The 72,089-nt window shown below is 36.4% G+C and overlaps 3 protein-coding genes across 3 annotated transcripts; 1 reads left to right on the plus strand and 2 right to left on the minus strand.

Annotated features, from left to right (window-relative positions):
• Positions 1–5,104: 5,104 nt before the first annotated feature.
• On the minus strand, positions 5,105–31,532 carry LOC129272569 (DNA polymerase nu-like). Its single transcript, XM_064107903.1, has 23 exons — positions 30,626–31,532; positions 27,331–27,389; positions 26,294–26,461; positions 25,146–25,297; positions 24,288–24,394; positions 22,951–23,087; positions 22,211–22,325; positions 21,456–21,520; positions 20,279–20,362; positions 18,831–18,926; positions 17,988–18,044; positions 16,896–16,949; positions 16,405–16,470; positions 15,550–15,616; positions 14,453–14,515; positions 13,411–13,525; positions 12,425–12,507; positions 11,485–11,556; positions 10,470–10,640; positions 8,762–8,840; positions 7,647–7,714; positions 7,082–7,143; positions 5,105–5,191 (listed from the first exon to the last, which is right to left on the minus strand). The coding sequence occupies exons 1-23, from the start codon at positions 31,530–31,532 to the stop codon at positions 5,132–5,134; spliced, it is 2,907 nt and encodes a 968-aa protein (XP_063963973.1). The 3' UTR covers positions 5,105–5,131.
• Positions 31,533–45,941: 14,409 nt separating this feature from the next.
• Positions 45,942–49,680, minus strand: LOC129273046 (toll-like receptor 3). The gene is made up of 2 exons (XM_054910102.2): positions 49,559–49,680; positions 45,942–49,017 (listed from the first exon to the last, which is right to left on the minus strand). Exon 2 carries the CDS (start codon positions 49,001–49,003, stop codon positions 46,328–46,330), a length of 2,676 nt encoding a protein of 891 aa, XP_054766077.2. The 5' UTR covers positions 49,004–49,017; positions 49,559–49,680; the 3' UTR covers positions 45,942–46,327.
• Positions 49,681–68,243: 18,563 nt separating this feature from the next.
• LOC135156209 (uncharacterized protein K02A2.6-like) lies at positions 68,244–71,060 on the plus strand. Its single transcript, XM_064107908.1, has one exon. It carries the CDS (start codon positions 68,244–68,246, stop codon positions 71,058–71,060), a length of 2,817 nt encoding a protein of 938 aa, XP_063963978.1.
• Positions 71,061–72,089: the final 1,029 nt, after the last annotated feature.

Below are 72,089 nucleotides of genomic sequence, written 5' to 3' on the forward strand. Positions count from 1 at the left end.
ACATTATCATTATCACCATAACTTGTGTCTTCACATTCAAACGTCAGCAGAGATGTCGCCTTCTTTCTTCTGGGTCCCGTTTTATAAAACTTGCTACAATACTAAGTTTACAATAACAGTTAAAAGCTACTGAAATTCTTCAATCTGATTGGCTGATAGTAAATTTGTTATAGAAATCATGTATTTCTTTTTATAACAAGTCTTTGTGAAACGGGACACTGCTAAGACAAGGTAAATTACACAAGATGGGCACCGGCTCTGTACATCTTGGATATATACCGGAGCTTCCAGAAGCCATCACAGAATTCGAGAAAGGGATGTTTGCAGCAAGGAGGTTGGGTGCCAGGGAGCTTCAACGCCACCTGCAGGGACCCATTGCAGAAAGTTTGTTGCAATCAAACCCGATTCTCGCTATCATTCACAACTTGATTTTCAACCAATCAAAAAAGTGCATTCAGGGTTTGTGCTTGATTTTTTTTTCTAAATGCAACTTGTTCTGCAACTTGTCACCGGGTCCCATTTTGTTGCAACGGATACTCAATTTCTATAACAAAATTTACTATCAGCCAATCTGATTGAAAGAATTCATTAGCCTTGTTACTGTAAATGTGTTGTTATAAAAAGTTTAATAAAACCCTGTTAAACGTAACTATGAGAAGACATCGAGACAGAAGAAATGGCAAAAGTAACAGTGGCACAAGGGGGCTGAAAAGTATATGCCGTCTCAACATAGAGAGCCAGGGATGTCAACCCATTAAAAAAAACAGTAGAAGAATCTGCCCCAGTAAGGAAAAGTTCATTCGTTGAATGCATCAGTGGAGAGCAATAAAGGTAAGGTCTGGTAAAGATGGGTTTGATGTATCTTCACAACCATAAACAGATCAAGCCTGCTTCTATTGAGCAATTCAGGAACATGTGGATCCTTTGATTCATTTTGTCAAACAGAATATTGGAAAATAACTTGGAGGAAATGGAGACTTTCAACCCAGTAACAATACTCTCATAAATAACTCAACAGGTATGAATGGAACCAATAAAAAGAACAATCACTAATCGAAGCAGTTGATCTAGGAAAACAGCAATGCCGCCCGTTTTTGCCCATAGGTTTGGTTGCATTCTGATGGTATGGCAAATGGCCATATCAGCAAGTCCAAGTTAAATAGATACACAGACATGACAAAGAATAAAAAAATTGCACCAAGGTGGAATATTAAGACAAGCCTACAATATCCTTGACTGATATTCCGTAGAGCACTTGCCATGAAACCATCACAATGATGGCAGTTTTGACAGAGTGATGACTATTCCTATGGGAGCAGACCCATCAGCTTCGTTCCATCAAGATAGAACAATGAGGACGACTAAAGCAGATCACACTCATAAGCTGAAAGAGGCACAGGGGTATATATACAAGTACTTGCTTTCTACAACTCGGGTCAGTGCCAGGATGCAATGGCAGTAGTTGAAATGATGACCAACAAACTCACAACAGCACACTAATTGTTGTAGATGTCTACGACCAAAATGATATAAAAGAATTCAAATACATGTAAGAGTTGAAGAAGGAAACCATACACTGTGAAGGCAAAACAGCATATTATCAGCCCATGGAAGTGGTTTTCTTTAAATTGGTATTAACAAAACATCATTATGTGACTTAATCTGCCAGTACATTGTCTGCAATGGTCAATATGCATTAGAATGATTTCAACACAAGATTCTACTAGCAGAAGGATCCAAGGATGGATTTGATGTATAACACCAGAGGTTGTGTCAAATACGGCATAGCTATGACTAAATCATGAAGAGGCAGGTACTAAAAGGCTGCCGACCTTGCTGTAACATTATCAGAGTGAAAGGATCATCATTCGCTCACCAGATATAGATGTACTAGTGTATTAGCAATACACTATTACTGAATGATGGACAAGGCAAACAGTTAGCTTTGGATTGAAAGAGGAACTATGGTAGGAATCGAATATGCCCATGGCTATATGCATCTGGTCATGTCATCCTCAAGACCATATGGCACAAATCATTTCCTCCATTCTGTCAGCATTTCATTCTCTTACAGAATGTGATTCTACATCATCTATTGCTGATATTGGTAACAAGAGGTACATTGTATTATGGAGGCCATAGGACAAGACTACTTTGCTGAACTCAAGCTATTAAGTAGAGCTGATGTGACAGCTCCTAATAAATCTGCCCAATGCCTCTTTGTAGCATTGTATGATCCAAAGAGCAAAGATGAAGATGACATCAAGAGTATATTTATTCAAATGACTAAACAACAATTGTATCTCTGGAAAAAAAAAACACTCCCCTAAGGGATGCCTCCTTCGCAGAACATGTAGAAAGATGTACGTGGATGTGGCAGACCGGATATAGGGGCATCTTCCCTTGTCCCTGTTTGCAATCAAGCGGGGCACCTGAGGTTTATGGGCTGCATGGCAGTGATGAAGAATGAAAATGATATTCCCCCAAAAGAAGTATTTCTGGTCGGGAAGAAATCATCATGCGATGCCTCCTTTGTAGGACATGTGGAGAGATTATGTTGGAGACATCATCTTTGTCTCTATTTGCAATCAAAAGGGTCAATTAGAAATTATGTATGGTATAGAAGTAATGAAGGATGATACGATATTCCCCCAAAAGAAGTATCTCTGGAAAAACTTCCCCATGTGCTGCCTCCTCTGTAGAACATGTGAAGAGATGTATGTGGCAGACTAAATATACATAAGGGACATTGTATCTTGTCCCTATTCAATCAAATTAGGGACACCTGACAATTATGGATGGTATCTAGCAGTGATGAAGAATGATGATGATATGATATTCTCCAAAAAGAAGTATATCTGGGAAACTTTCCCATGTAATAATACTCTTTTGTAGAACATAAGATGTATGGGGTAGACTAGATGAAGAGACATCTTCTCTTGTCCCTATGCAATCAAAAGGGTCACCTGAAGCTTGGTATAGCAGTGATAAAAAATGAAGATGATGAGATATTCCCCCAAAAGAAGTATATCTAGGAAACTTTCCCATGTGCTAATTGTAGAGCATGTAAAAAGATGTATAGGGCAGACTAGATGAAGGGACATCTTCTCTTTTCCCTATGCAATAAAAAAAAAAGGATCAACGCCTGAAGATTATGGACAGTATAGCAGTAATGGAGCTGCATGACGAGATAAAAGAAGCGTAAGTACCCTGGAGACGTCTCCATGCGATGCCTCCTCTGTAGAACATGAGGAGAGATGTATGCAGCAGACTAAATATTAGGACATCTAATTCTCTTGTCCCTATTCAATCAAAAGGGACACCTGACGATTATGGATGGTACATAGTGGTGATGAAGAATTAAGATGACGATATGATATTCTCCGAAAAGAAGTAAATCTGGGAAACTTTCCCATGTAATAATACTCTTTTGTAGAACATAAGAAAGATGTATGGGGCAGACTAGATGTAGGGACATCTTCTCTTTTCCCTATGCAATAAAAAAAATGGATTAACACCTGAAGATTATGGACAGTATAGCAGTAATGGAGATGACGAGATAAAAGAAGCGTAGGTACCCTGGAGACGTCTCCATGCGATGCCTCCTCTGTAGAACATGAGGAGAGATAGTGGCAGACTAAATATTAGGACATCTAATTCCCTTGTCCATATTCAATCAAAAGGGACACCTGACCATGGATGGTACATAGCGGTGATGAAGAATTAAGATGATATGATATTCTCCAAAAAGAAGTATATCTGGTAAACTATCCCATGCCATAACTCTTTTACAGAACATGTGAATGATGAATGGGGCAGAATAGATTGTAGGGACATCTTCTCTTGTCCCTATGCAATCGAAATAAAACAAGGATCAACACCTGATGATTATGGGCTGTGAAGCAGTGATGAAGAATGAAGATGATTCCCCTAATACGAAGTGTCTCTGGAAAACATCTCCACAAGATGCCTCCTTTGTAGAACATATGGAGAGATGAATGAGGCAGATTGGATATAAAGACATTTTTCCTTGTAGCTACACAATCAAAAGGGTGACCGAAAGATTATGGAGGTATCAGAGTGATGGACAATATTCCCACAAAAAAATTAACATCTCTAGAAGATTTTTCCATGGAATGCCTCCTTTATACAACAGATAATTGTAATAAATAATAATAATAATGGCAACTTAACCAGGGAAGCCACTTGAGCTGTACGTTAGCTGTTCTTCCAGCAGGCCCTGCATAACATTGAATCTTCTACATTCTAAATGTTGATGGTAGGCAACAAAAATTCATTAAATCAAATCGTTTTCTTGGACAGTTTGGTCAAACAGAATCTATCAAAGTTGTATTTGCTCCAAATTGGGAGCAATAAAAGTTTAAAACTTATATGTCACAGCATATTTTTCAATTTCCATACATAATTCTTGAAATTTGAGTGAATGGACAGTTCAAGGGATTATATCATAGGGATTCTGCATCTTCCCAGGTCAAAGAAATATTGGTGGAAGCTCCTGATGAAACTTAGCAAAATAAACAAATATGTCAGCTACCTAAAATCCCATTCATGTCTTACTAGTTTGAGGTTACTCCCATGCCTCTTGAAAGCTATATTATATTTACATATATATAAATATATATATATATATTTAATATATATATATATATATATATATATATATATATATATATATATATATATATATATATATATATATATTAGCTAAAAATCTTGTGCGGTTCACACTAGTTTGAGGTGACCTTAATGTCTTTCGCCATAAGCAAGAAATATTTTACATGGCTCTAAAAAGTTAAAGAGAGAATACCATTATGTAAAATCTAATTTCTTTGAATTAACATACTTTCCCATAAATACATTTAAGCTATGTTATATACAGCTTATAAGGATGTCTGCTATATGTAGATAAACTTTGTGCAGTTCACACTTGTTTGAGGTGACCCCCATGCCTTCCAAGGCTAGACTACAACCAAAAATATTCTATGCAGCTCCTGAAGAAAATTGGCAAGAAAACATCTCTTTCAGGCATATTCCTTTGAAACAACCTCATATGTTATCATAACTATACAGCTTCTAAGGATACAAATGGCACTACAAGTAGATGTGCAGTTTACACTTGTTTGAGGTGACCCCAATTCTTTCCAATGCTAAGAGAAACTGGAAGAGGAACCTGTAGATACATAGGAAAAAATGGAATATTAGATTTTCTTGCCATACATATTTTTCAAGTATTATTGAAAATACCATCTATAAACTTATGATTTTAAAAATATCTTTATTGATTATGGTGAACAAATTTGTTCAACGTTTTCACAAAAGTAATAAATAGATGTTGGATATTCTCACTGCTTACGATCATATCCAATTAAAAAAACCCACGTTTTCAATTATTAAAATTCAATCATATGACACATAAGAATGTTGGAACATGATAGTAGTTAAGACCATGACCCCACATGTATCGTTTTTTTTTTTTTTGCAGAGATAGAATGATTAAAAAATAATTAATGAAAATACTTGTAGCATTATTGCAGAGTTCAATTGTATTGTAGCTTAGGAGAAGATAGGATGTCATCAAAAACTTGGTCTCCATTCATTACAGACCTGCCAACCTCTGGGAATGAAAAACTGTATTATGTGATTAAAAAAACTGTATTTTTCCCCAAAAAAGTGTATTTCATAATTAAATGCTTGGCGCACTCGCTCATCGCGGCGCTCAAGCTGCATGCAAGCTAAAATGCGCACTGCTCTTGCAGATGAAAAAAAAACCATTAAAACATGTGTATATCTTCACCCTGGTTTGAACAAAATGATTGAAAAAAAAAACAAGTTACCTGAAATTACATTGATCTAATAACCATATTTGTGCACGTTTTATGAAATATAGACATAAAGAGATTATTTTTCTCAATTAAATTACGATTCATTTTTTTTTTGTTTTTTTTTTTTACAAAAAAAAACCTATTTTTCAAAGAAAAAACGTACTGCCGTATTTTGGTTGCAAAAACGTACTAAATACGGCTAAAACGTACTGGTTGGCAGGTCTGTATTACCTTCAGCTGACAAATGAAGGTGCAACCAAAGTGGAAGAATGAGCCATATATTTCAAAAATTTTGGCCAGGCCATTGGATTAAAATTCACTGCTGAAGTTGCTAACTTAATATTAATTGTAATTATTTTGTTCAGACATAAACTAGTGTGATAAGAGTGCCACTATTTATCCTTCTAAAAGAAATAATACCTTAGATATAAGTCACCTTATGGGAAAGTGAAAAAGTTCCATTTCTGTGGAGTATTGTTTGATTATCACTCATTCTGTCAGAATTGTTTAAGAATCATGCAACACAGTCAATCCCTGTAAATCATATGTCCCTTATGTTCTTCAACAAAGACAGGTAAGGGTAGTGTAGCCATGTCTTAAAGGAGAATGAAACCCTTGAAACCAGCTGAATCCATATCAAAGAGAAAAATCAGAGAAACATATTGTTGAAAGTTTGAGGAAGATTGAATGAATAATAAGATAGTTATGAGCATTTGAATATTGAGATCACTAATGACATCTAGATCCTCCCATTGGCAATGCGTCCAAGATCTGTGATGTCACACACGTACAACTCCCTCATTACTTTAGTACTTAATTCACTTATATTCTCACTTTTATAGAGTCTATCACAAGGTGAGGTGTTCTCTTTATGAGAGGACAAGTACAGAGGTTTCACAACATTATATCATTGATGAATCGTTTGTCATATGATTAGAATGAGCAAAAAGAGATGTTTTGGGGTATATTTTCAGTGTCCAAAAGGGGAGAGTTGTTCATCTGTGACATCATAGATCTTGGTCGCATTGCCAATGGGAGGATCTCCATAGCATTAGTGATCTCGACATTCAAATGCTCATAACTCATCTATTGCTAGTCCTATTTTACTCAAACTTTTGTTGATCTTATTCTTTGATTTTTCTGCTTTCACAAAAGCTAACTTGCTCCAAGAGTTTCATTCTCCTTTAAGTGCTGACAGTGGGTTCTTCAAAAATTTACTTTGAATAGTCAATCCTTACCTTCAACCTACACGTGGAGTCTCCCAATGTTGGAGCAGCCTCCATGACACTCTTCAAAATGCCTAGGAAAGAAATCATTATGGTTCAAATCAATGTCATTGGCTGTGGGATACAGGATCATTTTTGACAAACCTCGCTGTTATTACTGAATGTAGAATATCCATGCTAAAATGGCAACCAGCAAATCAAATGCCACCATATTTGTAGTTTTCAAAGGCAATTGTAATTTTGTCATAATTCAGAAGTTTGGTAGAAAAGTCAAATGAAAATATAATTTTTTTTTATTTCATAAATATCTCAGATAGTAGTAAAATAATTGAATTTTTAGTTAACTTGATAATTGTTTCCTAATTCTTGCTTCAATCTTGTTTTAACTAATCAGAGTTGTAATGCACACCTAAAGCTGTTTCGACTATTTGACAAAGACTTTATACAACTACATGTATGGTAAATTTGCCATAGAGGTAACTACTGGCCTGGGTGCTGAGCCCTGTTACTATGGCAGTTATAGGAAAACACATTTATGTCAATCAAAATATCATATTTTTCAAAATTGTATATGTACCTTTTACTTCATCAATATCTTCATCATGGACTTCAAACAGAAGCTCATCGTGGATCTGGACAAGTAATCTGATAATTGAAATATAAGACACAAAATATATACTGTATATACATGCTTGCATGTGTAAATATACATGGAGTACAGAGGAAATTCCCACTGATACCCCCCCCCCCCTCTATGAATACATAAAACCTTAAAAAACAAAATCTAAAATCATTAAAATTTGTATTGTTTGGATACAGTATGTACACAAACCTGTTAAACTATGGGATGTTTTATCTCTCAATGCCTTTTGAGGGGATTACAATTCTTTCTTGTCAATAAGCTATATATATTCAATATCATATTGGCAATCAGATACTGGGGATATAAAGACTTTAAAACGGAAGTGAATTTTAATCAATATTTTGTTTCCCATATGCAAATGACATGTAGGAAGGGGACAGTTGGGGGGGCAATTTATTCATGTTTAGTCAACCTAAACAATTTAATAATAATAAATTTAAATGCTACTTAAAGTGATTGGTTAACATTGGTTTGACTTTTTAAAAATCTGAGCTAGAAGGTCACACTTGTCACCTGTGTCTGTGATATGTTACAAAAATGAAGCCCAGAAAAAATTGCGTTCGAAAATAATTATTTAGTGCTTCAAAAATTGAAATATAAAGTGACTGAAAACACCATCTTAATTTCATCCCATACACTTATGTGTAGTATTTAGGCGTCTATAAGACGCCTATTTACAAAATCGGGGTTTGCCTTGTAGTTTTAGCTTTTCATTCTCAATAATGGTTGTTTTCAGGGTTTTTTAGTTCTAATACATGCACTTGTACTCATGTTTCATCTTGGTTTGAGAATTTTTTAAATCGGCTGCTCACAAAGTTAAACAATACCTTTAATTGCAAATCAGGTGTACTTAGAGAGGTACTGTAACAATGCCCATAGTTTAAGACTAATTATCAAGAGCTATCAACGGTCTATTGGAAATCTCCTGTACTCCAAGGAGACTATCTATTTTGTTGAAAGTGGTATGCAAAAACATACATGTACTGACATTGTAAAAGGCAGATTAGATCATGAATAAGCACTTTAAACACAATTTGTTTATCCTTTACCTTGCTCTAATACTGTTCCTTTCTGATAATACTTTCATGATGTTGATCATAGCAAGCTTACAGATGTCAGCAGCTGAGCCTGTAATAAACACAAACAAAAAAGAAATTAAAAAAATATACAGAAAAATGACACGACTTCTTTGCAACCTTTTCTTTCAAACATTGAGCATATTATGCTGACAAACATGTGAGCAGTGCAGGAAACATGTAAGGAGAATGATGTAACAGCAGATGTAAAATGGGAAGCATGTCTAAAAGCTTGTATTACAAAGCTTATGAATTGAACATTGATTGAACCCATAGACCATTGTGTGCAATTAATTAGGAAAATCAATGGTAGGATAATCCCCACACACTCAGGGCTTACACTAATCAGTGACCATCAAAGGCCATGACTGTGGGAATTAGACCAAATGAACCGTAGATCACATGGCTCGTATTCTGAAGTCAGGTGTAACTTAGACCATGGTCTACATGTTACTCTTTGCTAAAATTATGGAATGCCATAAGTGTCAAAATTTTCCTGACATTGTACGTATGTTTCTTATTTTTAATGTGCTCTTTCATATCTTGTGATAAGTGAAGAAAGCTATCTTATTTTTCCTTCCGAAACAGTTCAGAATAATTTGAGAGAAAAATGTGTACAGTGAAATTATACTGTTCGAGATTTATGCCACTATTGGCTATCCATAGTTAGACCACAACTTTAGACCCCAAGTTTAAATTAATCCTGACTTCAGAATATGGGCCCATGGGTTTAGCTCAGGTGATATTTAATAGATTGACTTATTGGAGAATGAGAGAATATACATGTAAGCCATCTTTGACTCCAAGAAACAAACCCGGACCATCTTGGGTAGATGTGAATATACTTGTGCATGTATCGATCGGCTTTTCAGAATTTGCCTTTCAATTCATCATCTTCTTTAGGGTCATCATTAGAGAAAGACGCAACACAGACGCACATCGATTTTTTGTTGTGGAAATATCAACAGCGCCATCATCAGCAAAAATTGGAACCTAAGTTGTCCTAATTTCAGGGGCCCCATCCAACTCAAACCCCCATTCAGGTTTCGTGACTTTGTGTATGCATGTGTGTGACTGGGTTGGGTGTGTATTATTTGGTCTGTGAATATGCAAAGTTATCTTCTTGATTCAAACCATTCAATTTCTTTAATATATTTTGAAGTTTGATTATAAGGTATAAAACTTTAAGTCCTAGTCAGTTTAAAAGTTTCTGAAATCTTAAAGTTTGAACCAAGATTGAAATTCATTGTTTATCTACATGCATTTGTTGTAAACTGATATTGGTTTTATGTCAGATGTTTTGTTGACCTGAAGCTAGAAGTTGCTTGCTAATGAAATGCTTTTATAAATTGTATTCAAAGAGTCAGGGTTGTGTTCTATTGAGTATCCATTTATTAGTCTATCTCTCTCTTTCTTATCGTGAAGCCCCAATAGAGGGCCGTGACACAACTTTTTTCATGAAAAATTTGTGCAATTTTAGGATGTCAAAACTTTTTTATTTGACATCTGAGTTTGATGAAATTTTCAGGGTTATGATTGTCTGGTTTTCCTCTTTCTATTCAATGAACTTTCTGTTAGGGTAGACTTCCCCTTTGACCATTACATGCAATCAATCATACAAACCAACTGTGCAATCGATCACCAAGTTTTGTGTTATGGGGCCTGAGGATTCTGTACTAACCTTGTATCACAAAGTTGACGGCTTGCCTCTCTGCATGAGACCTTGCATGGAAGTTCAACGAGTTGATGTTTGAGATGAGTCGATGCCGGTGAAAGATGGTCCTCACGTGTCCATGTCTCTGGCACTCTGAGATGCAGCGTTGAGCGAAAGAATTCACTCCTTTGAATTTCCCTGTCCATTAAAGGTCGGTGCAGTAAAATTGTTAAATCCCTTCACATAACAATAATTTTAATACTTGTAAGGCGCTTAACGACTGATGTTTCTAAGTGCACAATTTTCTGACTATGACTTAATTACTGGAAACTAAAAATAACAGTGCAATAGATGAATAACTAATAATATTAACATATATTAAAACATGGTTTTATAAAATAATTTCAATGTAGGAATTTCCCTGTCCATTAACGGTTGGTGCAGCAAAACTGTTAAACCTCTTCGTATAATAATAATTTTGATATTTGAAAGGTGCTTCTATGCAAACAATTTTCTGATTACAATTTATTACTGGAAACATGCAAGAAATAAGTGTTATAAATATATAAATAATAAAATGAACATATGCTAAAATGTTGCTTTATTAAATACTTTTAATCTTAGTGATTAATGTCAGTAAATATGGAGATTATCTGAAGGGTTAAAATCTCTTTATTCTTCACATTACCCAAAACATTGCTCCTTTAATTTCATATATTTATTTTAATTCATATTATATGTGGGTACGCTGACAGAATTTTTGAGAAAAGAAATACAAGTGAAATTTTGTGGGAAGTTAAACCCAAAATCTAAATCTTAATACCTCTTTGGAAGAAAGTTAAGCACACTAATGATAACATGTGCATATAGGATCTTCCAGAAATAATAATAAAATGGCATTCTTTGTCTCGTTTTTTTCTACATTTTTCTCAAAAATTACAGAAAAAAAAATCAAAGTAAAGTAGAGATTATGAAAAGGGCATGACGTCAAATATATGTAAAACTATTCAAATAAAAAAATACCACTAGCAATCCTTCTTACCCAAGAAACTCTTGGTGAATGCTTTCGCATTTTCCTTTGTATCATTAAGAGTTTCTGCCAAGCGTTCAGCCCCTGAAAGAACAAAGTTATATTACAGTAAGAGGGCATTAAGTACATTTCTCAACAGAGAAAGAAAAAAATAGAAATGTGACCAAAATGAATTTATATACTGATATGCATGTACATGTACAATGTACACATCCTTCCATATACATGTACAGATCCACGCAAGGGGAGGGGGGCACAAGGGGGCATGATCCCCCTTATTTCAGGGATCCTTTTCAGTACATTGAAACGCAAAAATTGAACAGATAATGCATGTAGCTACCTGTAAGTGGTGATTTATTTTCTTCTTGTCAAGTTTTTGTTGTTGAAAAGTGCTGCCCCCCTGAATGAAATTGTAGATCGACACTGGATCCTCCAGAATAATAACAACCTGATACTGACCATAGAGAAATGCTGTTAGCGCTAACAATGCGCTATAAACAGAGTCGCTATAATATTACAGCAGGTAATGAGGCAGCAATGCCTAATGTTACAACAATGTATTACTTACACATTGAAATAAATGTTTTGACTTCAGAATCCGAAAGATGTGACTGGGCTTCAGTTGTACTGTTTGTGCTCTGTTTGGCTAACAACGTTTCTGTGTGGCCGGCGCTTATCTATATCACACTGAATATATATAGAATGCTCAGTCATGCGATCTTTAGGCATGGATCCAGCCGGATCAGACATATGAGTGGGAGGCAATTATTGTACATTTACAAAACTGGCCCTCAGTGAAACGGTATTGTATAATAAAATAAAAAAAACCTACTGGATCTACATTGATCTAGAAAGAGATTATGTACATGAAGTACACTGCGAGAATAAAACACTCTTTGGAATGACTTCGACGATCACATTAACTACTTGATAGAAGGAATGCAATTCTTACCCACACCATACACAACGGAGTAGACGATGCGTTTGGTTCTTTCTCGGTCTGTAGTCTTCACATCATCTGGACTCACTCCAAGCCTAGAAGTGGCAAAAACATCCAAATTGAGAATCCAAAAGTCAAATTGTGACAGGTAAAACAACAATATGCCTTCAAGTGGAAAATCAATGAGATATATATTCCTAACACATTCTGTGCAAGAAAAGGGAGCTTTACCAAATACTCTATTGATTGGATTTATTTATAGTATCATTCAAGTGTCACAAGAAAAAAAAATCATCAATAATAATGATAATATTGGATAGCACAGTTACTCACTGAACTACCTGGAAAAATGCTAATAAGAAGTTATGTTACATGTATCAGGGGATGGGGAGTGTGACGCTCAACAATACAAGCAATAATGTGGAACGAGTTTCTTAATTAGTTAATGAGAAAAATGTGTTAATGTTTTATGTGGAAATATAAAAGTTACTTGCTTTGAAACATCCATATTTCAGAAATCGGGGGCTATGCTGCGACTCCAATTTCTTTAGCATTGTGTACAGCATACAGAAAATATCCCAAATCAAGAAAAAATAATTGTAAAAAAACCCCTCAGAGTTGCTTCCTTTTATCATGGAACAGCAGTTTTGTTGTTCACAGCTAGGGTTTTTATGCAACATTAAAACATTGTTGTTGTTTTTTTTATAGAGATAAACCCATTTCGTCAGGGATCAGCAGATGGGGATAGGGGCTTCGGGGTCTATATGGCTATATGACTCTATAGTCTTTCAATCTGAAGGATAGGTGAGGTGAATGAGTACCTGGTATAGAAATTCCTTGAATGCTCAAGAGTAATCACGGAAGTCATGCTAAAGCTGGGGTAATGACATGAATCATGTTAAGCAGGGCCCGCTGGGAGAACAATTGAACAGCGAAGTGACTACCCTTCGTAAAATATGACGTTATTATTATTGATAAATGATAAAAGAGTCACAAACCATTCACAGGTGAGTTGAACAAAGATATCGGTACTGCCAGCATCATTGAAGACTTTCAAGAGAACTGGATCCTGTGAGAGGTGTGCTAAGATCCTCAGCTCGATCGACTGGAAATCTGGAACAGAGCAGAAACAGCAGGATTTTGTCCCTACTGCACTGGGCTATCATTTAGAGCATCAATCTGTCTTCACTGGGGAGCCGAGGTTATTACATGCATACTTGCAGCAGCAATCAATCAGCATCTATTTAACACCAATGTAACCTTTTTTTTTTGTTGCTTTTGATTTTTTTTGCAGAATTTTGATAGTTTTAATAGTTATTGAATGGATGCTTCAGTTTTCATTATTACACGCAGTATTGGATTATTATAATTTTTTGTGCTCTTTGGATGAATATATTTAGGTTCAGGTACCCCCTCTTGGGTGCCTGAATACTTTAATGCACCACAGAAGTGACCTTTTGCCTTGAAATCTTACCTGTATATTTAACAATATCTAAAGTTCATTTTTATTTGTAATTCGCGTTCACTTCAGTTTTGTACTGCAAGACGTGACGTTTTTAATAAAATCCATTTATCTCTCTATCTGTCTATCTTACCTACAAAAATCTTTAATTTCTCCAAAAAACTTCAGCCAAAGTGGAGGAGGCTTACAGTTCACCATTGGTTGTAAGACCGAGTGGTGAACCAAGTCTTATCCATGTTATATACATGTACATGTATGTACCTCCATGCAAACCATAATGATCATCTATTATAACTTCTCAATAATACGAAAAATAATATGCATATTAAATACTTTAGATCTCCCCCCCCCCTAAAATTAAGGGATAAGGCACGTAATGTACATGCAAAGTAAAACTTAATTTGAAATCCATGGACTAAATTAAAGAAGCACAACAGTTATTAAAGCCTCTTCGAATATGATTTTTTTTTATGGAAACAATATAAAAAAAAATTATAATGCAAGCTGGTGGGTTGATTAATCATCTATTCTTCCATGTCGATTAATAATGAGAGAGACTTCACTATGAAATACTTTACCAGCAGCAATGAATGACCATCCATCTTGTGGGTAGAATGGTTCTCTCATCCACAGCGTAGGGCCTGGAGTGGAAGAAGTTTCAATAAGCAAAGAATTACCTCTTTTTTTAACAGCATTTTTGAAGAAAATCTGTCATGTTTATATGGAATTGTTTACATCAACTGCGATTATTCGGATATGTGATTATCATCAACAAAGTTATTTTTCAAAAGAGAAATGCACCAATGGTGAAGAGCATGGGACAAGCAATCATTCAGTAAGCATTATGGATCAGTGTAGTTGATATATATATAGTTGATTTGCATCAAAGAAAACCAAAGGAAAGATGGCAACTACATGAGCAGATAACCATCTCAAGGAGATTATTCAACTTATATTCTAAAAAAGAAAAGATCTAGAAAAAAGAGAGTACATTTCTTTTTAACAAATGACACATAAACTAAATTGTACTAGTAAATTCAAGCAAAGTTAAGTAGTACAAACTATTGCAGAGTTGCTAAGCATGTGGCTATTAAATGCAAGCTTTAGTACTGATGCTTATAATAATAATACTACTAGGTTAATGAATAATTATCTAATAATAGTAGTGCAACACAAATTACCAACCATATTACAGAGTATGATATAAAAAGCTTAGTATGCTCGAATGCTGGGTGTACAATTAAACAACGGGCACCCAACTGAAAGCTGCCATTCTTGAAAGCATTCAACACTTTTACCCGCTGGGGTCACTGCCATTGAAGAGTGGACAGCATACGTGAGAATCCTAAACAAAGATTCAAGGGCTGTCCGCTTAGGACACTCTAAATGCAGATTTTGTGCATATCAATGTCCCCTAAGTCATAATCTATTCGTGTGTTAGACCATCGCGACTGACAGAGGCTTTTTTTTTCCTTCTCATTTCTATCGTTTTTTACACTCTATTCGCGTTCTGCGCCTACCCGCGAAAACACCCCTTTCGCGTGTTTTTTTTTTTGTCTTCTCCCATAAGCTGTCCACTGTCTAATGGCAGTTCTTGTTTTATGACAACTGCTATTACTGTTCCCAAGCTTTAATCAAATAACTTTTTAAAATATCGATATTAAGCTTTACTTACCATCAGCCGCAGAACCATCCGTGCCTTTGTGTAATTTGAAAGGCTGCTTAGGAATGTTCTGAATATTCTAAAATACAGCAGCAAATTGATAGATGGAAAGGCACAGGGAGAACAAAGACAAAAAGGAAGAACGGAGAGGAGTATTGTATCATTGTTTATATTGGTTATATTGTACATTCACTTGGTTCTCAATATGCACTATAGTCAGGCACTTTTTTTTCTAAAATTGCAAAATCTATATAATTTCTTTACATTATGTCTTTCAGAGGACTCAGGTATATGCTGCAAGAGATTGCAATATTGAAAGAAGTTCAATCTGATTTTAAAACTGATCACATTTTTTCACAGACTCACAGTTACAATTAATTATGCATTTTTAAAAATGTTACAGCGCCCAGATTCACTGGGTGATGACGGAAAGTATTTGAGAGGGCAGGGTTCTCAATATTTCCTTATGAATATACAGTTCTTGTTATTGATATTGCACATACACATGTAAATTCACTTGTTCAGATTGTCAAGAAAATTTGCTGCGATTTATGATGTTTGAAAACACAAATATAATTTTTTTCTTCTCTTGAATACGATATTGGGGGAGATGGAGAAAAGCAGCTCCCCCAGTATGCTCGTGCCCAGATATTCACCTGGTGATTGCCATGCACCTCCATTATCAACTAGCAAAATTTTTTCATACCTTATAAAAAAAAATTTTGAAAATAAATGTTTTGTGCACTGTGGAGCCACTTTGGGCAGCTTATCTTTGTTAGATATTAAGTTATTATTTCAATTCTTTATATGCTGCAGGCTCCTAGCTATCCCAAGCCTCTGAATAAATTGTAGAAAAGAATAACTTACTGGGTTTGCCGACTGAAGTCGCCCCGAGGCAGCCGAAGTTTGCTCCCAACTGGTGTGGACATAGCCCTATACCAAAAAATAATAACAAGGGAATTTCAATCATATAGCATTCTTACAGCTTCAACTATGACCCAGTAACTCTCTTTAATGATGCCGTTCTGTATGTGTATTTCTCTGTCCACTACATGTACATGTAGCTATTTCTTTACGTTGATTAAAACACACTATATATATGAGCATAGATCGACTAAATGGTAAAGGATTACTTGTTCTAACGATGTGTTTACTATATAATCATCAGGTTATACTGGATGGCCGAATGGGATGGGATACCAGAGACATTCAAAGATTTAGGACCAATATTCTGCACAAATCAAAGCTGAGTGCAATATTTGCCGCAAGGACTGGAACAATTATTATTATTATTATCTAACCCCTCCCCCTAAAAAAATTGGTTGTGTATTGGATACAATAGAGAAGTGTCTACTTACCCCAGACACATAATCAGAGAGTCCATCAATGTACGTTGATTTGAGTTTGACCAGCTGGATAGATAAGATTGAAAGGAAATATAACAGTGAAAAAGGCCAAAGCAAGATGGTTGTACTCTCTTTGTAATTGTGTCATCAAATATAGTTACACCAATATCAAAGTAAAGCCAAGACTATTTCTTTAAATTGCCCTCTTTAGTGCTGTTACTTTGGGCGCGGCTGGCGGTTAGTTCAGGTGAGCATTTCATGAAAGGTCTTGTCAAACCATTTATCTCACGTATGATTTTATATCCGACATTTATCACAGCATGCTATCATTAGGTCTGCACACAAATTTTCATGTGGTCTTAATAAACTTTTGCAATAATGGTATTGAAATTCAGTAGTCAACAGGATAATAATGAAATGGTTCACTGTCCACACCTTTCTTATATTAGGTTTCATCATTCCTTTGTACTCATGTATGTACATAATTCCGAGTGCAAGCTTTTATGTTTAATGTCTTTTGTATCTATGGTTTTCATTGATACATCAAAAAAACATTCCTTGCAGCCGAAGGCTGTATTGCAAACTATGCTCGCACGAGGTAAAAAGATTAACATATAAAATTGACAAAACTGCAAAAAAAAAAAAAAACACAAGATACATGTATATATGGATTTAAAAAAAACACATTATACACCAGCCAGCCAATACACAGTAAAGAGTGAACTCCATTAGTCCTTGCAAAAGTAACCAATAAATATTCAAAAATAAATGAGTGGCAATATGGAATTAGGTTGATCAAGCAGCATAAGACATCAATATAAGTATTTAACACATGTGGGAACAGAAACAGTAAAAGAACAACAGACAAAACGAAATGCATAATTGGCATAATCACTGAGTAACATTGTGGATAATTGGATTATAAAGAGAACAATAAAACGGTGTAAAGAAAAAAAAAAAGTGGTTTACAAAGTCAATTGGTATAGTTGTGTCAATGCATGCAATTTTTATGTTAATTTGTTTTGTTAAAGCAATTGAACAAACACATTCTAGGTATATACTGTACATCACGGACTAATGTATTGAATTGAATTGTGTACTCACCTGCCGATGGTTCAAGACAAGCTCGGGTAAAGGATGCAGGCTCTTCAATTTGTGTAACTGTTGAAACATATACATTCATATGTATACCATTTTTCATTGGGCATTCATAATGATCACATATAAAAATGATTAGATTATTTGCAATTATGGCATTAGAAGAAGCTTTACTAGTACTCAAATATGTTAAAACATATAAGTATGATTTAAACATTATAAATGATGGTATCTGTAATCATAGAACAATAAGGATTTTTTTTTGGGGGGGCAGGAGCTTGACTGTGTACTTAGACTGAAAAAATAATAACAAGACAAACTACACATATTACCCACAACATGTTCAAGGTAAATAGATGCAACTGGTCAACATTTGAAATAATAGAAGAAATAAAAATAGTCCAGCTTTTAATACACAAACATTTTTTCTTCCAAGTTGTTTTAATTTCTCTCCTGTGTTTTTGTTTTTTTTAGTTTACCCTATTCAAACAAAATGGTAATTACTTTATTGTCATAGACGAAAGCATTGCTGATATGCAGTATAATTTTGTGACAATCATTGTTTCAAGCAAGATTATCAACACTCATGTTTGTCAAAACATGGATCCTCGGAGGGGGGGGGGGATAAAAAAGAAGGGGCACATGCCTTCCTCTCTCCTGATAAGTTTGGATCTGCTCCTGTGTATGACAGTACAAATCTGTCACATGGCCAACTTGGCCAATAATTTACAAAAAAATGCAAAGGAGCATTTCTCTGAATAAGAAATGACAACTCTGCAAGCTTTTGCACAATTTGATAAAATGTCATATCTCAAGCAAATGCTTTTTTTTAGGGGGGGGGGTCATTACCACAGCTTCTGATGTTGACTTGAGATTCTGGACATTCGTTCTTTGGAGTTTTTGACCAGGGCATAGCTCATCAAGCTTCAGCTCATCAAACAGAACCTAAAACCAATGGGGGAAAAGGGTTATTATTTTAATAACTCTTCTTCAAACAAAAGTGAAATAACTTCTTACATACATGTATTTCATGCCCATTATCTAATTTCCAGTAGCTAGCTAGCACCATCATAGCAATGAGAACACAAATGTGCATACGATACACACTGTACTGCAAATAATAACAAGCTGTATGAGGGTAGAGGCTCCTTCCTTTTCAACCTCTTTATTTGGCTCAATATGAAAAAAAATATAAATGCATGCTTTACCCTATATATTACTTGTGCTCCCGATGGGGACAGTAAGGACAAAACACATTTGAAAAAGAATATAAATCTAAACCTGAATCTACAGTGTATTAAGATTCTGATAGAATTAATCAAAATAAAGATAGTTTTGAGATTCAGGCATCATTGAAGTTGACTCAATGACTAAGTATGAACAGCTGCTTGACTAAGAATTTTTTATTTGAAATCAAATTTTCAATTATGTTGACTTCTATCAGCTGTAAAAGATTAAAGCTCTCATTGTAGAGAGCCATTTGAATGTCAAGTTTTGTACTTCTCAGATTTGATAAGAATTATATAATCACATTAAGATATTTTTAAAAAATAGGGGGGAATAACCAAAGTGAGGGTAATTAATCATGCACAAATCGTACAACATAACTAAACTAGGTTATGAACAGCTTTATTAAACATCTCCTAGCATATTTAGCAATGCAGGTTGTCTAAAATATATATTTATTCAGACCATATAAAGGCCGTTTTTTCCATCTGGTGTGACAGAAAGATTTGGAAGAAGCTTTCCATCCACTTCAAAAAATTGAAATTTGAAATGTTACCCTATATTCAATATGGTGTGTATACAGTGTAGTTTGATATTTTTTCTTTGATAATTCAAGTCTTCTTCATACACATGTTTACAGGCACAGTAAGTTCATGTAGCAACTGTACAATGCTGTGCTGTTTAAGGTGTTTGCCTTTTATTATTTTCTCGAGTTGTTTGCTATGTCTTGTTTTTTGTTTATTTTGGTTATTGCTTTTTTCAAATTCAAATTCAAATTCAAATGTATTTATTTCACTTCCATCAAACAAAAACAAATTGTATACCATATGTAAACATAAATATTTGTATCCGTTGCAAAAAAAAAAGTAATGATACATATGTTGTGAAAAAACACTTAGACAATTTGGGCAACACATTGTAGGTTTTAAATATGTATACTATTTTTCAATAGAAATTAAATTATGTCTGTCACAATAACTCTGATCTGTCATAAGTTGGTAATATTGTGATTTTACCTTGATTATGTTTTTATGATTCAATAAAACACAAAAAAGAAGAAAAAGAATGACCTGTCTAAGCTGAATATGACTGGTGATCTGGAAAGGATGCCCTGCCTCTTTGTAGCATTGCCTTTCAACCGCTTTGAGCTCGTCCTGAAAACAAACAAATTAATTTCGACTACAAGAGTTGCCTTGCCTTGTCTTGCATTGATGTCTACAATCAAACATTTTATGGAAAAAATACAATAGCATTTCATAAAGGAATCAGAAAAACAGGAATTTTTTTGAAAGGAGAAAGAACTTGAAATAGTCACAATTCAGATGCTTTACTTCAAATTAAAATTTTAATTACGTACATATTGTAGAGAGGCTAGATAAAAACAATGAAAATAATACATCTCAATATGAAGAGATAACTGATAAACAAATCAAATAAACATTTTGATTTCCTTTTTTACCATCTTATTCTGTTTTTGTGTATGAATGCTGAATATTTTGTTTTTATTTGATTTGATTTATTCAGATTCCACATTAAAGAAATACATCTATGTACACAGAACTGCAAAGAAAATTGAATAAATATTAATGTACAGCACATATTAATCATTTATACATGAAAATAACAAAATTGGAAGATACCTGTATAAGGGGAGGGATTTGGGCAATTTTATTTTGTCTATGAAAGAAAATGCCAATTTGAATTTATCATCATTGTTTGTATGATTAGATAAGGAATCAAACTCATAAGCGAGACATCTTGGTTATTTGCTCGTATGATATTGAGAATGCTATCATATAGACTCAATGGCCCATTATTCTGACCTCTGGTTTATTCAAACTAAGATCTAAAATTGTGGTTTAACTATGGATAGCAACAATTGTGACAAAAATCTCAAACAGCACACATATGCTCGATTCATTCATCACCTCATCTATCATTTAGGTTAGTCATAACCGTATTTGAATAATAACTGAATTTTTCTTCCCCATTATAGCATGAAGAAAGAGCATGGTGAAAATAACGACCATATAGTATGTATATTAACAAAATTTTGCCACTTTTGGCTTTCCATAATTTTAGCAGAGAGTTATATGGCCCATAAACTAAGTTAAACCACAGTTCAGAATACATGCCATTATAAGTATGTTTAAATAATGTATTTTAGTTTTTTTACACTCTCTATTGATTTACCTCAACTTTTCTACAAAGTTGAAGTTACAATGTACAAAAAAAGGGTGTGTTTACCTTCAAGATGTTACTGTATGATATGAGCTTCTTCTGGTCGACTTGTATTCCCTGGACTTCCATACCTGACAGTATATAGATCAATTATTTTTTGACGTAGAACAAAAATCATGTGTTTTTTTTACAGAGGAAGAGACGGTAGTTATCCTTACAAACCTACATCACATTAGAAGTACATGTATGTGTAACAATGAATAACAATTCTGAGATTACATTCATCTGCTTTATTTCTTCATATCATGATACTAACAATGAAGATGATAATAACCACAATTTTAATTGTACTTCCTCATTTTAGTGCTAAAATAGTCCTTATTAATGAACTCTACATTCCAAGAAATAAATATCTTATGTCTTTGTTTTAATATCTGATTTTCATCTTTCTTTCAGAACTTGCAATCTATGCTTAAATTCTCCTAATATTTGCAACGAAAAAAAAAATGTCTTTAAAATCAAGAAAATGTATTTAACATCAAATAATTGTGTTAAAAATATTCCCCCCCCCCCAAAAAAAAAAAATCTTGCAATTTATTTTAAACATGCACCTTCTATTTTTTATGAGGTAGTGAACAGAATCTCTCTGTTTTAAAATTAATCTTTTTTAATTTGAATGATTGATAGGATAGGTGCATGTCTTTATATCTACTGCTTTGTCTACTGAAAAAAAAATCAAGAGAATGGGGAGGGGTGAATCGAGCAAACAAAGAATGTGAGCAATAATTATTATTAAAGAAAACAATGAAAAGGATAATTACCAGCCAGTATTGGGATGAGGGGGACTTCCAAGTTGACGAACAACTCCCATAAATTCTTCCTCTGGAGATTGTTTGTCAGATGTTCCATCACTGGTCCCAGTAATTTCAAATCCATCTGGATTGTGAAACAATATATACCACATCTTTCCTGATTAGATTCTCAAACATTCAAGGAATTACTTCCTACAACGTACCAGGTACGCATCTCATGGAGAGTGGCAAATGTAGATAAATATCGTATGTCAAAGATCCATTTCTATGGTGGGAATTGTAACCTGAATCCTGTGGTTCTTAACTAATACTCACGGCAGGTCCATGAAAAAGTCATGTTATCTGAGGTTTATGAACATCCCAATAAAATGAATATTTGATCTTTGCCCGAAAATCTTGTTCCTCCTGCCAAATGAAACACAAGCTGATATAGCTACAGGGTTCCCAGCTTTTCAAGAAAATAGAATTCCCTGATGAAATTTAAAAATTCCCTGATAATTAGTTAAACCGATCCCCAATTGTGCATGTTTTCTAAGTTGTTGCAGTGAATTACATGTACTTTCAGTATAAACAATAATGTGAAACTAATTAGCTACACTAAAAACCACCATAACCAGTCATTCAAGGGATGTTGTTTTGATATGCAACAAAATATAACAGAGTCTGACTATCGTGCTTTCGACTTTCGAGCCTGATTAACTTTTGACTTGTTTTTAGAGTTGACACTGGAAGAAATTCATACTGCTCACCAAATGATTATTTGAAGATAGATGGAACTTTCCGGCCACAAAGGTTTTCAATATTTCAGAGAATGTGACTGGAGGATTGTCCGGGTCAAGAAGCCAGCAAGCAATCTTTGGGTCCATTATCATCCACTTGTTGCATCCTAGATTATACACAGGAAGTGAAGCAGAAACATGAACATTATGATCATGCTTAGAATTGGCATTGTAGATATATGAGCCCATATTCTAAGGTTCAGTCTTTGGCCATGGTACGAGTATATAACTGCACTGAAATTATGAGAAGCCAAAAAAAAGGTCAGAATTTGTTAAACATGTATGGTTCTCATGCCAAGTGTGTCCTTTCCCCATCTTTATTGAAAGAAGAGAACTTTTAATTTTCCTTGCCAGACAGTTAATTTATGAATGAGTTGAGCACCAATAGTGTCACTATTGACTAAACCACAACTTCATACCCTTATTTTTTATCAAACTTGACTTCAGAATACAGGACATAACGATCACAGAAAAGAAGGCTTTAGAGAGTCTCTTTGATGTGTTGGAATGTTTAAGAAAAAATAAATAATTTGTGTAAAATACTCGTATTGGATCGGAAATACTTACTTGTATGAGTATACATCACACAACTGACTAGATTTATTTGTCTCAAGGATATTTTTTGTTTCTTTTTAGTACAAAACTATTCTCAGAGATTCAAACATTTTCAGGAAACAATCTTGACATTGCCCTTTCTGCTATAAAATCACTAAATTTGTGAGTAATAGTAATAATATGGAAATATTTTCGATATCGAGGGCACTAATTCTGATAACCGAGTAATTTAAATTTTGGAAAAGAATTGAAATAGCAGCCTTCACTTCATCTTTGTAGGATTTGAATGTGTAAATAACATTCTTTATAATTCATATTCGAATCTTTACCAATACTTAAAAGACCAGTGTAGGTGTCAATTTTGGCATAAAACACTTCAATCTCCATAAAGTGGACATAAAGTAAATATATTTCTTTGCTTTAACAATTGGCAAATAAAGATAATATTTTCGGAAATCTTTACTTTAATTTGTTAAAAACCATGCCCATCAAAATTTATTTGAAATAAAGATGCTACGTAAGCAAGCCCATTAAAAATGAGCATGATAAGCGTATTGATTTACATAAACTTGGCAAAGTTTGTTCCTATACTCTCTCCATATCATACATACATGTACAGTCACACACACAAAAAAAAATGTCTCCAAACTAAAGAAATCGTTGGAAATAATGTGACAATTTGGATCAGTTTGGCGGTGGCTAGTATGAATGGCATTATGAAGATTGAGGCTTCTATTATATTCCTATCATACCTAACTGGGGGTCCAGTCTGTAGTTTATGATGATGGCATGCATCAGTTCCTGAGCATCAAAGCAAATCGTTCTGAACTTTGATTGGAGTATGTCAATCAGAACTTTCCTACCAAACAACAAACAAACAAAACATGTTTTTTCATCTTTTTAAAACAATAAATCAAATATACTGTGGGGGAATATATAGTCTGAATTGTTTATTGACTGCTTACATTTATATTGTAAATAATGAGCAATGCTAAATTAAAACTACCGGTAATTTACATAAACTAATGATAATGATAACAATAACAATAATACAATGGTGCTTTTATAATATATAATCAATTAAAAACTGCTCTATGCGCTTTATATGCAGATCTCCAAATTGACACTACAAAAAATATAGATGCTGTTAGATGTCTTTATAAGATGAAAGGATTTCAAAATTAATTAGACAATAACATGAACTGCAATGGAAACGTCAATTATTCATTTACCATAAGCTTTAAATTCAGATATCCATACCAAGTGTATGAATTACCCCCAAAAATATGAACTGATTTGTTTTTCAATACAGTTTCAATATCAGGTCACATCAATTTGAATTAAAAAGCTAGAACTATGCTGATTAGATCAGTAGTTAAGCATACTATTTTGCAATATATGAACTGACCATTTATATTTGACCTGGAGACTCAAAATTCAATCTTGACCTGTAATTTACCTATACAGCATATTTGATTTACTATTTAGGGTATTAGGGATACCATGGACCTATATGGGGATACTAAGGGTACTCATATTAGGGTAATTAGGGTACTAATTATAACAGTAATCTGTGATGTATTTTTTTACTTGTTTCGATCTGAACTTACCTCGTTTCTTCAGATTTATTTTCTTTACCAGGACCCGAAAGTGGAAAAGAAACAAAGATGTACTCCTTCTGAGCAGTCTTCTGTTGGACTGCAACTAATACATATTTAGCGGCACCATCCATGTGAGTAGTTGCAGAAGCACTTTTCTTGGTCTGCAACCATGCATTTTGGCAAGAAAGGAATAATAATAGTAATAGGCATTTATATAGTGCCATCTATCTAGAAATATTCTATTCCGAGGAGCGTTATTATTATTATTATTACTCCGGCTTAAGCTCTAGCTGCCTTTCAGTGCTCATCCATTCAAGGAATTAGTCCTGCCGGATACCCATTCACCTCACCTGGGTTGAGTGCACCACAACGTGGATAAATTCCTTGCTGAAGGAAATAACACCAAGCTTTGGCTGGGATTCGAACCCATGAACCTCTGTTTCAAAGTCAGAAGACTAATCCACTGGGTCACAATGCTCCACTCCGTAACAAATATCAAAAATAACTAGAGAGATAATACTCAATATCAAGTTCGCCAGCAACTGTATAACTCGGCATTTCTAGAATAAGAATTGTAATATACAAAAGCAGGTTAGTATATATGTAAGTACAGCAGACGGTGCCACCGGGGGCACATGGGACACTGCCACCCCCTCCCCTCATAAATCTTCATGATTGGAATGAAAAAAAATATGAGGGGAATCAAAAAAAAGAGAAAGGAAGGGAAGAAAGTAGAATATAAAAAAGAAATATGGATACTCTATATTACCTTTATATTCAATAAAAAAAATGATATCACTCTTAGATTATCTGCCCCTCCCCCATTGTCCCTACATGTATGTGAAAGCACATACTCAAAATAAGGGTATATAAAGTGTATTTATAACTATATTCTAAATTTCTGTTCTACATTGCCAGAAAATTATAAACTTCCCATTATGGGATTTAAATTCTATATGATTCAATAACACAATTTTGACAGTGGGAATTAACCATCAGGGAATAACGAAGTGGGTATTAAACTGTCAACCAAACAATATTTAGCTGAAATTGATAGTAATTAAATGGATCTAGCCTATGAAGTAGACCACTGATGGCAAAAAGGAAGAAGAGAGAATGAGAGAAAAAGAGAGCCACAGTCTCTTCTTAATAGTTACCTCCTTGGGTTCTCGAAGTTGCGTTGAACCATCCGTATAGGTAAGCATCATGAGTATCTCGTCTGATTGAGAAAGGGTCTTGTGCAACTTGGCTAACTCTGAGGGTGACATGGATGTGATGACTTTAGCTGGGATACTAGCTTCCCTTAAACTGCTACCGCCCATTACCTGGTGGTAAAATAGAAGAGAAGGTACACTTGCATAATGCTATAGATTTACAAAGCAAACTTCTCTAGTGAAATAAAAAGATGCAGAAATAGTCTGTGGTATACCACAAACACCACACCAGTCATACTGTAACACAGGCTATATAAAGTCTAGATAAAACAATATGTACATGGAACTCTATTGGTTTCCATATTCTTTATTAAATACAGGTAATATATCCCTTCATTGGTTAAATGAGTTTCATAGGGCTGGTTCCTTGTAGTGTCATATTATATTTTATATAGAAAGAGAGAATCCCATTTCTCTCACAAAAAAGTATTTTTTGATCATCCACCAAGCTAAAGCAAATCCAAGCTTACAAATCGAATCTCTACTTACAAAGTAATAGTTCAACATGTTGTTATTTCTGTAATCTAATGATTTTCTCCTAGCTTTGTCCTAATATTGTAGTGCATCTTTTTCTAACTCTTAAATTGAAACTAAAATATTTGTGATAAAACAGTGAATATAAAATTATAAATGAATGCTTCTCTAAAAGAAGTCACCCGCAAACAATCTGTGCACATCCTCCATTCCCTGGGGAGTATTCCAGTCAGTCGCCGGTGCGACACACACAGTACATGTTACAATGACTTTCACAATGACTTTCACATCCTACCGGGTACCCATTTAGCATCTGGGTCGAGAGTGGCAAAGTGTGGCTTAACGGTTTGCCAAAGGACGCCAGACCACGGTGGGATTGGAACACACGACCCTCTGTTTACAAGGCGAGAGTCAGAACCACTACACTACTGCTCCTCCAAGTATGTAAATTTCATAAACGTGATATTTTGGAGAAAAAAAAATCTATGATATATTAAACTTTTTACCTGATCAATGGACATCTGTACAAGGGCATCTGGCATTTTCTTCAACTTCTCCCTAAATCCTACAAAAGTAAAAATGTGACCAAAAACTCCAACATATTGGGAGGATAAAAAAAACTAGTACCTAAAATGGTATCAAATTTCACAAAATCTGACGGGAAAATTACTGAAACCATACTCTACAAGAAGCTTCCAATAATTAACAAATTACATGTATAATAAACAATTTGCATTCGTTCACTCTTTACTGAGCATCACTATGATCATGACAAGCAAATTGGCAGATATGCTCCACAACTGTACTGACAGGAAAAACAAATCCTCAGAGCTACAGTATAACACAAAAAATATGCATTGTCTGTTCTACTTATTTTTCATATCATAAAAAAATATATTCTTTGTTAACCAGTGTCATGTTCCATAAAAACTTAGTAACATTTTCATGCAATGGGATCAATAGTGCTTGTGGACAGTGCGGAACATTATTCTGTCCACTCACTTCATAATGTACGTTACCTGTTGTTTTGGGATGAAATGCTGGAACAATCTTTCGTTTGGCCGTCTTTGCAATCTCACTACTGACATAGAATGCAAAAAAATTACATTATTATTAACCCTTAACGTGCCAGGAACACATATCTGTGCATCCAATGGAGTGCCACAAACACATTTTTGTGCAATAGTCATACAGCTATTGTTATGCCTTTTGCATTTTGAGGAGTGCATTGCTTGCATGAGTGATTTCATTGTTCAGTTCAGCTTATGGTCAAGAGGTTTAACATTATTGTCTCAGGAGTGATTCTTTTTTTGTTTATGAATAAACAATAAAATATAGACTCTTTGAAAAACAAGTGGAACGCCTCTGGCAGTCTCGCCTGCATTACGCAATTTAATATAGCAGCAGTGCTAACTTTGAAAACTACTATAAAATAATCATTCACAAAAACATCATTCATATAATGACATAATACCACGTTCATTGACCATAAATGACATTCAACTACACCCATGTCCACATTTCATTCACTCTATCCATAAACTTTCAAAGTTATGATGGCACTTCAACAATTACCCCAACATGGCCTAAGTTTATTGACCTTAACTGACCTTTGACTTTGTTTTGTGACCTGAAACTCACAGGGGATGTTCAGTGATGCTTGATTACTCTTATATCCCAAGTTTTATGAACTAGATCCATAAACTTTCAGAGTTAGGATGGTAATTCAACAAATACCCCCAACAAGGCCAAAGTTCATTGACCTTTAATGACCTTTGACCATGGTCATGTGACCTGAAACTCGCACAGGATATTAAGTGGTACTTGATTAACCTAATGTCCAAGTTTCATGAACTAAATCCATAAATTTTCAAAGTTATGATGGTAATTCAACAAATACCCCCAACTTGGCCAAAGTTCATTGACCCTAAATGACCTTTGACCTTGGTCACGTGACCTGAAACTCAAGCAGGATGTTTACTAATACTTGATTAACCTTATGCCCAAGTTTCATGAACTAGGTCCATATACTTTCTAAGTTATGATGTCATTTCAAAAACTTAACCTTCGGTTAAGATTTTGAAAATAATTTTCCCAACATGGTCTAAGTTCATTGACCCTAAATGACCTTTGACCTTGGTCATGTGACCTGAAACTCAAACAGGATGTTCAGTAATACTTGATTAACCTTATGTTCAAGTTTCATGAACTAGGTCTATATACTTTCTAAGTTATGATGTCATTTCAAAAACTTAACCTTAGGTTAAGATTTGATGTTGACGCCGCCGCCGCCGATAGTCTCACTCTGCTATGCAGGCGAGACAAAAATGGCACTCGCTGATTACAGTGAATGGCACATTAAGAGTTAAGTAAAACAAATAGCACAATTACATGTTCCAAGTATTATATACATGTATATTAATTTGTTATTGTAAAGCGCATTGAAATGTTAATGTAATGCGCTATATAAATGTTACTTTTATTTTTATTATTATTATTCCAAGCATTTTTTCGATTTTCTAAGCATAACTTGTTTGTGACATCACAGGATCTCCTATACAAAATATTTTAAATGTGACCATTGACCTTTGACCATGTGACCCATATAAGGTCATTGTTATACTATAATCATACAATGGCCAAATTGAAAATTCGATGTCCCTCATAAATCATAAATCTATTTGGTCATGGTTATTGCAAGAATTAGACAGTTCCATGTATGTAAAGACCTCTGAGACCTTTGGACTTTTGAATCGTGATCCTTTCAGCTTTCAAATCGGATCATCCCCGTTCACATTTGATTATGAACATGAGACAAGTTTGCAAATTATCCTTCAAAACGTTAAATGTATCACCAAATAGAGTTATTTTCAGGTATATAATGACCATTGTGACCACCGACTTCATGACCTTAGAATCTGATCAGGGGGCCGTAACACAAGCTTAGCAATGATCGCAGAACATTTTTTTACGATAAATGATTGCATAGACTACACTGTACAATCAATTGTGAAAATCAAGCGTACCATTAACTGCTATCCTTGTGTTACGGGATCCAGATAATCTTACCTCCAATATGAACAAAGTATGAAATTGGACCCTTGATCTGTTCCGTAGTTATTGGCCTCTGTGACCTTTCACAACTTGACCCCAAATAGATCATTGTCGCTCCTATATCATAATATGCAACCCTGTGCTGACTCTGATTTGAGTGTGAATGTTAATTTGTACAGATCGGTGGACAATTCCAACACATAATGGGTAATATTCTGATAGCCATTGTTCATTCAAAACTGGGTTAACTGGGTTAACTTAGACCACACTTTTATGGAGTGCCAGTTGTCCACTTAAAAAATAAAAATTATTTTTCTCCTACTGTGAAGTTGTCAAAAAAATAATTACATGTAAGTCGTGAAATGGGAAGAATTGAAAATACAAAAATATAATGAATTTCAATAAATCTATTGGTATACAATCATTTCCATAAATATGGAAGCATTATGAACACAGCATTCTATAGAAGAGTGGTTTAAAACTCTAGTTTAGACTAGGATTTAAGCTTGATTTAATCATCAGAATACCACTCAATGCCTCCAGCAACCATATGCATATGTAGGCCTACATGTACATGTACAGTGGGTGGAGGCATGAAAAATTTGGTTACCGGTACCAACATTTATCCCTTGTAATTAATAAGTGGAAGTAGAGAACAAAAGAATAATACTCACATTGATTGGCTTCTCATGCATGCATTCTCCCTCTTAATAGCAGATTTGGATGCCCGATAATGTTGATGCTTACTGTCATTGATGTCCACATGGGTTGGCAGTATGTTCATATCTAATGCTGATAGCTTGGTTGATGTGACTTTCAGTTCCTCATATTCATGCTTCTCAAGCTGTGAAGGGGCTGAACAAATCTTGTCTTCAGAGTACAAGTTACATGGGCTGGCGGTGCTTTTTATCACACCTGGGTGTGTTTTTCTGCCACCTACTGATCTATGGTTACCCCGCCTTTCAACATCTTCAGGTGACGTCAAACTACGGACTGCGTGAATGGGATGGTATGATTTGGAACTGTCTGTGGATCCATGGCTAAAAGACAGTGTACAAGTTTTGTCAGAAGGAAAAGCTGCTGTGTGCTGCAGAAGTGGTTCAGTTTTGAAGGGCGATGATGTGACACAGCCATCAAGTTGTTCTACATCTTCTGAAGATGGAAAACTTCTGGAGCTTGGAAGAGTAGGGGGTACCAGAGAGGTTCCTGCTTCTTTGCTGGTTCCTTGAATAACATTTTGCAGGGATGGCAGTGTATGCTGGCTATTTTTGACCGCTGTAACATCTTCACCTGTCTGAGCTCGAGAAACCTTACGACGAGCTTTATTTGAGACTCGAGAGCCTTGAACAATATTTCCAATCATACTTTGTGAAAGTGGCAACAATCTTGGATCTGCTGAAGGTTTGGCTAAAAGGCGATCATTCCGTATAGTTGGTTCACAGGCATCATTGTTGGAACATTTTTCTTGCATCAACTTTCTATAGTTGTCAATTACTTTCGTCTCACAATGATGATCTTTGATATCATATTGATTTTGATGTTGAAATTGGATTATTAACTGCGACCTGTTCTCACTGCTCACTGCCTTCATTGCCATGGTTGATGGAGCTTTCCTCTTGTTTCCAGAACCAATCCGAAAGTTCTGAAACTCCATATGTGGTTGTTCTTGGCCAAGCGACCCTTCCCCTGGGACAACCTCTTCATTATTGATATTTGATCTACATGTACTATGTCCCTTTATAGCATCTTTGGGATTCTTATCAGAAATCAGACTTTCCTCTACTTCCTCTGCCCTCAACGAAATGGCCAATGTAGGATATTTCTGAGTGTTTCCCGAACTATCACCAGAAAATAGAGATTCCCTACGTGGTTGTTCTTGGTTACCTGTTCTGTCTGGAATCACCTCTGTGTGATTTGGACTATTGTGTTGGTCACCGTCAACCTTTTCCATCTTAAAGCTCTGTGCATATATCTGAGTGTAGTAGCTCTTTCCACCTGTTTAAATTAAGAAAAAACATAACATACAGTACATGTATTCAAGCATGAACCTAAAGATCTTTTTTAGTGCTGCATTTAGCCGGGTTTTCTTAAGGGAAGTTTAATACATGTAATGTAGAAGACCTCATTTGCTCTTCTGCGACCACTCAAATCCCTATCCATACTCTATAATGCAATTTACGTTAACTTGAAAGGTACATACATAAAGGCATTTTCTGCTGTTCTTTAAAACATTTGATAATTTTGATATTTTTATGTACAGCCTGATATATACAGAATAATTGTCTTAATCCATGATTGTCATTTCAATGAAGTCCAAAGGCTCAATTTCTTCTCAGAGCTCTTTTGATTTTATAGGACTGTTCTCATTCAGATTTTGACCAAACATTGCATTTATTCATCATAAAAATGCAAATAACAAAATACAGGTGTATACTTCTCAGTTCTACTTTAATACGGGTTAAACAACTTTAGAGACCCCTATCTGTTGATTCCGACCGATATGTTCATGTAAGTCTTTAAACATTGTACCAAGCTGGTAAAGGTATCTGATCAACTTGATCTATTACAACTCTACATACATACCCATCTTTTCTTGGGAACAATTTATTGTAATGAACTGCAAATTTTAAATAGCATAGAAATATCTGCTTACTTTTTGACATTTGACATCTCCTCTGTTGATCCTCAAGTTTCTTTCTGTGATCCTCTCTGATAGTTGCCAAAACAAGGAGGGCGTCATCTGACAGAATATGAACAGACCTAGGATGTGGTGGTTTCTTGAGAGGTGTCCACACCTGTTTTGTGTGTTTTGGTTTTACATCAATAAAGTTAGACATGGTCTTGGTTGTCCAACAACTAGTGTGCAGTTGTATCTTGCCTTCGAGCTAGTACTTATAGAAGTACATTTTGTCTCCTGGTTGTAGATTGTGCTGAGAGTGAGAAGACTAGACTGGAGAAATGGAGAAAAGACGGGAGTTTTTATTCTGGCCCCGCCATTAATTCTTCACCGCCAAAGTTGGACTTATTCTAATAAAGGTGCATGATACACATGGTCAGTATTGTAGTCCCACAAGTAGACTTTCATGATGTTGCTGAAAACGACTGTCGATAGTTTGATCATTTTAAATATTATTTTACACTCTGTCAACACCATGAAAATTAAGTAGCTACAAGTGGGACTATACATGTAATATTTACAGAGTGTAACATCATTTAACAAAGTTCCAGTCAAGAAAGAGACAAACATACTTTATTTTATTTAGTTGTTTCCACCTAGATCTAAAACCAAAACAATTTCAAAAAAATGTGGAAAACAGATGGCCGATTCATGAATGTAAAGATCTGTAAAATTTGAAATTTCAGCAACTTTTTTAAAGATAATTTTTCCTAGGCCCTATCGTAGATGAGTATACATACATGTACGTTAATTGATTTTTGATAGGAGTGGGCCATAAATTGGTGATTTTTTTTTTATTTTACTGTTCAAAAAGTTGTTTTGTGTTCCTTTTACCTTATCTCAACATGAAATGACAATATTTTTTTGTCTCGGGTCCGAGAAAAAGTGCTGGGCCAAAATCCAAAATGGCCACCAACCCCCCCCCCCCATCACATTTTTGGCCACAACTTCTTTATTTGGTGATCTTTTTCTCTGGTTTTGGTGTCTATTCATATGCTTTTTGTGGCAGCCAATTTGATTTTCCTAAAATTAGTACTTTTAAACCATTATTTGTAGAGTTAAAAGGTGATATTACTTCAATTTACAAATTTTTATAGCCTTTTTCAGCAAAAAAAGTAGGTTTCATTGTCTTGTGGTTCTTGAATACAGACCATACTGGTCACTTGAACAGTAGCAAGCAGCTTCATATAGTTTTATTGCTTTTATTCCTCTTAATTGGGGTTTACGGATATTTGCGAAATATAACTTATCAAATAAAAGAAAATTTCATTTGTATCCATAGGGGCTATACAGTATACAATGTACTGTACATACTACACACACTGCCTATATCCATGCATTAACCACCATGACATATAGTAAGGCCTGTATATAAATTATAGTGTCACAGAAATGAGCTCCTGGGGCGGTATTCTGAAAATCGTGTTAACTTTCGTGTTAAATATCGTGTTATCTCTCTGATTTAACACGCCCCTAACATACCCCCAAATCGGTATTCTGAAAACCGTGTTATCTGCGTGTTATCTCATTTCGTGTTATCTTCAGCTCCTCCCACTCTGCATCTATTTAATCCAATCAAATGCGCTGTTAAAGAAACAAATCGCGCAAAATTTTCAAGGAAAAGGAGAGTGCGCGAACGGTGACACGAAGCCTGCATTGTGACATCATTTTTTGTAAGCGCATACAGCTAAATAAAAATTAGAGCTAGAAGAGACGTGGCCGGGGTGATTGTAACAATTAAGAATTGAATTGAATTTATTTTCTTACTTCACAAGATAACAAAATAATACAAGAAATTGATTATTTCAGACAGCATGGATACGAAATTATAACAGGAGACAGAGGCCTCGATCGATTGTAGAGCGGGCAGGGGACGATCGCCCCTAAAATGTGGGGGCAAGCATAATTTATACATGCCCCAATAATTTTGAGAATTTGAAAAAATAAATATGCAATGCAAATTTTGAAAAGCATGAAAAAGATAAATCAGACATAGAAATATCAAACATACAAAATTGTATTTTTTTCTATATTATAAATTTAGAGCGATCAGCCCCCCCCCCAAAAAAAAAGAAAATCACTTTTGACCGCCCCCGCATATAGATTGACTGGCGGGACAGATAAATTAAGGATAACCTAGACGCATTGAGAGTTAAAAACTTGTAATCATTGGAACTATATAACCATTGAAAAAGGGTTAAAAAATTGTGAATATTATAGAAGAGTTCCCCAATCGCTAATTCCATTCTTTTTCATGTCTGTTTGTGCTTTTTTAGACGTTTTTTAATTTTCTTCCTCTCCTTTTGTCTTTTTTATATTATGGCAAAAAGTAACCAAATAAATAACTCATGAGCATGTATGATAATAATGTTAATTGATCCAAATTAAAGATGCATTTGAAGTGCATTTTTACAGGAAATTCCAAAGAAATTGTTGTTTAAAGGGATGGTCCGGGCTGAAAATATTTCTATCTAAATAAATATAGTAAAATTCAAAGAACAAAATGCTGAAAATTTCATCAAAATCGGATAACAAATAACGAACTTATTGAATTTTAAAATCTATCAATATTAATTAGGTGGGCTGATGATGTCACATCTCCACTTTCCTTTTTCTTATGTTATTACATGAAATCATAAATGTTTCATTTTTTCATACATGTGTAAATGATGTGTCTCCATTATGATGAAATAAGTTGCGGCAATACATAACTAATGCACTAATCAGTTGTCAATCGAATTGTTTTAGTTCTTGGTAGAAAATTTTTAAATAAACGTAATTTCCTATAATAAAATACAAAAGAATATGTGGGGATATGACATCATCAGCCCACCTAATCAATATTCATAAAGACATGCCTAGGGCTGTTTCATGATAGTGGGAATAGTGCAAATCTTTGAAATTCAATAACTTTGTTATTTGTTATCCGATTTTGATCAAATTTTTAGCATTATGCTCTGTGAATTTTATTCAATCCAGCCTGGACCATCCCTTTACTTATTGTTAGTAGAGAGAAAGGTAGATGGAAAATAAAATTGGAAAAATGAAAGAAAATTACAGTAAATTCTGCCAAACGATAGTTTTATGCCCGTTTATGTTCTTTTTTACGTTTGCGTCTGCTAGAAAAAGTGCAGCCATCGTCATCCCCAACTTAACCTCTCCTTAACGCAGTGTTAAATGTTCGTGTTATCTTTGAACAAAATTTTAGCTAACACCATTTTCAGAATACCAAATTTTGTGTTATCTTCCTCCCTAACACCGCGTATGGGGTTGCGCGTTGCGCTCTGCGTATTTCATGACCTGCGCGGTGTTACCACTTGGGCCACGTGTTTTTCATGCTAACACGATTTTCAGAATACCAATCGTGTTAGCTAACACCGTTTTTGTGCTAACACGGTTTTCAGAATACCGCCCCTGAGGTTTAGAATTAGATTGTCAATTTGATTGCTTGTCAGCTGATGTAACATGATGTAACATAAATTGCACATAAACATCACATTATATCATATACGGAAATGCACATCACATCTTTAGCCATATCTTTTCTATTTGGATTTTTTTTACCTGGTTGTGGTGTCTAATCCTATGTTTATGGGGTTAGGTAACTGCCATGGTAATGCTGATCAACAGCCAATCAGAATCAAGGATTCCATGCAAGTTACCATTGGATCGCAAAGTTACCATAATGGTATCTTTTAGGCAACAGGGCCCTGAATAGCTACAGTACAGTGCAAATGCCATAATGTTGGGTCGACTATATACCTCACTCCGCCCCCTGAATTAGCATATTTGACGATATGTCTTCAATTTCTGAGACAAAACATAACTTTAATTTCTGAGGCATCTACATGTAATCCTAAACCAATAAAGAGCTAATTTCTATTAGTCCAGGAGCAAGGACCTGTGAAAAATGAGTTCGTACAACCCACACCACAGAAAAGGTTTGATACCATAGGTAGTTAGTATGGACCATCTAGATTAATGCTAGGTAGGTACATGTAGTAGTCTGAAATTGTGGTATCACTATTTTTCTACAGACAAATTTAAAGAGCGGTGTAAAATAACAAAATGAAAAAAATAAATAACCTTTATGGGTAAGGTGAAATGTAAGTTGCCATATCTCCGCTTTTATATGCCATGAATACGTCATTCATGTTTCAAAATGTTGCTGGGTGACAGCTCTAAGTCTAACGTTACAGTACCTCAAGGTAACTTTACAGTAACATGTAAAAGTGAAATTAAGATATCAAACCTTCAAAATAGGAATACACTAATGGCCACTGCCCATTTCCATCTCAAGTAGATATGAAAGAATGAAGACTATAAATTGATTTTTGTATTTAAATATGTGGCGCTCTATAGAACTATACTTGGATTAAATATGCCTTATTCATAATAAAATGAAGATTTTTAAACATTTTCAGATATATTCTTACTAGCCTGCGGGCTACTATTTACAATCTTGTAGTGCCGTTAGTTTGGGATCCAACGCTGCTTAAATCAATTAGAATCACTTTTTTACTGGCGATACAATCTGATCCAAACCAAATTCATTACCACTGGCGTAGGACCTCGCCCTAAAAAATGTATATGATGGGACCAGTGTCAGTGAGCGGCAACCCCCATGCAACTTTTTTGGTAGATAAATAAGAATTTTTGCATCAAAATTTGAACCATTGGCATTGACTTCATTCTCATAAATAGAAATATTAGACTCTAAGTTAGTGGTCTATGGAGTATGGTATTAGTTATCAAATTGAACAAATAGATCTAGCATCTCACGTTAGAATCTAATGTGAGGCTTAGATCTAGATCTATACCTAAAGTCTAAACTTGGCTTAGGGCTAGATCTAGACTCTAAGTACTGTAGGTCTAAATCTTTATCAAAGTTAGAAGTTAATAAGAAACTGCTATTCTTCCATCCTTAGACTAGACCTCTACTGCTCTAGATTCTAGTCTAGATCTAGGCCAAATCGACCTCCAATTTCTAGTCTAGATCTAGGCCTAACGTTTGATCTAGATATCTAATGTTAGGGCTTAGCCTTAGATCTGGATGTAGTCTAACTTGTTAGGCCTAGATCTAGATTTACCTCTGACTAATCTAGACCTAGAACTTAAGTCTAGGACTAGGCCTAGGCCTAGATCTAATTTAAAAAAAAAGGAAGCAGCCAGGCCCAGGACCATGCAGGTCCTATACTCAGACTGTGTCAAATGATCAGAGAATTAATAACATTAATTAGACTAGGGCAGGCTTAGATTCCATTTCTAGGCCTAACTTAGCCTAACTTAAGTCTAGACAGTAACTGAGTAAGAGAGTACGGTAGTCTAGATCTAGTTAACGTTTTAGATCAGGTGGTTAGTTAATGTAAATGTTGTTATTAATATTGTCAGTCTAACAATTTTTTTTTAGTGATGTTAAATCTGCCGTTTCTTCAGACTCTGTTCCCAGGTTTATATATAGTGGATCGTATTACCTATCACTTTTCAGTAAATCGTCCTTAATTAGGTTATAGAAATACCGGTATTCGGCCTTATCCTGAAATAAGTCACCTCTCTTCTCATGTGTGTCAGTGTGTGTGCGCTCGTTGTGTACAAAGTCAATGGGAGAGGAAAGAAGTCACCGCCACTGTCGAAATGAATTAACGGCAGTGAATGGAGTGGTGACTTAAACCAGGATAATGCCAAATATTCATTCATTTTTCGTCAAATACTTACTCCAATAATGCCTGAAATCTTACAGAAAAAGAATGTTGCATCAAAGAAAGATGGCGAAGATTCTTCGCGGAAACCAAAAATGAACGCATCCCTTGTCACCGACTCGTCTGTTTGATCCCGCCGCCTACTATACTATGTCTGAAAACAATACCGGTATTATCGATACAGTGATCGGTCGGATCTATGGTCAGGATACAGTACACGTGCGTGCTTCCCATACCGCGTACGAACGTGTGACTCCTATATGGCAAATTGACATAAGGTATTTATTAGGGTGACAATATTAGCATTTTGATGTCATGTCTGTCAAACTAACCTTTAATTCCAATTCATCTTCAATCAATCAGTTGATATTGTATGGCTGTAAGCAACGTCATTTTAGAATGAATAGAAAATATTTTTTAATTCGATCTATTGTCGCCTTTTTTTGTTTCTTAGTACCGTATTTTGAAATAATAGAAATAAATTGTTAGTATGAAAAAATGTAAAGTTTTTTTAAACTCTATATGAACCCATTTCTAATGCCCCCTTTCCCCAATCAATCAACAACTTAATCAATCAAATCATTCATCATTTATGATTCATTCAGCCATCCAAGCAATCAATCAATTAATCAATCAATCATTCAATTAAACATCCAATCAATCAATCAAACAAACGATCAACCTGTCAACCAATTTGTCAACCATAAAATAATTATATAGATCAATAAATTGATAAGTATTTTTTTCATCATTTCACTATTAGCTGCTGTAAATTTACGCATTTATCATTTTTAAAACGCTCAACAAAATAAAATTGACAAAAGATTTAAGTTTAAACATTTCATATAAATTACATTCCTTTTTAATTGTTCTTAACACAATTCATAGAAACATTCTTTTCATTCTTTTTCTTTGACCTTTTCTCACAACATTTCCATAGCAATGAAGAACAAGTTAAGATATCAATATTATACATTTAAAAAATATGTACTCAACATTTCAAATGATGTATTCATACCATCTAAAGGAATCATATAGTTATCATATTTCGTTTATAAATGACAAAATAAAAATAAGTAAATAATGAAAAAATTATACGAATTATCATCATGGCATTTCAATCACATTATAAATATCACACATGTCTGAAATTACTGTAAACTGAAAGTGATAGAAAGAATTTAAAGGAGAAAATGAATCAAGGACAGGAAGAAATCAAGATAAAAATAAGTTGATCAACTAGGAAAAAAATCACTCGTCACTATGTACAAGGACACAGATAACTCCTTGGTGCCATAAATCAACGACAGCACAAATGCAGATGGACCCATAATGTTTACAGTTGTTACACTTTACCAATTTCACAATCATCTATCCATAGACTTGGGTGTCGTCTGCCCACAGACACAGCATGGCTTGTCATCTTCATCCTCATCACCGTAGTCATCGGTGTCCTCGTCCATGGCGTTGTCAAAGACGAGTCTGCGGGTCTGGGTGATGCCATGGATGAACAGCTGTCGGAGTCTCATCAGCCGCTATTTCGACTGAGGTGGTTGCAGCCGCCGGAGTAGAATCTTTACCCTAATCGACATCATCATAATTTACGCGGAGAACTAGGTAGATTCCTTGATCTGTCACTGCCACTCCAGCTGCTTGGTACCTGTATTCTTCTGATCTTGGCTTGGTGGTGGATGAGAAGGGCGACGTTCAGCAAGAAATGCCTCAGTTGGTGTCGCAGGTTCGGCATTCTCTAGTTCGGCATGATCCTCGTTACGATCTTGACCGGCCGGTATTCACAATTAAAACCAACTTCGCGATACATTGAAAAACCGGCTGGGTTTTTCGAGGTTAGGCCTATATATGCTTCTTAATGATTCTCTCGAGATCCCCATAGTAGTCCATGACTGTCTGTGGTTTAGATGACTTCACCCGAGATGTAGAGAGACCTTGTGGTTTCACAAGTCGGATGGTTGGCCACCGTCCATGAAACCCTTTGAACGAATAATTGACAGTCAACCGGCGTTTGTGTTCAGGGCGATGTTTCAACCTCTTCAGATTGTTGGCTAATTTAATCACTAGCCAGTGTGATTTCCTGTAGTAAAAGATAAGAAAAGAAATAAAAATAGCGAACAAAATTATAATCATGATAGTAACTATTTCAAAATAATGAAAAGTAGTGATGGAATCAAACTTACATCTCTCCTTGAAAGTCCATAACCTCTATCAGCCATAAAGTTAAGATGCGATACGACCTGTTCCTCTTCTGTAAAAGAATTAAGCACTGGACGAGGTCCTGATTTTTCTTGTGGACTCTATCTTGGAGTGTTGTCTTCGGGATGCCGCATCTTTTTTAGGCTGAATGAAGAGAGGCCCCTCCGTCCACAAGATTAATTGCAGTCTCCATATGGATCTCGGAGTATTTTCGTCGACCATGTTGACTGGGACATTTCCTTGGGAATTCCTAAATGACATCGATAAAGAAATATATGTGCAATACATCAGGAAAGCAAATAATCTATTTTGATAGGAAGTAGTAAGACTGAAATAGTTTTTATTTTCCCTTTCTTCTTCATTCTCCTTTTCTTTCAATTTCATATTCACTCATTAATGTCCACCCCCATGACACCGCTCCTGTAATTTTTAATTATCTAATTATCTTTCCACCCGTTCCAATCGTCCATCCATTTAATTTCAAGCCTATTATCATCCTTTTCCTTTATCATCAAGTTTAAAACCGATCTCCTTTTTATCATGCTGTCATCCATCTCTCTACTTCATGAAAACGTGTGTTATTTCAACTTAAATTATAGTCCATATTTCAATAATAAATTTTCTCATTTCTGGATCCAACTTGGATACAGTTTATTGAATTATTCATTTTAATTTCATCAAATATTATTATTACACTGTTAGGCTCGCCTAACGTTAGACCTGACGTACTGGCGAATGGAAAGTCGTTTGCCCTCGGATTTCCTACATCAGTTTAAGCTCCACCAATATTTCTACAAATCATTTATGATATCAGGTCTTTTGACTTTATTGTTTCAATTAGCAAATGTCTATGTCGATAGCAACTTTTCATGAGCCATGAATACATGCATATTTGAGGCCCTCTCTCATTTCAATGAACGGTGCATAAAAGCAAAATTGTTTTAACAGCAAATGCATTTTATAATATTCTTATTAATTTAGCAGAAGTGACACAGGTTGGGAATATAGCTTCATCATTTTTTAATAACATAACTTTTCCCTTTGCCCATTATCCTATAGTAATGTGATCAATCAAACGTGACAGGGTTTGCGATGAAATCAATGTCCAGTGCATGCAATTTATAACACTTTTCAACTCAAAAATTATACTCTATTACAAGAATTTGTATAAATGAATCCATTGTGGCGATGAATAGTGACCAGTCGATGTTTGGATTAAAAATTAGTCCTTAAAGATTTAAATGTTAATAAATTTCGATTCATAAATCTATTTTTAAGATTTACATTTAAATTCAAAGAGAGGGGGAAATGAGCAAACGTTAAACAGAAAATTTGCTTTTCTTCAATCATCACTATAGATCTCACTGTATTTTTTCTAAAGAGAGAATGCCGATATTGATTATTAGGCCTATCGTGTGATACAGTATTAATTTTGGTAATTTAATAGTGAAAGTGGACTACAGTATTATGGCCTAAAAAGTGATTGTAGTATGCTCTAAAATGCGATTTTCGCATGTTAGTTTCTTAAAAAGTCCCTACCGTGGGAGGGGGAAGTCCGCCTTCCCCCGCTCCCTCGCCAGGACTCAGACACAAACCATCCCAAAATCATCACAAAAAATCGATACCTATGAACCCCCCCCCCCCCAAAAAAAAAAAAAGATAGACATGTAGTCGTAGAAAATTTTAAGTGCTCCCCCACCCCCATTTATTATGCCTGTTCAATGCTAACTGAAGGCAGACCGTCATTTAAGATAATCTTTATTCTGTAAAAGAGAATGTAATCATGAACATTGTTTTATTGGAAGAAGACTGAGACCTAAAATCCATGGGTGCTTACTTTTATATAGGCCAATTGAAATACGATTATTATCATTGATTATTATTATTATAATTGTTATTATCATTATTATTATCATTGTTATTATTATCATTATCATCATTATCAATTGTTATTATCATTAGTACTATCTTTATTATCATTCTCATTATTCTCTCATTATCAATAAAGACTTGTTAAAAAAATATATTATTGTGTAGTGATATTGAGTATGAGCCCGGGGGGGGGGGGGCCACTTACATTGACGAGTGGATACCATGCGCGACCAAAAAAAACACGTAAAAAGGATGTCTTTTTCAAGATAGGGCACGTTACGTACGTAACGTGATAAGGGTGTCAAAAACACAAAAATATTGAAAAAATGGTATCTATTTCGCTCGGAAAATATACGTGTTTAGGGTCAAATATGCGGGGATGATAAAACAAAATCAAAATGTTTCATAAAGGATGTCCTTTTTGCCCCAACACTACGTGTTTAGAGTCCGATTTGCGCGAGGTGTGGAAGGTCGGGCCTTACTAAACCAAAATAATGGTGTGTAACGTAAAACCGACGATCGGACGGACCCGTGACATAACAATAAAATATCGCTGTACTTGTTTAGGGGTTCATTTCAGGGAATACTTGCCAAGAGTATCGTTTTGTTTCCAATACTTGTTAAGGGGTGCATTTTCAGAATATTGAAAATACATCGCTGTACTTGTTTAGGGGCTCAATTCTGGGAATACTTGCCAACACTTGTTAAGGGTAGGGTTTCACACGCCAATACTTGTTAAGGGGTGCATTTTCAGAATATGGAAAATACGTGTTTAGGGTGCTTTTCAAGACCCCGTGGTCGCGCATGGTATCCACCCGTCAATGGAAGTGGCCCCTCCGGGAGTATGAGATACAGAGTTATGCTATAATCAATGGTATTTGTGAGGCTCCATGACATTTACTCCGGCGACAATTGCTCCTCTGTAAATTCCACACACTATACGCAATTACCAACTTCAACCCGGGAGTCAACACATGGTACCCTATCCTAAACCTAACATAACACCCCGCACAACACCCTCTTGCAACCCTAACCCAGACCCTATGGCCCGTATTCTGAAGTCAGGTTTAACTCAGACCATGATCTAACTCTGTGCTAAAATTATGGGGAGCCAAATATTCAAAAATTATGTTTATATTGTATATTTCTTGTTTACTATTTTGTTTCCTTTTTGCTTTCATAATGAAGAAAAATGCTTCAAAATACTTTAAATTATCATTCCCAGACAATTTGGGTGTCATATGAGTTAGTAAATTGGATGTGTACTCTCGGGGATTTTTGCCCCAATTGGCTCTCCATAGTAAAACCACAACTTTAAACCAGGGTTTAATTTAAACCCGAGTTCAGAATACGGGCCTATATCTTAGACGATATAAAGCCCGGAGCAAATGCCGTGTCATCATTTAGGTTGGGGGATTCAAATGGTGATTCCTCTCAATGGATAAAAAATAAATCAGTCAAGGAGTTACTCCCCCCCCCCCCCCCCCCCCACCCCCATTAACTGCAATTTTACACGAGCGTGAATTGGATCCTTAATCTGTTTATGCACTGGTGAAGACGAAGGGAAAAACCCGCGCGACCCTTCTTCCGCAGTCACTTCGCTCACCCTAATCAGGCCTAGCTTATTTTGCTCACAAATCTTTTTTTCAACTTCCCCACTTTCTTTTTCAGCTTGTTTTTCCTGTTTAAGAAGGATGTGAAATATGAGACAGAATCACGTAAATTCCTTTATTTTGGAGGGTTTCATTTTAGCTATCACCATAACCAGACTTTGTGTTTTCTTTACATTTTGTTTGAAAATATATGATTAGATTTTTTTTTTAAATCTTTATATATATATTTGCAAGGCATGCTATGATAACAGCTTACCTACTTATTTATTTACCTGCCATGTTAAGGATAAATGGATTAAACAGATAAATGAATGAATGAATAATCAAATAAAGAAAGAAATGAATGAATAGATAGATAAATGAATAAATACATACGTACATAGACATAATCAGGTCCACATAGTCGGATTTACAAAATGTGCATCCCCTAAAATGTTTGTAGAAGACCATTCCGGGTGGCTTTTAAGTTTCGTTATTTCTAAGGCTCGTTCGTCCAATAACGCATAAGATTCGTAATTCCGAAGGTTCGTGAGTTAAAAAAACGAAATAAGGTTCGTCATTCCGACGGTTCGTTAGTCAGAAAACGAAATATGGTTCGTTATTCCGGAGGCTCGTTAATGCGAAAACGAAATAAGGTTCGTTAGTCCGAAAATGAAATAAGATTCGTATTTCTGATAATGAAATTATTTTGTTTTAGTCACAAAAACGGTGTTGTAATTAAAAAAATAACAGGATATTATGCAGTCATATTTCAAACGGAGGATGATACATGTATATGTTGCAGTCAAATAATGTATTGCATCAAGAATTGGCGCTTCGATCCAGCATCTTAGTTTTTATTTTCTGTGAGCAATGTTCAGGAGACTGTGCGTTGGTCACATGGGAATAACCTCCACATAAGGGTTTTTGGGGGGAGTGTCATTTTTAACAGCTTCTCCTGGTTATGATAAAAAAATCCCTGTTGGTGGGGAAAAGGCGTCCTTTTTCAAAAGGGAAAATGCCCCTTTTCAAAAAAAAAATGTGTCCTTATTCGAAATTAGATACTCATATTTAAAGGACAACATAATACACTTTAGGTAACTTAAATCACAATTTTTAGCTCGCGCTTCGCGCTCGCCTCAGTTATTATGCAGCAAGGTGCTCACCCTTCTTCTGGTTATAACAATGCTTAGAATGTCCAGTTTTCAGGTTAGAGCATCATAAATTTTCAGCACGCGCTTCGTGCTCACATTATTCGATTGGTTGAATAGGTACTAGCATCCTATTCACGAGCCACTTTTTGGTCAGTATATTAAAATTGTCAGTTCGTGCTTCGTGCTCGCGTTAACTCTTTAGTTATATAGACATCGTTTTCATGATTTCAAAAACTGCTCAGAATGTTTAATTTTCATTTTTTATTCTCGCGAGGATGCTCTTGTAACAGTATGGCCTAAAAATAGCCCCACACTGCAAAAACTCTGGTGTTGATTTAACACCAGCCCGGAATCTATATATGTCCACATCAGAGAAGTGTTAAACAACACCAGTTTCCTTTTGGTCTGACACCGGATTCTTAGTAATAAAACAGCATCGGTTTGATTCCAAACTGGTGTTGTTTGAATACTTCTCTGGTGTGGACATATATATATTCCGGGCTGGTGTCAAATCAACACCGGAGTTTTTGCAATGTAGATATAAAAAAAGTTTTCGCTCCACGATGCAAGACGGATTGAAGAACATAGATAATGTATTGTCAGATGTTCCTCACGACAAAGAACAACTAAGAAGCCTTTGTCGAAATTTGGTGAATCAAATTTCTTTCTGGCATGTGAACAAAGAACAAATTTGCAATTTCCAAAACTTAGGACGAAACTGCTGATCCGGTTCACCAAATTTTGACAAAGACCTTCCAAATGTTCTTTGTCATTATTAAGACAGGCATTTTTAAATAATTCAAATTGTGCTGTACTCTCGAATCGCTCCCCATTGTAGTTGCGAAATTTTCCTTTTAAGATTCTCTGACGTCTTTTATGAATGCCAAATTAACAAACTCAATATCAATAGCGCAGCCAGACTCCTAAATCTTTCAATAGGTTCCGTATTCCTATTAAACACAAAGCACATTATCACGTAGTCTAAATATATTCCTATTACCACTCGAAAATTCATAACAAAAACAAACAAACTCTTTGTAGTAGTTGTACACTTCATAAAGGTTCCTGTGACATAGCCATCACATTCTCGAAACAAAGAGCACAGCAAAGTTTCAATTGTTTTAATGAATAGTAAATAAGGTATATGTATCAAGACTATCCAAAAAGCACACGAGCCTATGTCGAGGCCCCTTAATATGCTATGTGCCTTTATCGGTAGGCTGCTCATTTACGGATAATTATTTTTATTCATTTGGAATATGGTCATTGGTCTTTAGATTGATGGTAAGATTCTTTTCAAATTCATGCCAGAAATACTCTTGTCCTCTGACATCCCCTGTCCAGTTGAGGTAAGGTCTACCGTCACCAAGGTACAACCTCACCAAGAAAGGTAGCTCATCATCTGGGATATCTTCAAGGAAAACGACGGTTACGAATTCGGTCTGGGTATCGCAAACGTGATCCATGGCTATGCGGAATTTGAGCATAAACCAGCGGTCACGAACAGCGGCTTTGCTGAGTGCTACTACGGTCTTGAAACTCCGGCTCACCACGTAGTCAACTGCATCAAAATAGTACATACCTGCTATGAGGTCTGCATCACCAAAGATGTTCCTTTGAAACTGTGGAAGTTGTTCTTCCAAGGTCGGTCTCAGATAGATGCGAATCCATTCCTCGTCGTCGTCACAGAATATGAAGTTGATGTCGAACTCATATTCGGTATGGTTGCGAGCATCTATTCTCTCCCTGTAGCCCCAAACCGCCAGTTTTAGAAGAAAGAGTTTATACTTCAGTTGCCACCGCTTGTGATGGATGAGCACAACGGCGGCAATTAAGCAGACAAGTATGACCAAAGCGACAGGAATGACACTGAAAATGGCATAGTTGAATCGACATAGTTCATCGGGCTTGAAATGTAGGATAGGTTTCTCACGGAGTGAAGGCAATGATTGTGGCCCACACAGAGTACTTTCATCGTTATCAAGGCTCAAACTTTCTCTACCATTGAGCCAGTATAGCAACCACTTGATATCACATGTACACACAATTGGATTATCGGAAAGATCTATTTGTGAAAGAGAGGAATGGATTGGTCTAAATGTGCTCTCGTTAAGACCTGTTAGTTTATTGTTGGCTAATGACAGTCTTGTAAGTCTCGGATTGTCAGAGAACGATCCTGCATGGAGGTCCGCAAGCACATTTCCATCAAGACGAACGCTTCGCAACTGACTCAAACCTAGGAATGTACCTGCATGAACCTGCTTAAGCGTATTACCAGATAGGTTTAGCTTCTGAAGTGATTCTAACCCAGAGAACAAAGAAGGTGGGAGATTAGAAATGCCGCATTCGTCTAAACCGAGTTCCCGCAAAGCAGATAGATGGTGGAACATGCCCGGTATCAGACCATTTGATTTGCCAATACCAAGGTTATTGCTAATATCCAGTATGGTGAGATTAAACATTCCATCGAATAGAGAAACATTAGTGGTTGTATTCCAAAGATTATAGGACCAAATCTTAGAGTTTTTCATGTCCAAGTGGACAAGATTCGTTGTGTGTTTGAAAGATTCTCCAGGTTTTAAAGGACTCGAAGGGAAGTAGCCGATATTTCTTTTCATAATCAGCGAATTTAATGCTGGAGTATAAAGCTGCAAACTTGTAATACTGCATCCTGCCAAATTGATAGTTTTAACGTTATCTAGTCCTGTAAATGTTGATAAATGAATAACAGTAAGATGATTGTTTGAGCTTAGGTCCAATATTGTCAAATTTCGCAATCCATGAAACGCAAATTGGGAAATTTTTGCCAATGAGTTCGCAGACAAATCTAACTCCATCAGGTTGATTCTCCATGTCTGGTTACTGGGATTTATGTACCTTATGTTATTAGAATTGACATTGAGCACTTTCAGTGCAAGCATGCCTTTAAACAAACGTGGTTCGATCGTCACTATTTCATTATGATCGAGGATAAGTTTATTAAGTCGAGTTAGATTTGAGAAGACATGTGAGTAGAGTGGGTGTATTCTATTGAGGGATAAATCAAGGCGAGGGAAAGGGTTATCTTGCAACGAGGAGAAGGCATCTTTTAGGGTAAATTTCAAGCCAACATCAAAGATGCGAAGTTCTTTTACATCTGAACGGGAGATTCCGATTGTTAGATTTGTCAGCATTTTAGGGGTGAAAGGATGGCTATCGATGGCCCGTCCGAAACTGAGTGAGCGGGTATTCAGTGCTGCTATAGCATCGGAATCAATCATCTTTAAGGGGTTTCCAGCAAGGACCAATGAATCAGTTTGACAAGTAAAGGTGAAACATTCTCTTGTCAAGTTTTCAATGTTATTCGAAGAAAAATCTGCGTATTCAACAGATCCACAAGAGCTGATGTTGACGAAAGTAAGTTCGTTGTAAAGCAAATCGACGCGGTCAAAGTGTTTACTCCATTTGAGGATGTCGACTGGAATGGATTTTAAGTGTGATCCTGACAAGTCAAGGAATGTCAACTCACTTGCCCATCTAAATAAACCCGCATCTGAGAGCACAAGATTGCGATTGCTGAGGGAATACAAGGTCCTTAAATTCTTCAGAGGATGAAAAGCTGCTCGTTCAATCACCCTGAGGTCGTTGCCTGAAAGGTCCAATTTAGTTATCATGGGATATCTTTCAAACGAGGAATTTAAGAGGGTTGTAATGTTATTACCACTCAAGTCGAGGTCAACTATGTCTTTGGCAAGACTTTGGGGAACACAGTCGAGACCTTTGCTGTTGCAGTATGCTTTTCTCAGTTCAAAGTCTTGGAAGCAATCCTCACGAACAGTCTCGGACAATATTCCTGACGATATCATGGAAGCTTGAAGCATCAAGAAATAGCAAGCCAATATGACTGATTGGAAAGCACGTGAACTGTACTTGTAGGCCATGATTTCGTCCTTCCCTGTACATGGTAAAGTAACCAATATTCTCATGCTACAAATGGTGATGTAGGCCTACCTAATTATCACGTATCATGTAAATCAGGTAATATATTAGCCCATGAAGTAATGAGTCTATAATTAACACGATAACGCAAATTTATATATTTTTTTCTTTCAATATCCAACTTCCCCCCAAGTTGAATTTTGCATTAAAAGCAAAATTTGACAACATTATAACTTAGATCAGTTGAAAATAGATCTAGATTCTATTATTCGAACGTGGATCCTGTACATGTTGTATAAAATAGGAATTGACTAGGACTTGCTATCAATGCTTGTCGTAACATAAAATACACATATTGATATGTTTGGTTTAGGGAAGACAGGGGGGGGGGGGCTCCATTACCCTTCTTTCTAACCCAAATATTTTTTTTTCAACACGTAGAAAAAAAGATTCCTCACACATTTTTTTATATACATAGATACCTGCCAGTATGATGTCAGATATTGATAGTTATAATGGTAACAGATAAGAATATCACCGCAAAAAAAATAAGGTACCTTTTCTTTTAAACTCCTGTTTAAGTATACGCTCCACCTACGATGGATTGCATTCGCGGTCTCTGAGGTCTCACCAGCTGCGATCACCTTGCTCACTTCATGCACTTGGTGCTTGATACTCTGGCATATTTTAAGGAAGTATTTTACATTCGCTTTTCTCAAATGAAACTGACTTCCGTCTCATATCATAAACCAGCTTCCTATGAAATCGATGTAAATCAATAGGGCCTATATGTTGAGGCAAAACAGGGTTGGTCACCACTATAGGCATGCGCGTTCACAAAAGGCGTCCAACATCCATGGGCATCGTCGGTGAAATGCTGAAATCATAAAGATGAGGAATGGGGTGCAAGGGTGCAATCGCCCCCAGATAGTTTGATTTTTTTTTACTAATAATTTTCACAAAATGCACTAAATGTGTGCCCGATTCCTTTGATTTCACTTTAGAAAAAAGAAAAAGCGCCCCAGTTACAAGCTCAGTCACTTCGCTCACGAGTGTCCTGCCCCCTCCCCGAAAAAAAATTCTGCTCACGGCAGGGCTGGATCCAGGATTTTCAAAAGGAGGGGGGCATATTTTTCCGAGGAAACAAAACAGATCAATCCATTCCTCTCTTTCAAAAAAGGATCATAGCCATCGAAACAAATCACAATGGGCCTTTATAGTCAGGTTCACTATGTTCATATTTGACCTTTCCCTTGCTATTTTGGTAAAATTGAAAACCAGCGGCGTAACAGGGGTCGGTGGCCAGGGGGGGCAAGAGCAAAAATTTTCCCGGTCATATCATGGTATGAACAGGCGTAATGAGGTAACAATTTTTAGAGGGCCAGATAGGCCTATTGCGTATCGGGCAGAATTTATCTTGTAAAAAATGCGAGCGAGCGAGCAAAAATTTTGTTTTTTTAATACAAAAATTCAATTTTGTGATATCCAGAGAATAATATATTTCACCCTTCTCTCTTTCCATTCCTTTTTTTCGTGGTCTGTACGCCACTATGAACAGGATTCTTTGCGGCAGTAGCGTGAAGAGTATATTTAAAAAAAAACGAGGGGCGCAGTATGGCGCATGTGCTAAAAAAGCTGCTTAATATAAGTCCCGAGCGAGCGAAGCGAGCGAGAAAAAAATCACCTTTTCATGAGAATCTAACTTTGAGATATGTTTTGACATTATATTCAGTAAAAATCATATCCTACACTTTTCCTTTGCTTTCCTTTCCTCCTTTTTTTTGTTCTTGGTTGTAGAATTTTTGGGGGCCATGGCCCAACCCTACCATACTTATATACGACAGTGCTATGCGATTGGGGTCGGAGCCCCCGGAACTTTCTTGATATCAAAGCCATTTAAACCTCGCAGATTGCCGCTATTTTTAATCAATTATCGCGGGTATATACAGAATATAGCTTTTACACAACACATTTATTCAACCCAGTTGCGTAATGAACCAAATGTTTTGAGGGGGAACATAGCAATGTGGGAATATTTATTTTGTTAAAAGTCGCCAGCGAGCAAAGCGAGCTGGAAAAAAGATTGCCTAATGAAATTAAATTCTTATTATGTGATATATAGATTTTTTTTCATTCAGCAAATAACACATTTCATTGTTTCCATTTATTTCATTATACGTTATCTCCTTTAATTTCTTTTATTTCCTTTGGGTTTTGGAACCAAGACCCCCACGCCTGTACGCCAGTGATTGAACGTAATTAAAGCTTAATGTAAGAAGGGTCCCTACAGGGGGAAGTTATATAGAGCCATTTGAAGGTTATAGATGAAGAGCCTCTACTGCGTGGGGTCGGGGCAAAGCCCCGGTATCTTATTTGAATAAAATTTAGCAAGCTTATAGCACAATGTTGTATGCAGTCCATCTTTCTTCCCGCTCTTTATTTTCAATCATCGGCATCCCGGTCGTGTTATTAAGTGTTTTGTTTTTCTTGTCCCTTTTCTTCGTTTTCCAATTTAGCTTTTGACTAATTCCATACTAACTTCATTTCCCGCTATTGTTTGCCATTTTGTCATCTTTTAATTTATTTCCCATCACGCTATTGCATTACATAGGCCTATTTCGGAATGATTTATTCTTCCTCAAATGTACTTTTTTCGTTCCTTTTCCCGCTGTCATTCCTTCCTATTCTGTTTAAAAAAATATGTTATCTTCGTTTTCTTTTCCCTTTCTTTTTCCTCCTTTCCTTTTCCCCTTTCCTTCCCCTTTCCCTTTCCTTTTCCTCCTTTCCTTTTCCCCTTTCCTTCCCCTTTCCCTTTCTTTCTCCCTCCCTTTTCTCTTTTTCCCATTTTCTTTTTCTTTTCCCTTTGAAATCCGCCAGGGGGGGGGGGGGCAGCTTGCCCCCCCTGCCCCCCGCCTGTTACGCCACTGTTGAAAACTATAACTATTTTAAAAAATGGCCGCCAAAAAATGGGTTTTCGACAATACCTCAGCTTTTTAATCACTGGTGTAAATCCTTGCGTTACCCCCCATTGTTCAGGGGACAAGATGATCTATTTTTTTTTATTAGCATATGACGACAAGGATTTACGCCTGTGTTCTAAATAACCTAAAATCATACTTTTGGCACCTACAAACCACCATTTCTAAGGTCAAGGAATCTGTTGGCATCAAAATAATAAAATTTATTTAAGAAAGAAAATTATTTTCATTACATTTTTCTGTATTTTTCTACGAATTACCAGACTCGAAATTACATCAAAGTTCGAATTATTAGCTGCAAATAATGCGACTGGAACTCACCTTTTTCAGTGCAAATGTTAAACTGAGGTGTCGTATAATCACTTGGCATGTGTTTCAGGTCACATAATAAAGGTCAAATGTCACTAAGGGGTCAATAAACTTTGTACAATAAAGGGGTATCAATTTGAAATCATAACCAAGGTAAACTTTTTGAAAGTCATTTCACTTCAAACGTTTATCATTAATCATCTTGCATGAGCATTAGGTTACATGAATCGTGACCATATTATGGTATAAATATCAAAAGTTAACAAATGTTAATGTTATACATTTTAAAGATAGTATTCTTTAAAACTGTGATATAAATCAAGTATCGGCAAACGGATGAATTAATTGCAGGCCACTATAGGCGAAGGTCAAATGTCAATGAGGGTCAATAATGATATAGTTTGAAAAATAATAGGTTTGGATTTTTAAGTAAATGCCAGTTGTGCATGGGAACGGTATCACTTGTGTTTGAACAGAATCCAATCAAATTACCACCCAAGTGTTTGTACGTATACATACAAAAATATGTGATATGGGTATAGGAAGTGTCACTAATCATCTTGCAAGACTTTTCAATCACATGAACAACATGAACAAGGTCCAAGGTCATTTAGGGTCAATGAACTTTGACCATGCTGCATGTGGTATCAAAATTGAAATCTTACCAAGGTTAAGATTTTGAAATGTCATAACTTTGAAAGTTTAAAGACCTGTCTATTTCATAAAACTTATGTAACATAATATGTATCAAATATCGACCAATGAATGACATTTAAGGTCAATAGACAAAGGTCTTAGGTCATTGGGGGTCAATAAATTGTTATCAAATTACACTAAGTGGAAAGCCTTTGGCGGTATCGCCTGCACAACACAATTCAATAACAGCAATGCTGACTTTGAAAACTACTAACGTTCTTGTAAGATGAATAATTTCTCACAAAGACGAAAAACGATTCAAATGATCTTTTACAGCATTTTATAGCATTCTTAACATCCAATGACCACCCCAGTCAAGCTTCATTTATTGTTATGAATTATTTTTTAAGATGATGAACAAAATATAGGGCCTTTATTCCTATCCAAGTAAATTGATCTGAATTGACTTTTGACCTCGACCCAGTAACATGATATTTTGCTCATCAAATTTCTGATAGCCGTTAACCTTTCCATCCATGTTTGAAATAATTTTTACTTATTATTTCAAAATTATGTTTAAAATTCTATTATTTTTTTTAATTTATATCAATACTGATCCCTAAGTGACCTTTGTCCTTCGCCAAGCGACTTGAAATTCATTCAAACATTTGCCAATACTTTATCACTATTATAATGGGAGTTTTATAGAGTAGGGACCTACACTTGACTAATAATCTTGAATATTCAATATCTTAATCTTGTTTAGGTTTCGATATTGATACCGCATGATAGTCATTAACCATAAATAACCTTTCGACTTTGATCATGTGACCTTGAAATCATGCAAGTTGATCAGTGATACTTCATTACCCGTTTACTCTTAAAAGATTTTCAAGGCTATTGCTCCTCCTACATGGTCAAAGTTCATTGACCCTAAATGACCTTTGACCTTGATCATGTGATCTGAAACAAGTGATGATTGATTAGTAAAAGCATGTACGACAACCTGGGATAAACTTCCCCTTACTGAAAGATAAGTTCAGGTCTCATCATTTTGAAAAACTTAATTTTAATATTTTATGTAAGTTACATCTATAGTTTGATCATTCATAGAAAAAGACAGAAAATGTCATTAAAATTATTTGTTCATTCATCAAAATTGATTGTTTTGATACAAATGGATTCCTTGACCTTGGAAAGTGGTTTACATGTAGGCGCCAATATTATGATTTAAGGCTAGTTAGAAGCCGAGATATTGTCGAAAACCCTGTTTTGGCGGCCATTTTGTAAAATCCAAGATGGTAGTCTTAATAGATCTCGATGCAAATGGAATCATTGTTATCCTTATATTATAACCTTTCCAAAAATGTGTAGTTTTCGATTTCTCCAAAGAAATCCGGCGAAGTTACATAATGAAACTCATTAACCGAAAGATGTGGAGCGTTGTGGCCCAGTGGATTAGTCTTCCGACTTTGAAACAGAGGGTCGTGGGTTCGAATCCCAGCCATGGCGTAATTTCCTTCGGCAAGAAACTGATCCACAATGTGCTGCACTCAACCCAGCTGAGGTAAATGGGTACCGGTAGAAAGTAATTCCTTAAAAAGCTGCGTGCGCTATGAACGCCTAGCTTAGCCGGGTAATATAGGAGCGCCTTGAGCACCTAACAAGGTGGATATGTGCGCAATATAAATACCCTATATTATTATTATTATTATTATTGTGAACACATTTACAGTACCTACGCGTATACACACTACTTGAAATAATTCTGTCTTCCAACTACTGAAAAATTTGCCAGCTGTAATTCAAATACATTACAATACAGCCGTCGAAAACAATTGTGACATTGGTTTATTTCAAAACTTTCTTTTAGATTTCACTCTTTGCTTTTCAAAATACTCATAAACAAGTTCTGAGTCCATAAAATGTATTGCATTGGCCAAAAGAACTGTTTTTATTCTCAAAAAAATATATAAAGAAGAGAAATTTTGCCAAGTGAGCTTTCTTTTGATGCAGATTTTGAAATTGATATAAAAAATGAAGAGCGCCACCTTGAGACCAAATGACATCAATACCTGCTCATGAATATTCATATCCATCGCCTCTGCGCTTGTCTCACGTGCCGATCTGTATACCGGCTATACAGTACAGTATCGGATTGAACGGCGGAGTCTGTTTGCGACTTTTTCATTCATATCCTGTAGGAGCGTGTGCATTCGCGCAGTCCCTCGACGGCAAATTAAATAACTTGGAAACAACCAAGGAACTTTTTTAAATGACCATCATAATAATTGTGATGTTATGCACGTTGTTTTTCAAATCGCGGAGAATAGGTCCTACGTACATCTTGATATCTGGGCAGAGTACCAGGTACCGAGAGACGGCTTCCTTCCCTTTCCTTGCTTTTCATCTTTGCTTCGTTTCTCTAGCTGTATTTTTTTTTTCTTTACTTGTCCAGGGTATGAAGGGAGGGAGAATTATGGTTGCTTGTGAAAGGGCTATTCTTATTTTTTTTTCCCGTTTTTTATTTCTATTTTATAATTATATTTACATACGCATTTTTGTTTCGATTCCGATTCACTGAATCGTTATCAATTTCTTCAGGTTCTGTATTTTGATTTGTTCATTATTATAACGTGTTGTAACATTTTTTTTAAAGGAAAAGGAAATCATTTTGTATTGAACTAGCTTTGCCGCCATTCTTCATTATTTTGCTTTGTGCGTTATATAGGCCTATAAGATGCTCTTTCTCTTCCAGTGATTATTTGTCAATATACTGCCTCAATGTATTTATCACAAAAAAATGACAAATACCGCGTGGCCTATGCCTTTTTTTTCAAACAATATATTCTGGGGCGGATCCAGCTTTCACTAATAACGGGGCCGGGGTGAACAATATTTTCATCCACATTTTTCCCGATCGATCGGCAGCTCAAAGCTAGTTTTTGTTGGAATCTATAGTCGTATAACAGTACTAAACCCTATAAAAAATGCGAGCGTGAGGTATTATTTTCGGACTGTGTATTGTGTCCTGAAAATTGATCTGAGCAATATGATCATTAAACAATTAAGATGCACACTGACGGATAAGGTGCTCAAAAATTTGAATAAGTAAAGGCCTATTTAGTTCCCTTGTTCGTTTTACTATAAGCCCTTCAACAATGTTTCCGTGTTTTGTATTACATTGATCAGTTAATATTTCTTTATGTCTCATACTATTTCGATATGAATTATACCTTGTCATTGTACTTGTTACTATGATTTTATATACTAATAACTCTGAACTTGTGAACCTGTTTAACCATGACTGAATGAATAAATCAATAAATGAATTGGTATAGATGAAAATATGTTCCATCGAACAGGCAATGCGAACACAAAGCGCGGGCTAAATTGTTTTTATACTTGTGTAGTGACATGATTGGCTCCCACCCCTCCCCAAGTCTGAATTCCCCTCACCTTTTTTTATTAATTCTTCCTCTTATATTCCCCCCCCTCTGCTTTCGTTCATATTACTTTGCGCCGCCAATATCGGGGGGGGGGGGGGCGTAACGTCGGCCTCCTGGATCCGCCTATGATACCGGTGCGTAGGTCTGTATGTTATAACCATGTAACATCGATCCCCCTCCAAGTTTCTCTTTGCATTTTTCTTTTCAACTTGTTATGGTAGTATACTGAACAAGAACAAGTATGACGTCTCCTAGGTGCCTCTCCCTCCACCCACTCCTCCTCGGTCCGCTGCATGTGCTCGGATAATAAAATTACGTACTTATCATGGTGATATATATAAAATAAAATTGCAAATTTTATTGCAAAAACTGCATTACTCGTGAATTTGTGTTTCGCATTTCTGATGTCTTATCAAATATATATATATATATTCGAGGACATACAGCTAGGCGGAACTATTTGGGGGAAGGGGTCTTCCATCTCTGTGTGATTCCGAAGTTCCGATGATGGTTCAGAGAATGTACTTCATGCAAAATCACGTTTTGGCATGACCTCTCAGCGCTGGGCATATCGACGGACAAAAAAATGCAAAAATGTGATGGATCGAAATGGTAAAAAATATATATTTTAAAGAAAACCATCGTTATAAAATGCAGTCATACCAACATATTTTTGTTAATACCAGTTTGAACTTAGATAAAAATTATAACCCGAGGCTATATTAGCAGCAGGGGCGGCGGAACCGGGGGGCGGCAGGGGCACTTAACCCCCTACATAAAAAAATCCCAGTAGGAAAAAATGCCTTTTTTAAATGGAGAGTGCACTTATTTCAAAATGATGTACATGAATGTCCCTTTTCAAAATAAAATACCCTTTTTGAAGTCAAACGATACATTTTAGGTTGGAAATCACAACATTTTTGGCTCGCGCTTCGCGCCCACATCATTTATTTTTTAGGAAGGCACTCACTTTGTTTTGGTTACAACTTGTGCTTATAATGTTCAATTTTCAGGTTTAAATGTCACAAATCTTCAGCTCGCGCTTTACGCTCGCATCAAAGGTACACATTATGTTCTTGGTTTCAAACTGCTTAGAATATCCAGTTTTCAGGTTGAAATATTACAAATTTTCGGCTCGCCGCGCTTCGCATCAATTATTATTTATTAAGACACACAATTAAGTTCTTGGGTTAAAAAAGTGCTTAGAATGTCCAGTTTTCTGGTTGGAATATCGCGCTCGCGTCCATTCTTCAATTAGATGCACATCTTTTTCATAACAAAATTGCTCGGAATGTTTGATTTTCATGTCTTATTAGTCATGTTAGTACAAGCAATGTCTAGAATTTATAGCTCGCGATTTGCGCTCTTAACACCTCGCAAGAATGCTCTTTTAACAATAATTTGCGCGATTTGACCAAAAAGCGGCGAGTTTCACAACTTCAGATTTGAAAATGTTCAAACTGTTTGCTTGCTACGCTCGCTCCCGGAAAAATAAAGCCTAAATAGATATTTTATCAATCAGAAAAGACTTTAAAAAGGTTTTGCTCAATTTAATTACTACAAAACGCACAACTACTTAACACAGATGATAATCTCATGGTGAAAATATAAGTTTGCATAAAAAATGCAATTTTTTGCATATAAGTGCCTTTTTTCGCTTTGTCCCCCCCCCAAAAAAAAAAAAAAAAAAAAAATTGAAAATACGTTCCGTCGCCTATGATTCCGTCACCTATGGCACTCGCTGGTATTTGAATATATCATCATTTACACCCTCTCAAAGAAAGCAGACTTACTTTTGCCCTTTATTTTGCCCACAATGGAACTTACAGGAAAGCATATCAAACAGGATGCAAATGGAGGTCTATTCAGCCGGACGTTATTATACGCTTTGGAGTTTGGATTCTTGTTTGCCTAGAAAACGTAAAGTATTTCAAGAGTTTTTATATTTTCATTACATCTTTGTCCTTATTTCTCTATATCCGTAGCTCTACCATGTGCGTATTCGGGGGCGCCAAAATAGGGAGAAAAGGGAAGGAAAGAAAAGGGGTTGACGAATTGCTGTTTGACATGGGGGGGGGGTGGATGCGCCGAATTGATGTTCAACCTAGAGTATGTATATAGCGGGTGCCGAATTTATGTTTTGCTTAGGGGCGCCGAATTGATGTTCGACCTAGGATGTGCCAAATTGATCTTCATCCTAGGGGGGGGGGGGGCGAATTAATGTTTTACCTCGGGGCGCCGTATAGATGTTCGACATAGGGGCACCGAAGGGCACCGAAATGATGTTTAACCTTGGGGATGGGGCGCCGAATAATTTTTTTCTATATACGGTTGTCGAGTTGCTGTTTGACATATAGGGGCGCCGAATTGATGTTCAACCTAGGGGGTGCCGAATGGATATTCACCACACGCCAATTTGATATTTGTCTCGGTGCATCAAATTCAGGTTCAATTTACCTAGGGAGGGGAGGGGGTGCCAAACTCATGTTTGCTCCCATCAATTACCAATCATGTTCATGATTACCAAAAGTGCCTAGAAAGTCCTAATTTTAGATCAGAATATAAAAACAAATTCATCCTACTCTTCGCATTAATTGTTTAGTAAGGTGGCGATCCTGTTCATGGTAAGATAAGTGCTTAGAATGTCTGACTTTGTATCAAAATATATAGATTTTTATTCAGCTCGCGCTTCGCGCTCGCATAAACTGTTTTGTTACTGATCATCCTTTTCATGATAACCGAAAATGCTTACTCAAATGTCCAAATTTTAGGTAAGAATATGAAAAAAATTTCATCTCGCTCTTTGCGGACGCATCAATGTTTAGTTAGATGACAATCCTGTTCATGATTACCAAAAGTGCTTAGAATGTCCACATTTTAGGTCAAAATATCAATCACTTTTTAAGCTCGCGCTTCGCACTCGCACAAATTTACGAGGTCAGAATATCAAAAAATTTGAACTCGCGCTTAGCGCTCGCATTAATTATTTAGCTATATACCCATCCTGTTCATGGTTATAAAAAGTGCTTATGATGTCCAGTGTTGGATTGGGAATTCAAAAATTGTCAGTTCGCACTTCGTGATTGCATAAAATGTTTTGTTACTGATCATCCTTTTCATGATAACCGAAAATGCTTACTCAAATGTCCAAATTTTAGGTAAGAATATGAACAAAATTTCATCTCGCTCTTTGCGGACGCATCAATGTTTAGTTAGATGACAATCCTGTTCATGATTACCAAAAGTGCTTAGAATGTCCACATTTTAGGTCAAAATATCAATCACTTTTTAAGCTCGCGCTTCGCACTCGCACAAATTTACGAGGTCAGAATATCAAAAAATTTGAACTCGCGCTTAGCGCTCGCATTAATTATTTAGCTATATACCCATCCTGTTCATGGTTATAAAAAGTGCTTATGATGTCCAGTGTTGGATTGGGAATTCAAAAATTGTCAGTTCGCACTTCGTGATCGCATAAAATGTTGATAGATACTCATCCTGTTCTTGATTGCCAAAAGTGCTCATAGATTTTTTTCCCCTCAAATTTTAGGTCAGAATATAAAAAAAATTCAGCTCACGTTTCGCGCTCGTATCATTAATAATTGTTTAAATAATTCATATACATATCATGTTCACGGTTGCAAAAAGCGTAGAATGTTTGATCGGAAAACAGATGAAAATATCCCCCTCCCCTATTGGCGAAAGCTGGATCTAGCCCCGGTTAAGAAATTACAGCTCCCGCACATAATTTTAGTATGGTCTACCACTCTGATGAAAAGTTGAACTAAATTGAAACCCCAAAACGCTTAAAAATTCTATGCTTTCTGGTCGCATTTATTCTTTTCAAGAAGTGGATACAACTTTGATCTTTTTTTACATGGACACACTATGGACACATTAAAAAAAATGGTCTTCGATTGCCTTTTTCACGTGGTTGTGGAATAAGACAATTCAAAATGCATTTAGGCACTTTGGGATTGCCTGAGTGGTCGGGTCGGGGTGCAATTTTCCGAAAAGTTCACAGGGGCGCAAAAATAGTGACCCCCTCGTGGTGCAAAATCCTGGATATGCGCATGTCCGTCGGGCATCGTTTCCACTTTTGTACCTCTTTATCTATACCGGTGTGATACTATATAAGTCCATGGATCAGTTTACTTCCATTTCGTCTGATGCCAAATCGTCAAATTGCCAACTCGCCTACTATCATTAAAGTCTACCATAATTATGTTCATCCACTATCGTCTAGTAACCAGTTGGTCCAATAGCCATTCAGTCCATATACCATTTGGTCTAATTGGACAACGTGCTATTGTGCAAAATGAATGAAAATGAATTGGATACTGGACCAAATAGTTGTTCGACGAAATATTGATGGACGGAATGGATATGGACTAAATTAAATCAGACCATGTGGTGAGTGCAAGTTGGCACTTGGCAGTCGACGACTTGGCAATTTACCAATGGACCTACTAGGCCACTAAATTGAAATTGTCCGAGTGTGCCATAACACCTAAACTGCAGGCTTTCTCATATCCGATACCCCCCCCCCCCCCCATCCCCGCCGCCCCAAGAAAGGGAAGGGGGGCATGGAGGAGAGAGAAGAAATAAAGAAAGAAGTAGATTGTTGAAAGGGAATCAAAATAATATGAATCAAAGGGAATGTAAACGCAATATCATACTCTGTTTGAATCGCTTCTCTTTCATGGAATTTATATTTTGAATAGATCGTTTCATTTCAGTCTTTCACATTATTTTACTTTCAACCCTGTATTTCATCAGCTTTACTATCAAAAGCCTGCGTAGCGAATTACAAAACGTCCCATCCTTGTTTCACCACCCATGACATTACGTAATTATCATTTTATTATTATCATGTAATGAAATTCATACTGTGTTTACACGCTGCATCTGCTGTCAGTTTGACTACCTTGTAAATATTTATTTACAAGGTAAAGCTTATTTCCAAGGTAATATTTATTTACAAGGTAAAGCCTATTTCCCCACTGGAAAATAGCTTTAGAGCTTTCGTGGGTCATCCTGTGTAAGCCTGTTGTTTTTAATGCTACTGTATATATATTATGGTGACTTGCGAAATAAAATCAATCAATCAATATTTTTTGACGATATCCAGTTGAAATCAGTGGCGTTCAAAATAATGGGGAAGGATTGGGGCTATATGGATTCCCAAATTTGTCACGGCCAATACAAAAAGAAAGCGAGAAGGGGAACTAATATCTGAATATTATGTCAAAATCTATCACCGATAAAAAATGATTTGTGCCCGACACATATATCTGGCCCCTTAATTCATATATTTTACGTTTATTATTTACGCCAATAGTTCAAGCAAGGTTCCTAACATCTTTCTGTATTTTTCGATGTTTACACAATTCCTAGCCTTGGGTTGGGGGTTGTGTGTATTCCTTATGTTCGCATTTTTTAATGTTATTTTTCTATTTATTTCAATATTATCCTCTCCAACTTTATTATGGTATGACTATTCAAGGAATTATAATTACTCGTTTGCTTGCATGCTCCATGACCGCTTTGCCTTCACTCCGGGGGGGGGGGCACTTACATTGACGAGTGGATACCATGCGCGACCCCAAAAACACAAAAATATTAAAAAAAGGGTATCTATGTTGCTAGGAAAGCTACGTGTTTAGGGTAATATTTTCGGGGATGATGAAACAAAATTAAAATGTTTTATAAAGGATGTCCTTTTTGCCCCAACACTACGTGTTTAAAGTCCGACTTGCGCGAGTTGTGGAAGGTGCATGGGGCCGTACTAAACCAAAATAATGATGTGTAAAGGTAAAACCAACGACCGACGGACCCGACATAACAATAAAATATCGCTGTACTTGTTTAGGGGTTCATTTCGGGAATACTTGCCAAGAGTATCGTTTTGTTTCCAATACTTGTTAAGGGTCGGTTTGAGACGCCAATACTTGTTAAGGGGTGCAGTTTGAGAATATGGAAAATACGTGTTTGGGTGCTTTTCGAGACCCCATGGTCGCGCATGGTATCCACTCGTCAATGGAAGTGCCCCCCCCCCCCGGCCTTCACTTCTCTCAGTGCGTATTCAGAACTATTACTGTATTCTCATTGATCCCCCTGGAGTTGTAAAAAACCCATAAAGGCAAAATATTATATTTTCATCGGCAGCACATGTGCATTAATTACATCATCATAAATTAAGTACATCAGGGTCCATGATCAGAAAAAGCGTATACCCATTAAACCTCGCCAGATGGGGCTTGTCCCAAAATAAAAAATTTATTTTTGTCTCGTTTCGAAATTTCATTTTTATTTTGGCTGCTATATGCTTCAAGCACATATTTGCTTACTGTATATAGTTTGCCTATGCATTTTACTCATTATATATATATTTTTTTATATATTGTATTTCTCCAGTCACTACATATACGATTGTCACTTGTATTATGATCATGTCTCAAGCATTGTAAATTTGTTTTGTATATTATTCCAATAAATGCAAAAAAATCCTGCAAAAAAAGCCACATCACCACATAGTTGAACCATTCCAACTATTTATACGATCAATAGGATCGCCTCGACTGATCTGATACGATTAATTATTCCGCGATTATAATTAAGGCCCTTGGAACCGGGGGTGCAAAGCACCCCCAAGATTTTACAATGGGGTGCGGCGTGCATTATTTTCCATGTAGGCAGCTCCCCCTGGAATTCTGGTATAGGTGTCGAATTGGATAAATGTAGGAAAATTACCAACATTTTGTATTGGAACCTTTTTTAATGTTTTTCTTTTGCTTTGTCAAATTTTCCTCAGCACCGCCACCAAAAAAAAAAATCGTGACAGTGTGAACTTGGCACTTTTTTTTCAATCATAAAAAATGATTATATTATTTTCCCGCATGAGTTTTGAAATATTGACACGTACGCCAGAATCTCTTTGGTTCTAATATGAAGCATAAATTTCCACGTCTATAAAACAACAGTTATCATTCGTTTTTCCTATAGTTATAGCAGGGAAATGGGAGTTACAATTCCATTGATAAATAAGTCTAAAATGTTATGCCAATCAAGATGCAAGTCCCGGATGCAAGTAATGTCTTTGTCCTGCTCATGTCGCAGTCATTCACATTTTTTCAACGGTTGAACCAAGGAGAACTGCTCGTGCACACTCTGTATGCATATAGGCCTTTCCCGGAGGCCTTTCTTCCTCTCATTTGTTATAAAATTTCATCTTTTTATCAATTCTTTCTACTTGTTTACTGTCTATGAAGGGGTAGCAAGTTGATCTCCCATGGGGTGCCCCTATCTATTGCTGCATCATTTGTATCCATTTCTCTTTGACCATCCATTTCTTGGGAAAATACATCAATTGGATGATCCATTTATATATGCCTATCCATCCATTCTTTCAGTCATCCATCCACCGGTCGTGCTGATGGTTTGATTATAGCATGGACGTAATAGGTCCATGATTGTATAAAGTATAAAGCGCCCTACTATATCATTATAGGCTACCCCCACCCCCTCCCCATACTACATAAAAACTCGGCGACCCATGTACACATTTCAAAGCAGACGTAATGTACATGCACAATTCCCTTGTACATGTTGCACCTTGCTGCTTCTCCAGGTTTGCTTAGTCTTCTTTCACATACGTTGTTGCACTTTGCCCCACGGCGTGCCTTGTAAAGTTCTGTTGTAAGACTCTACATGCTGGTCGGCCCTGGAAATCACAACTCTGAAGCACGTGCACCGCGCAATACTCAACTTCTCATTTTTCCATATCTCGATGCAAGCTTTCTTGTGTGGATGCAAAAATAAGAGTTTTCCCAGAAATCTTGTCCCTGACGTCATGTCTGCCCCCCTCATTTTTTGACTCATGACGCCTTTACTCTGCTTGTTCGACCTTGAGCCGTTGGTCCCCTGGTTGCTTGCTCACAGGCATTCGTGCTTTCTTAGCAGTCAGGTAAAAACCTCGGCACAGAAATAACAGAAATTAGCAACTTGATGCGTACGTTGGTCACATTCATGCTATCACGGTCTACACAATGTAGACTACACGTACGTACTTCGCATCAACAGGTTTCTCAGCTCACCTTTTGACCTCGCGAGTTCAATCTAAACAAACGAAGAGTAGTCAAGTGTTGCATTGGGATTGTATCTTCGTTATGTTTTACTACAGGCCTATATTTAACCCCGCATTGGGGTTGCATCTTCGTTATGTTTTACTATAGGCCTATATTTAACCCCGCATTGGGGTTGCATATTCGTTATGTTTTACTATAGGCATATATGATTGCATCTTCGTTATGTTTTACTATAGGCCTATATTTAACCCCGTATTAAACAAACCCTGTTTTATATCGTAGAACCTGCTCTGAAAGTAATCGTTTTTCTCTTCGCCCTTTCCCTTCATGCTTGGCTGTAGACAGAATGGTGGTGGCCGTCTGTTTAGAGTTTTAAATATTTTTGGTCTAACTTTTTTTTCCAATTTCTCCTCTGTACTTTGCGAGTGGATCTAAATAATCTGAAACTGACTGAAACATTCAGGAAAGATAAAAAAACACCAAAATATCAAATTAGGGTATGTTGTATCCATATCCCTTTATGATGGCTCTCCTGATTCTCTTTCACCAATCCACTTCTTTCTTTCTTCTCTCTCCTCCCTCCCCCTTTCCTTTGGGGAGGGCCAAGGAGTCAGTATACAGAGTATACATACAGTGAGCTGCGCTGTAGCGCCTCGCTGTAGTTCCCTTATATGTATCACGCCAAGCTATACATGAAGGGAAAGGTGCATAAAAGAGCTACAATCCACATGAATAAAGATCAAACTCGGAACTCGGCCCTTGCCCATCTCTGGGATTCTCGTATCTCTTTTAGTCTTGGAATACTTTCAGATTCATGACATGAGAGTCCGAAAGTAAGCCGTATTGGGCAATCCTTTGCTTCGTCATTCACGTCAGATAATCAACGTGTCTGAATCCTTTTTCACGCGTACGATACATTTATGGATATAGCTCAATATAGTATTCTTATCCTGTGTGTGCTATCGCAAATAGTGGATTATATCTGAAACTAATGCAGAGCGCAAGCATGTCGCTAGCCGCCTAGCATCGGCTCATTGAGCTTGCACGCACCGTTCGATGTTTGCTTTCTACTCAGCTACACACACAGAGTACTGCACTTTGTTGATACGGGGATTTCTTGATACTGCGCATGCGCCATGACGTATTTCATCAATATGCATGAGTCGTAATGAATATGCATGATTCGAACGGTGTTCTAATATCAATTTATTTTTTAACCCGAGAGGGCGTCAATAAGAAAGTTCAAACTTTTATCGTTTAACCGAGATTTGTTATAATATATGTTTCACCCCTCAATATCATGAGAATATAAAAGTTATGCAAGTTTCTTTTCCGTGATAAAATAGAGCAATAATATAGGTATTTAATGAATGTAATAATTTCAAAATTGATTCATTGCCCTTGTCTGAGATCAACCAATCATACACTATACCTTTAACCAAAAGATGGTAATAATTATTTACACGACTATATACCCCGTATACATAGCCCTTGGTGTGGGATTGTCCCGAAAATTTTAGAATTTTCAGGTCAATATATTGCTATCATCCCCCACTGCTGTATATTGAGAAAGAGAAATTATCTTTCGGTTAATACACATGGATGCAAAATATAACACTACACGAAATGTAAAAGTGACAGTTTCTGTTATTAAAAAAATAAAACAAAATAGTTACATTGTATTTAATACAACACTCAGATAAGACATTATGAGTTCATCATTGGACTGCAGCAATATAAACTTTATTAGTGTAAACACATTATGCAAACTATTTTGACAATATGTGGTATGATACAGTGTAATAGTAATATAAGCAGTAGCTGATAGTAATTATTACAAGACTAGAAACTCAATATACTGTACATTCAGAGTAAAATTTGCATTAGAAATTTGGAATTTGGTTAGAACGTTATTGTTCTGATAGGGTTTAAAATCACTATGCATGATGAGTCAGTAAATCGAACAATAATCACTTAAGTCGTATTCTGAAGTCGGGTTTAAGCTAAACTCAGGTTCAAAGTTGTGGTTTAAGTATAGATAGCCAATCGTTACATTACTCACTACAGTCAAAATATCATATTTCAGCCAATTTGGCTCTCAAATGATTCATAATCGTCTAGGAAGTATAAATAGATGATTGTCTTCACCATCGATGGAATCAGGAAAGAGCACAGTGTTGTGTATACAGTCTGAATGAAGACTAGTGCGAGGAGACCCGAAATAGGGTGCACAAGGAAATCGTGTAGTAAAATGGATGCCGATTAAAGTAACGTTTGTGTTGGAATTTGCAGAGTGAATTCTTGTCTTATTTAGACCTCTACTGTAGTTATGGACTGGTATATATTGAACATTGGCGACGATATGGCGAATTTGCAACCCCCGCCATACTTTTTACCTACTCCAGGCACTCCTGCTATGCCATGGAAACAATGGAAAGGACTCTTTGACGTGTATCTCGTTGCATCGGCTGCCAACAAATTTAACGAGGACCGTCGCCGTGCCTTGCTACTCCACTGTCTCGGTGCGGAGGGCCAGCGGGTGTTTCATACATTACCATCTACCTCATCGGGGACCTCTTCTGCTATTGCTGGGTCATCTACAGAAACCGGTGCTGGTGAGTCTTGTTCATATGCAGAAGCCATAGACAGACTAGATAATCATTTTCTACCAACGGTTAATGTTGTTGCTGAACGTTACCGTTTCCGACAGAGAGGCCAGATGCCAGACGAGCCTGTGGAAACATATGTTTGTGCACTCCGGTCTCTGTCACTTACCTGTGCGTTTGGTGATCTTCGAGATGAGTTCATTCGGGATCAACTGGTGGAGAAGACCAACTCAGAGCGAATTCGGGAAAGGCTTCTGATCGAGCCATCTCTTACTCTTCAGTCTGCTATGACAATTGCACGTCAGATGGAATCTGCGTCACGAGAGACTCGAGCACTGAATACACCTGCAGATAGTGTGAACGCAGTGAAGTTTAAGCCAAAGCGTAGACAGAAACAGCCTTGTCTTGTCTTGTCTTGGGTTAAGTCGGCATATGCAGACTTGCTGTACTCCGCCAACTTTATTGATGTGTGTGAAATCACCAAGTAAGCAGGTCACTTGCTAGGTTTTTGATTGAGTTTGGATTTGAAAGAGTCTAATGAGTTTATCAATGTTGTGTCCATGTTTAACTCGTTCCAATCTTTGGTAGTTCGAGGGAAGAAGCTGTATCTATGAACATCCCTTTTGACTAGTAGACGCTGGAGCTTGATACTATTTCCTCTAGTCTGCCGGGTGTTTTGCTGGATGAAGTTTTTGGGGTTGGTGCGTGGAAACAGTCAACTGCCAGTCCACCTGAACAGAAAACTGTAACTTGTTATCGTTGCGGTGATAAGAGGCACAAAGCTAATGATGTCTCTTGTAAAGCTAGAGAAGCAACTTGCAATTCATGTGGGAAAAAGGGACATTTTGCTAAAGTGTGTAGGTCCCGACAGCAAGCTGTTCATCAAATTTCTTCAGAACAGTCTCAACTACATAACGTTGAGGTTTTGACTATTCACCCATCCAAGGATGCAATCTTGTTTCCAGTTACGGTGAACGGATCAGTGAAGCTTGACTTGTTATTTGATACAGGGTCTCGCGTGTCAATCATTCCTCTTGACATTTTTGACAAACATTTTACTCGGAAAGCTCTTCTGCCACCACGAGCTAATTGTATTCTCACTACTTACCTCACAGATGAACAAATTCCAGTGGTTGGGATGTTCAAGGCCAATATTTCTCATGGTGACCTTACAGTCATGTGCGAATTCTTCGTTGCTACAAAAGGAAGCTGTCTCATGGGACGTGATCTCATGAAGTTGTTACATGTGCTACCACAGATGCCAGACGAGGTTAATGCAGTGAACTCAGAGATTTGTGGTGAATTCAACGAGCTCTTCAGTGACCATGTTGGACTTGCGAAGGGTTACGTGCATCGTGTGAAGACGAAACAGGACGTGCCGCCAGTACAACACAAGCTGCGACGCCTACCTTTTGCAGTTAGAGACAAAGTGTCGACAGAGTTACAGCGTTTGGTTAAAGCTGATATCATTGAACCAGTAGAATCAAGTGAATGGATTTCCTCATTAGTCGTCGTGAATAAGAAGAATGGGGACATCCGCCTGTGTGTCGATTTGCGAGATGTGAACAGAGCGATAGTTGAGGATAAATATCCACTGCCTCACATAGAAGAACTGTTGAGTGAGATGCGAGGAGCAACTGTATTCAGCACTTTAGATCTCAAAAGTGCATACCATCAGCTTCTTCTTCATGAGGATTCGCGTCATCTCACAACTTTCATTACGCATGAAGGACTCTTTCAGTTCAAGCGTGTCTGCTTTGGACTTTCTTCGGCTCCTTCAGCATTCCAGAAGCTTATGTCGTCTATTCTAGCTGGACTTTCTGGTGTCCAGTGCTACCTTGACGACATCATCATCTACGGTGATACTCTATCAACCCATGACACAAATCTTCGGGCAGTTCTACAACGGCTACAGAGTGTAGGACTTACACTGAACTTACAGAAGTGCCAGTTCAACCTGAAGGAGATCAGTTATCTAGGGCATGTTATCTCTGCCAAAGGCGTTCAACCTAATGAAGATAACGTTGCTGCAATACGAGATGCTCCGGTTCCTGAGGATGCTGCAACACTCCGATCATTCTTGGGACTGGCTTCGTATTACGCAAAGTTCATTCCAAATTTCTCCAGCGTAACTGCACCACTACGAGAGTTGACCAAGAAGGACGTTTCGTTCGTGTGGTCTACTGCTGCTGCCGAATCATTTGCTACAGTCAAATATCAGATCCTACATTGTTCGACGTTGCATCTTTTCGATCCAGATCTACCAGTAGTTATTTCAACTGACGCATCAGAATACGGGTTAGGAGCTGTCCTTATGCAGATGAAGGATGGAAAGGAGGTTCCTATCTCTTACGCTTCCCGTACGCTCACTAAAGCTGAGAAAAACTATTCGGTGGGCGAGAAAGAAGCTCTCGCATGTGTATGGGCTTGTGAAAAGTGGTTCCAGTACGTGTGGGGCCGCCATTTTGTTCTCCGCACAGATCATCAATCTCTTACTACATTGTTGTCAACGAAGGGGACAGGACGTCATTCTATGAGGATCGCTCGATGGGCTACGCGTTTGCTACGATTCAACTACACCGTCGAGTACATTCCAGGTCTACAGAATCATGCTGCTGATGCATTATCGCGATTACCACAGCCAACGCCTTCAGTCTTTGAAGATGATGATCATGAAGTTGTGATCCAGAGCATATTCGCGGAAGTTACAATATCAAAAGCCGAGTTACAACGTGCAACGGCTTCTGATTCAATTCTACAACGTGTGATTGAGAAGATATTACATGGTTGGTCAAAAGAATCAAGCAAAGATAGTTCACTGAAAGCATATTACATGATTCGCGATGAGCTTACAATCATTGATGATTGCGTGTTTCGTGGTAATAGAGTTGTCATTCCCAAATCACTTCAAGCAGTCTTGATTACAAATGCGCACTCCGCACACCAAGGAATAGTGCGTACCAAGCAACGCTTACGTGATATTTATTGGTGGTCATGTATGGATAGGATGGTAGAGGATGCTATTCATAATTGTAGTTTGTGTCAATCAAGTGATAAGGTTTCAAATACTCGTAATACTCCCTTACAGAGTGTTCCTCTTCCTGATGGACCTTGGAAGAAAATAGGTATTGACATAACAGGTCCATTCAATACTACACAACCTTCATACAAATATGCCATTGTAGCCATAGATTATTACTCCAAATGGCCAGAGGTTGCTTTTGTTTCTGAAGTGACTACACATTCAGTCATTACATTTCTTACACAAGTGTTCGCTAGGGAAGGTATTCCTTCTGAAGTTGTTACTGACAATGGTGTTCAATTTGTATCTAGTGAATTTGAAGATTTCCTAAAGAAGCTAGGTATTTCACATTCCAAAGCATCACTGTACTACCCGCGTTCAAATGGTGAGGTTGAACGTTGGAATAGGGTGTTGAAGCAAACGCTTCAAATTGCAACAATGCAAGGTAAACCATGGAAGGAAGCAGTCCTTGAATTGCTTATGGCATACCGCGCTACCCCTCATCAGACCACTGGTACAACTCCAGCAGAGTTGTTACATGGTCGACCCATGGTCACGCCATTACATATTCATGATGCTAATGATGGCAATAGGCGTGCCGGGGAGGATACTGAAATGCGAAGGCGTGTTGGTGCAAAGCAAAAGAAAGCACGCGAGTACGCTGACAAAACTAGGGGTGCTTCCATTCCAAAGTTTAGCATTGGTGATAAGGTTAGAGTGAAAAGAGTCAAGAAAAAGAACAATTCATGGTTTGAGGCACCACAGAAAATTGTAGCCAAAAAGGGTTTGTACACATTTGTCTTGGAAGACGGACGTATTTGGAATGCCTCAAAACTGACATTGTTCAGGGATAGTGGTCATGTTGATCAGAGAAAATCAAACACAGCTAGTGAACAGACTGGAAGTCATAATGAAAGACCTAAACGTGACAAAAAAGTACCAGTCTGGACATATGATTATGTTTCTCATTGAATCTTGGTAATTAGGCCTGAAAAAGAAATTATTTTCATGACAGAAGGGCGTAAATTGTTTTCAGGGTTCATTGATTAAAGAACAGGTATATTTTATGTTTGTTCAAATTATGCTTCAAGGGTTTAAAAAAAAAAAAAAAAAAAAAAAAAGAAGGAAAGATATTGAACTTCATGGAAATTGGTATACATGTGAAAAAAAACAAATGAAAAATCAACAATTTGTGTTATTTTCATTGCAAGTTGAAAGTGATTATTATGTGGTGTACTGTTTTATACAGGTTAAACACTTGCATATGCATATAAAAACAATATATTTAATAAAGTTACCAGGTAAAGAGAAGAAACTCATATTTGAAATAATTGCACTGTACACATCGGTTTTCAAGATACAAAATATTTATTATGCAACCAGGATACATATGCAAACAATACAGAGTTATGTTTTGAAATACATTGTACATAATGTTACAAACTGATTTCAGTATAAGGTTATTTTTTCAAAACACATGTATATGCTAGAAGGTATATTTATACTTCTATTTGCCATTAGTGTTATTTGATCATTTGAAAATTGATACGATACCCTATTTCAAGTAGAGGGGAGATGTGTATACAGTCTGAATGAAGACTAGTGCGAGGAGACCCGAAATAGGGTGCACAAGGAAATCGTGTAGTAAAATGGATGCCGATTAAAGAAACGTTTGTGTTGGAATTTGCAGAGTGAATTCTTGTCTTATTTAGACCTCTACTGTAGTTATGGACTGGTATTGAACACACAGTTAACATAAGAAACACACAACTTAATAAAAATTGTGACACTTTTGGCTTCCCATAATTTTAGCAGAGTAAGGCCATGGCTTAAGCATACGGGCCTTTGTTTTGGCAGTGATCAGTTCAACATTATAAACACAAAGTCAAGCTATTTCATTGGAGGATGATAATTCATGTTGTTTGACAAAGTTGATTATAATTAGTTGATATTGAAATGTTTCTGCTTTCAAGATGCAGAGAACCTTGTTTTATCTAGCGT

The sequence above is a fragment of the Lytechinus pictus genome, chromosome 12 (assembly GCF_037042905.1).
Source record: "Lytechinus pictus isolate F3 Inbred chromosome 12, Lp3.0, whole genome shotgun sequence".
Classification (NCBI taxonomy): domain Eukaryota; kingdom Metazoa; phylum Echinodermata; class Echinoidea; order Temnopleuroida; family Toxopneustidae; genus Lytechinus; species Lytechinus pictus.

Excerpts from the sequence above, each read along its gene's own strand:
- LOC129272569 (XM_064107903.1), bottom strand. The coding sequence starts at position 31,532 with ATGGAGTTTCAGAACTTTCGGATTGGTTCTGGAAACAAGAGGAAAGCT. Across the intron at positions 12,508-13,410 it reads GTTCAACTCACCTGTGAATG|GCTTGGAGTGAGTCCAGATG; the intron begins GTTTGTGACTCT and ends TGCCACTTCTAG. Across the intron at positions 5,192-7,081 it reads ACTCCACGTGTAGGTTGAAG|GTTCCTCTTCCAGTTTCTCT; the intron begins GTAAGGATTGAC and ends ATGTATCTACAG.
- LOC129273046 (XM_054910102.2), bottom strand. The coding sequence starts at position 49,003 with ATGGCCTACAAGTACAGTTCACGTGCTTTCCAATCAGTCATATTGGCT.
- LOC135156209 (XM_064107908.1), top strand. The coding sequence starts at position 68,244 with ATGTGCGAATTCTTCGTTGCTACAAAAGGAAGCTGTCTCATGGGACGT.